This window comes from Bidens hawaiensis, unplaced genomic scaffold (genome assembly GCF_021521415.1).
Source record: "Bidens hawaiensis isolate Kalapana, Puna unplaced genomic scaffold, B.hawaiensis_p1.1 tig00018514_1, whole genome shotgun sequence".
In the NCBI taxonomy this organism is placed as follows: Eukaryota; Viridiplantae; Streptophyta; class Magnoliopsida; order Asterales; family Asteraceae; genus Bidens; species Bidens hawaiensis.
Window position 1 is genome coordinate 286,019 of NW_027492803.1, and position 72,089 is coordinate 358,107.

Genomic DNA, 72,089 nt, shown 5'->3' on the forward strand with positions numbered 1-72,089 from the left:
CATGACCACCAGCGTCATTACCCTTTTGAAGGCACAGAAGTATCTACGAAAGGGTCATCCGGCAATTTTGGCGCAGATTGTTGAGAAACCCGCGGAGGAGAAACGAATTGAAGACATACCGGTTGTGCGAGACTTTCCGGAAGTTTTCCCAGAGGATTTGCCCGGACTCCCTCCTATTCGTCAAGTCGAATTCCAAATCGAGTTGACACCCGATGCAGCACCCATAGCACGAGCCCCGTATCGGCTCGCACCGGCGGAACTTCAGGAGTTATCCACACAGTTGCAAGATTTGTTGGATAAAGGTTTTATCCGACCTAGCTCATCGCCATGGGGAGCCCCTGTCTTGTTTGTCCGAAAGAAAGACGGGACTTTCCGAATGTGCATCGACTACCGGGAGTTGAACAAGGTGACGGTCAAGAACCGTTATCCTTTACCCCGAATTGATGATTTGTTTGACCAGCTTCAGGGATCGAGTTACTACTCGAAGATCGATCTACGATCCGGTTACCACCAGCTGAGAGTGCGCGAAGAAGATATTTCAAAGACGGCTTTCAGAACACGGTATGGTCACTACGAGTTTTCGGTTATGCCTTTTGGCCTAACCAACGCGCCAGCCGTATTTATGGATCTCATGAATCGAGTATGCAAGGCGTACCTCGACAAGTTTGTGATTGTTTTCATTGATGATATTCTCGTCTACTCCAAGAACGAGACTGACCACGAAGAGCACTTAAGGATAATTCTGGAACTACTGAAGAAGGAACAACTATATGCTAAACTCTCGAAATGTGAATTTTGGCTTCGCGAGGTTCACTTTTTAGGACATGTGATCAACGAGAATGGTATCCATGTCGATCCCGGTAAGGTAGAGGCCATCAAAAACTGGGAAGCACCTAAGACTCCGACTGAGGTGCGACAATTCCTAGGACTGGCCGGCTACTACCGGCGTTTCATCGAGGGGTTTTCAAAAATTGCCCAACCCCTCACCGCTTTGACCCACAAGGGCACTAAGTACAATTGGGGTGACGCGCAAGAATCCGCTTTTCAACTGTTGAAAACCAAGCTTTGTAGCGCCCCTATTTTAGCTCTCCCCGAGGGAACGGAAAATTTTGAGGTACACTGTGACGCATCTATACAAGGTCTCGGTTGTGTGTTGATGCAACTCGAGAAGGTTATAGCCTACGCCTCTCGACAACTACGGGTTCACGAGAAGAACTACACGACCCATGATTTGGAACTCGGAGCTGTGGTGTTTGCTCTTAAGATATGGGGGCATTACTTGTACGGTACCAAGTTTACCATTTACACCGACCACAAGAGTCTCCAACATATCTGCGATCAGAAGGAGCTGAACATGCGACAGCGTCGTTGGGTCGAGCTGCTTAAAGATTATGATTGTGCCATCAAGTACCACCCTGGCAAGGCCAATGTGGTGGCCGACGCCCTCAGCAGAAAAGAAACAGATAAACCCAGACGGGTGAGAGCATTGCAACTCACGATTCATGCCAGCTTACCCGATCAGATTCGCGATGCGCAACTGGAAGCTTTGAAAGGTAATAATTTTCCATCGGAACTCATGCGGGGCATGAGCAAGCAACTTGAAACCAAATCAGACGGGGTCCGATATTTTGAGAACCGGATTTGGGTTCCACGATACGGAGAGTTGAGAACTCTAGTGATGGACGAAGCTCACAAGTCCCGATATTCTATCCACCCTGGCTCAGATAAAATGTATCATGATTTAAAGGCACTTTACTGGTGGCCGAACATGAAAGCCGACATTGCCACCTACGTGAGCAAATGTTTGACTTGTGCCAGAGTCAAGATAGAATACCAGAAATCATCTGGTCTACTGCAACAACTGGAACTCCCAATGTGGAAATGGGAACACATCTCAATGGATTTTATTACGGGTTTGCCTAAGACGCCGACGGGATGCGATACCATCTGGGTGATCGTTGACCGGTTGACTAAATCGGCACACTTCCTAGCGATTAAAGAAACAGACAAAATGGAAAGACTGACTCGAGTATACATGAAAGAAGTGGTGTCTAGACACGGAGTGCCTGTCTCGATCATTTCCGATCGAGATTCTCGTTTCACCTCGCACTTTTGGAAGTCGCTGCAAGGCGCACTGGGCACCCGTCTCGATATGAGTACAGCATACCATCCTCAGACGGATGGGCAAAGTGAACGGACTATTCAGACCCTGGAGGATATGTTGCGTGCATGCGTTTTAGATTTCGGAAAAAGTTGGGAACCCCACTTACCCTTGGTAGAGTTTTCGTATAATAACAGCTACCACGCAAGTATTAAGGCAGCGCCGTTTGAAGCGCTGTACGGACGGAAGTGTCGATCACCACTCTGCTGGGCAGAGGTGGGTGACAGCCAAATCACTGGTCCGGAACTGGTACTCGAAACCTCGGAAAAGATTGTTCAAATCCGAAATCGCATGGCAGCAGCACGAGATCGCCAAAAGAGTTACGCCGACAAGCGCCGAAAACCTCTCGAATTTCAAGTGAACGATCGGGTGTTACTCAAAGTCTCACCTTGGAAAGGTGTGGTTCGCTTTGGTAAGCGAAACAAACTCAACCCACGGTATGTTGGTCCGTACCGGATAACTGAGCGCATTGGTCCGGTGGCGTACCGACTGGACCTACCAACAGAACTCAGTGGCGTACACGATGTATTCCACGTATCAAATTTGAAGAAATGCCTGTCTGATGAAACCCAAGTAGTCCCTTTGGAGAAACTACAAGTTGATGAACAGTTACGGTTCATTGAGGAACCAGTCGAGGTTTTGGATTGGGAAACCAAAACGCTCAAACACAGCAAAATTCCAATCGTTAAGGTTCGTTGGAACTCGAGACGTGGACCGGAGTTCACGTGGGAACGCGAGGATCACATGATGAAAAAGTATCCTCACCTTTTTGAAGGGCTAACCAAACACCGAAAACCGCGAAACCCGGCAAACCGTCAAACATCACCGGAGGTATGAACTAAATTTCGGGACGAAATTTCTTTCTACTAGGGGATGATATGACAAACTGAAAATTTTTTTTCTTACTTTTTCAGACACTCATCACGACTTGACTCAATTTTCGGGACGAAAATTCTTTAACATAGGAATGATGTGACAATCGTCAATTTCAGGTTAACCCCGTTAACTCAACTCCGTCAATTCAAACTTTAAGATCGTTGAATCTATAACGCACACTTCATTACATTTAAACTAGGGTTTAAATGACGCTTAACACTTACTACATGTGTAGTCTTTCGGGATTTGCACCGAAACGCAAACGAGTTGACGCGAACGATTGATAAATAAACGAAAAACGTCAAAACACTAATTATGTGATAATTATGTGTTAGGTATATGTGTGTTACTTGATTGTTATGTGGAATGTTAAACAAGAAACAAGAACCAACTAGTTTAGGCTAGAGATGTAACACTTGAAAGATTAGGGACTAGAGTGTAACTTGTATTATTATAAATATAACCTTAACACTAAACCCTAAATTATTTTCTAAACACAAGACCCGATCGGCCTCCCTCCTTGCTCCCTCACGGCTGCCGTCCACAACACTCTCACATATACACCTCAAATCAATTGATTAATCCAAGAACTAGGTGCTAGGAAGGTATACTTGATCATCCCTTACCTCCTTGTTGTTTAATTTTGATGTTTAATGGGTTAAGTATAAACCCTAGGCAGCCGATTGTGTCCATGTATATGGCTAATATGATTGTTGTTATTTGGATAATGAATTGATAACTAGATTGATGTTGTTGCATGATTCATTGTTGTCTTTGATTTGAGTTAAAACACAAACCCTAATCTTGTATGTATGGTGTAATGGAGATGCATGGATAGTAGTATTAGTGTCTAGCATGTTATATGATTTATTTGTGATCCATGGCTAGTGAAATTGTTAAGTTTTGATGTGAACAGAATCTGGACAGAATGTGTATACGATGTTCAAGTGACTGTAACGAAGTGTAAACGTGAAAATTGGTTGAGATTGTGGGTACTGCAGTAAACTAGGTTGAGTCTAGTTTCCATGAAGTATAAGTTTGTAATTTTTTGACAAGTATAAGTGTGCTTTTATGATTTTACAAAAACGTGGTGCAAAGCTGAGCTGTTAGACCTGCTGTTAGGTTATGTTGTAAATGTTATATCTCATGAACTACGAGACCAATTGGGTTGGTTCCACTTCTGGAAGTTTACTCATTGAGTTAGGAACCAAACCCAAGTGGTCTTGCATTTATTGAATTTTTCGTTTAACGGGAATTGCAAATAACATTCTGTTGCGCATGAATCTGACTGATATGAGTTTGCTGTAATGTTTTGGTCATAATAAGAAAAATATGTGGAATAAAAATAAGATAAAATATGTTCTGGAAACCTAAGATATGTATGCTTCTGTGGTGATTTTTGGTGAATTAATTGAGACGTTATGATCGGTGAAATAGTACAATCTTTCAAGTAAAAATTCTGTCATAATGAAACTAGCTGCTGAGTTGTGTAAAAATGCATGAAATATGATAGTTTTTATATAATTGTTGTGTTTTGACCAAAATACCCTTGCGGGGAATAGTTGTTAATTGATTGCCATGAATTGACCAAATTGCCCTTATGGGGAATAATGGTTAGTTAATTTTGTTTGTTGACCAAAATGCCCTTACGGGGATAATTGCTAGTAAAGTATGTTATTAGTACGTGACACGAAAGTAATTGCTCACTCATGTATCGTATCACAATTGTACTTGTTTAAGTCACACACAATTCACAAACGAAACACGAAATCTGTTACGTGCATAGGTATTATGTGCCGAGTCTAGAGACTCGTTAAACGTACCGATACTTAGAAAATCTCTTTGTTATTTAGAACGCTAGAGAGTTTCTACGACGCGCATCACTTGGTGATCTATATCGGGATATTCTTCGCAAACAGTGAGTTTCACTTACCCCGCTCTTTGAACTGTTTTCAAACGTTTTTCACTTGGGGGAGATAACATACTCCGATAAACGTATTTTTCTGAGATAAACGCATATTTAAGATTTTGTTATAAATTATATATCACTTGTAAAGGCTAAGCGGCAAACGTAACATTTGAAGTCCCACACATCGGACCGGTTAATATTTGGAATAGCGAGTCACTGTTGAGTAGTACTACTGGGTTTGACAAACCCCACCCGACGCTAAGCTCAACTGGAGGTTGAGTGGGTGTAATTTTGGCTAACACTTACCATGGTCTGGATTGACCTGGTGACGGGCACTTGATAAACAGTCAGCTTCGGTCGCGAACCACTTAGCGATACTTGTTGTATAGATTAGCTACCTATCGATATATAATTTGACATAACACTATCTGGTAATGCAAAACACTGAAACGCCGTAACGTGGTTACGCAACACTGAAACGCCGTAACGTGGTTACGCAACACTGAAACGCCGTAACGTGGTTACGCAACACTTAAACGCCGTAACGAGGTTACGCAAAACGCTAAACGATTTATCTTATTTAACTTGTGAACTCACCAACCTTGTGTTGACACTTTTAGTATGTTATTCTCAGGTAGCCGAGGCGGGCGCGCGGTTTAGGAGCATGCATTAATTGAAAACATCTTTATTCTGCAAACTTAATTTTAACAGTTACATTTGGTTTTAAGTCGTCCTGCGTGACGCAACTTTTGAATTAAGGTTTTACGCTTCCGCACTTATTTACATTTAAACGTTTTTCTTTGGTTTGATTATAATTAATGATTCCGATCCTGCCAGTTCACACCCTCTGACGGTAAAACTCCGTTAGTGGATTTTGAGGGTGTGACACCCGACCCCTATACCCCGGGTGGGAAGCCGCGAACATCGAGTGGTATCGATGTTTATTAAAATAAATTGCAGCGGAATATTTCATCAGGACCATAGTTAGGAAAAATGATCAGAGTTAACAAAAACACCTTGATTCTTATTTCATTAACTAGGAATAAAACCCATTTTTATACAAACATAAGTTTTATAGGGGCAAACCCTAATTTACAAAACACATTTCTTTTATTCTGGTGACAAGCCACTTATTTAAGCTGGAAGCCCACGTACATCATTCCTTTGTCTCTAACAAGTCACCTGAAACATGTTTAAAAATATTTGATCAACAGGAAATACTGGTGAGTAAATTCATTTATAAATGACGCATTTTACAGTTACAACATTAAGTGGTGTTTACATCTGTCTGCTTACAAATTACCGAAAGGTACTTGTCACTCGACCGTATCTGTGACTGTGGTCATATTACTTATTGGCTAACACTTGTCCAATAAGTAGCGTGTAATAGCCCAGTAGGCAAGCCTTGTATACAAAACCCCACAATACCATCCCGTAAGTCTACGGAGACTTAATCACTGTAATGTGATTAAAATCCTTCGAAAATGTATTTGAAAATATTTGGACTATCTATCGTGAGTTTTATAAGTTTAAAATTATCATGACGGTATTGGAAAACCTGTCTTCTCACGCAAATGTAAATTGTACAACAATTCGAATGTCTCACCTTGCAAGTTTATAATTAAAGAGCCTCCTGATATTAAACACATAGGTTAAGCACAATGTAGTATATCTAAGTTAGTATAAACCCCATAACCATAGCGATAATCACAAGATTAGAAACTTTACACGATAGCACAATGTCTTACCTTGTTCAGGCAGAGCCTTTGGATTCGCATATAAAAGTTTCTTTCGATCGGAGAGGGTATCGTTAAGACCACTCAGGTATTATACTAATACTCCTATATAAGAGAAAACATGAGAGAATCGTGTGAATGAATGAAGAATTAAGTCTGGATTTCAACCCTATTTATAGTTGAAACTGGGTTAGTACGCGTAGCGCGAAGGAAACATAAACAAGTGGTTCGTCTAGGGCAAAGTGATCAAAGGGTTTTCGAGTCAGCCCTAGCTATGCCACGTGGCGTGCCAAGTGGCAGGAAACGTGTCAATTTTGCGTGGCTATTACGTCGCGTAAAGCGAAGGGTTCTTCGCATATCGCAAAGGACAAAAGATTTTCCGTATAACTCATAATGTTTCGCGTAGCGCGAAGAAACATGACTTCACTCCTTCGTGTAGCGCGATGGAACTAGTTTTCAAAAACACTAAGGCGGCTATCAAGCATGCGAAGTGCAAAGTGCGCCATCAAAGTGCCACATTGCGCCAATCGCACGTCCCTCGAGCCCATGCCCGTGCGCGTCGGGTGCTTCGCACCCTCCGCTAGGACCACTGGGTGTGATTTGTCATATAAGAATATTAACATATGAGCTCTCTTTCTTTTAAAGAGCTTACAAGTTTTATAATTTAGCGATGTGGGACAAGAAATCACTTTCTTACTTATACCAAGGTGGAAGCATTCCATTTTCTTTCCTCCACCAATGGGGGATGGAATTTACTTATTTTATTTTCTCCATTCTTCCTTTTTACTTATATTATGGTTTGTTATAGCACTTCACGGCTGCGGTTAAAGTTTTGTGTTCTTCGGGTGTTACTCCTCTTGGTGATGCTACAATGAAAGCATTGCTGGATAAGCATCCCATCTTACCCCTTTCTGCCTTGCCTCGGGCTTTACTCTCGGATCCCCCTTTGGTTGTAGACGTCGAAAGTGATCTTGGATTTATTAAATCTTTCCTAAAAGGGACTTTTTGTGGGAGAGATGGGTTGAGGGCCCAACATATCATGGATGCCCTTTGTGGGGTAGCATCATTGATTGTTGTGGGGTTGATTAAGGCTAATATGGATGTGGTTAATTTGCGGTTGGGGAGAGATGCCCTAGTGCTTCGGGAGAGTTTGTGGCTTCTGCCCCTTTAACCCCGCTGCTTAAGCCCGATAATGGGGTTAGGCCTATTGTTGTAGGCACGATTTGGAGAAGGCTTATATCTAAGATGGCTATGAGGATTGTTGGGAAAGAAATGGCAAAATACCTTGGTGGTTTTCAATTAGGGGTGGGGATCCCGAGTGGGGTGGAGGTGGTGCTTCATAGTGCAAATAGGTTTCTTAACAGGTTCCATTCTGATGGGTTGTTGGCCTTGCTTACAGTTGATTTTTCTAATATCTTCAATCTGGTGGATATGACAACACTCCTGAAGGAGGTTCATGCCAAATGCCCATATATTTCCTTATGGGTTAATTTTCTATACGGGCAACAAGCAAGGTTATATGTAGGGAACGATTATATTTCAACTACTAGGGTTTAACAAGGTGATACTTTGGGACCCCTCCTATTTCCGTCAGCTTTACACCCTCTCATTCATCGGGTACGTGATTGTTGCAAGCTATTTTTTCATGCATGGTACTTAGATGATGGCACGATTATAAGAAATGCCATTGAAGTGGCTAAAGCCTTAGATATTATTAAGTCTGAGGGGACATGTTTGGGGCTTGAGCTTAATACAAAAAAAACTGAAGTCTTTTGGCGGTCTTGTAATGGGGTAAAGACAAAAGTAGGTTTGTTTCCTAACGGGACTGGGAGGCCGAAGTTGGGTGTGAAACTCTTTGGGGGTGCAGTTAGTTGGGACACCTGTTTCATCAGTAGTTTGGCCATTAACAGAGCTTCAAACGCAGTGAACCTAATGAGATGTGTTACTCGCCTGCATGACCCTCAATGTGAACTCCTCTTGCTCCGCTCCTGTGTGCGGGTTGCTAAATTGTTATTCGGTTTCCGAACATACCAGTCTATGTTTGTTAAGGATGTCGTCTCTGTTTTTGACAACGGGCTCCGAGGGGCGATCGAGGATATTGTGGTATGTGGGGGTTCATTTTTTGCGGATTTTCAATGGAGACTAGCCTCTCTCCCAATCCGTTTTGGGGACCTAGGTTTATATTCAGCTGGGGATGTTTCCACCTATGCTTTCGTAGCATTGAGGGCACAATCTTGGAAGTTACAGGACCACATTTTGTGGGATTTGTGGTGTTGATGGGTTGGATTGTTTGCATGCATAGTTCTCTTCCCGATCTTGACCATAGCGGGTTCGCTAATATGGACACCCCCCCCCAAAGCCCAACATGCTTTGGTGAGTGTCTTTTATAGTAAAATCGTCCAATGTTTAGAGAGAAGTTTAGCTTATCCACTTACCAGAGAGCGGTGTTAGAATGTCTTCACGCTCCCCATGCTTATGATTTCTTTACCGTCATCCTCATCGAAGGGTTAGGGCAGCACATATCAGCAGTGGAGTACCGGGCCATTCTTGAATATCGTTTAATGATCCAACTGTTCCAAGTTGATGAGCCATGCTCGGTTTGCCGTAAAGTTTATTTGGATAATTTTGGTGAACATGTCGTTCATTGCAAGGATCTTCCGGGGTTTAAATATAGGCATGATTTGGTCAGAGATGTCCTTTGTGATGTGTTAAACGAGCGGGGATCTCGCCAAAAAAGAGAAGCTCCTGTGAATTTCTTGTGCGATCCACTTGAAGAGATGTCAACTTTCCAGCCAACAGACGGTCTTGTGTTTGGATGGGCAGGGGGAAGCACGCTTGTATAGGACCTTACTAGAGTGCCCCCCCTCCATCTGGCTTAGGGATATCGGGTTTGTCGTTAGGCAGGCCGTGTTGAAGGCGGAATCAGGAAAAATTGATATACATGAGAAAGGATGTGCTGAGAATTAGCACTTGTTCATTCCTTTTACTTTTGACACATTTGGGTCTCTTGCCCCGAAGCTATTACATTTCTGAAAAGAGTTCGCGATGCTAAAAAACTGTAACTTTGTTTTCAATAGGGATGGGTTTGCAATTCAAAAGGGGGTGGCGGTGCAACTTGTTGCCCGCTTACCCACCTCTCTATTGTAATTATATCATTTTATACAGTATATGATGAAACATTTAGGCTTTGAAAAAAAAATTCACCATTCCCGGTATACACACATTATTTCTTTTCGAGCTCTTGAATTCCTTTGGAGTTTAATACACAGTATTCTCGTCTCAATTGAGTGTGTTTTTGGGCCCGAACCAACATAACAACTAGTTTAGACGCGCCAGCAAATTTAGCGACGCATTAACATTTAAAAATAAAATAAAAATAAAAATTCGTCGTCATTCTTCATTCTTAATTTCTTATTTTTATAATCTTGCAATGACCCCACTCTTGTCTTAAAATATTAAAAATTATGTTAAGATAACTTATATATACACTTATTGCATAAAAATAATAACTTTTGTACTTGATCATGTCATGATTGTCTATTTGTGTCTGTACATAAAATCACCACATGGACAGCTATCTACGTTACATACTATATATATCAAATTGATTAATTCCCATCCGACGTTACATACTATATATTATCTACGTTACTAACTCCATCTTTCAGAAACATGGGTGGTGGAGAAAGGAAGGTGGTTTGTGTTACCGGAGCTTCAGGGTACATAGCTTCATGGCTCGTTAAGCTCTTGCTCGATCGTGGCTACACCGTTCATGCTACTGTCCGCTCCCTCGGTTCGTCCCTTAATTCAACTTTTGAGTTTCCTTTTAAAACATACTAAATCTATTAAAATACGTTGCAGATGATCCAAAAAAGACAGAACATCTACTTGCTTTTGACGGAGCTAAGGAGAGACTATTATTATTTGAAGCTAACTTGAGTGTAGAAGGATCTTTTGATTCTGCAGTTAGTGGTTGTGTTTGTGTCTTTCACACAGCATCTCCTGTGATTCTAACTTCAGTTGATGAGCCAAAGGTCACTGACCCACAGGTCACTTTTCATCCTTTTGCTCTCTATGTGTCAAAGTTGCTGTAAGGTCAAAAACATGTTGGTGCATTCAAGATTTTTATTTTTATTTGGATCAGCTGGAATTGCTAGATCCTGCAGTGAAGGGGACACTGAATGTTCTTAAATCATCTGTGAAAGTTAAATCAGTGAAGAGAGTAATCTTGACTTCTTCAATGGCTGCAGTTATGTTTACTGACAGGCTTGCAGAGTCTGCTGGTGGTGTAGTGGATGAAACATGGTTTTCAGATACAGACTTTTGTGGGCGGACAAAGGTATACATTACTAGATAATACTTGGTAGCATGATAATGATCTATGTGAGCAATTTTCCATTCTCTCATTGATTCTAATGAAGATAGGAAACTTGTTTCTTATCTGATACTGGTATCCTTACACTAATACTGGTTGGAAGTCAAGCGCCGCCGACTAAATGCCAAACGAAAATAGATGGTCATACGTTGGTGACAGCCGGTGAAGTTGGCGTTACTAGTCCATTAATGATACGTTAGCTGGTGATGAATCTGTCAATGTTCTTTGTTGGTGATTTTAATGTCATCAAGTCATTTGGGTAATTGTGATTTAGTTAAAAATCGAATTACAAATTAAATTTTTAAATATTTTAATCTTTCTTAGGAGTTATGTTTTAAATTATTAGTCGGTAATAAAGTATTCAGATTACTTCAAAACAGAAGGTAAGCTGACAACAAGCTGCGCCGCTACCCCTTTTTAAATATCTTAGAAATTAAGTGTTACATTCTTTATAACGGCTCCTAATCTACTACTCGTATTAATCATGTTCAAGTCCCGGATCGATAATCAAACACGAATAAACGACTAACTCTCGTTTATATTAATAAGAAAATCTAACTTAAAAAAACTGATTACAGCTCTCAAATCCTAACTCGGTTTGCTTGATGAACCATAACTTGGTTGCATCAACTTCATATATTCTAATGTTTAACCATAACTCGGTTTATATAGACTAATCTAACTTGCTAGCCAAGACTTTACCAAATATAATAAAACCCTTTTAATTCTTGGGCTGGGCCTTACACTTGGACCAAACAACAATTGAGCCAACACATGTTATATATCCATCGACCTCTTATATAGAGGAGAGACACATGCAATCATTTTAGTTGGAAGAACTTGTAATAACATTAAAAGTCAACGACCATTTTAATAAGATGTCTTGATCAAACAGATTTGATGGTTTTTTCGATCTAACTAATGAAGGATTGTGTATTCTTTTTAGATGTATTATCACCTTGCAAAGACCTTGGCTGAGGATGCTGCTGTGAAATTTTCAAAAGAGAATGGTTTGGATTTGGTGGTCATAAATCCTGGCTATGTGATTGGTCCTCTCTTACAACCTACTCTCAACTTTACTTCTCAAGGTTTTATGAACTTTACAGAAAATGGTAATTATAATATAATATAAGATAAATATTGAGTGTCGGTGTCAAATGGTTTTAGCTCTGACTTCTTAATATTTAAAATGCAAGTTTCATACGAATACAGATGTTTCAATATTGGTGTGCTGGCTCATGCTGCTTTTTTTTAAAAACTTTTAGTGGGATATCATGCCAGTTCGAATTCCCGTTGCAACATTGTCAGCTTTTTTTTGTTGTTATTTATTATTATTACTTTTCTTTTGTTTTGTTTTTTGTTCTTAAATATGATAATCTTAGGAACCGATTTTTTTAGGTTTAGCTCTCGTACCTGTAAAGAATCAAATTGATACCAAGCGAATTCATGTCGAGTTGCCATTGTAACGTCTATGTTTTTGTTTTAAAGATGCTAACTTAACAAAACTATTTTTGGGGTTTAGTTCTGAATCGTAACAAACGTAGCCGGTACTGACCAAATTCACGTCGAATCGCCACTGCAACGACCATGTTATACCGACCGAATATACGTTGCTTTAAATATGTTAATTTTTTTATATCATATGCTATAGGAATATCACTACTATTCTGGGTGTTTTACTAATTTGTGTTTTCGGTTTAATGTTTGTATCGGGACAAACCTAACCAATACCAACTGAATTCGTGCCCACTGCCGCAACGCGGCGGGTTTACCTAGTTAATTGTATTAGTTAAAATTCATTTCATAAAACAGGATTCTTCATTGAAGTTGTTGAATTTATATATATAGGAAAGGAAGTATTTCCGGATGGAATCTACATTCTTGTTGATGTGAGAGATACTGTTGTCGCGCATATATTAGCACTTGAGAAACCAGAAGCTAATGGTAGATATTGCATGGTCGGGTATTTGATTCGAGCACAGGAGATCATGAAGATCTTAGACAAACTCTACCCTGATCGTGGCTATTCTCTAAGGTAATTACTAATTAGTATCATTGGCCTATCTAAAAGGAAGATGGGATTACTTGTTTTTGTTAAATTTGGATAGGTATGAAGACAATTGTGTTGAGGCGATACCATATAGCATATCGAAGGCAAAGGCAGAAAGTCTGGGTGTTGAGTTTACTCCGTTTGAATTAAGCCTCAAGGACACTATTGAAAGCTTGAAAGAGAAGAAATTTATGAGCATATAAGTTCTTTAAATGCTTGTTTAAGAACAGCCAGAGAAAGGAAACTTGAATGTTGAATCGTGTGTTGATCAATAAGCAATCATATATGCATAATGGAATGTTAAATAAAAATTTAATGGATCTGGCTTGGTCTCTTAACGAGTGAACTATTTAAAAATTCACATGTTTATTACAAAAATAATAGGTTTAGTAACATAAAAATGCCTCATGTAACCAAAAGAAAATTGGTAGCATGTCCAAAAGATGTAGTCATATAAGCACCCGGTTTTATGGACTGGATGCCGAATTTTTCATTCTATTGACCCATAAATAAATAGTGGGGCTTTTATTAAAGAAATAATAATAATAATAATAATAATAATAATAAAAGATGTAGGGGAAAGTTAACGTACAAATGAAATTAGCGTGCTAATTGTGAAAATCGAGTAGAGTAATTATATATATAAGTAGAGTAATTACTCTTGATTCTCACAATTAGCATGTTATTACATAATTACTCTACTTGTATATATAATTATTCTACTTGATTCTCACAATTAGTACGTTTATTTCATTTGCATTTGATCCAAACCCTAAAAGGAATATCCTAGAATAGTAGCCAAGTTTTAAAAGTGTTCCAATTAGGTCACTCATGCAATTTTTTCCTAAATCGGGTCACTAAATCTTCAAATCGAGTCACACCAATTTTTTTGTACGTCAAAAAAGAAATGAAGGATAAGATGTGGGGGTCGGAATTTGCAATATATGCATTTAAATTTAAAATATTAAAAAAACGTTAATGATATTAAAATTTAAAAATAAAAAATAAAGTTCACGTCACCACTCAACGTTAACATCGAAAAAAATATAAAAAGATTTCCTATATGAAAAGAAAAAAAAAGGTTAAAAAGCATGTTTAAATCTTTAATTTAATAAAATATGAAAGTTAAATGATTTAATTGGAACACTTTTTAAAATTGGATGATCTGATTGAAAAAACTTTTGAAACTTAATTAATGTTCAATTAAATTGCCCCAACCCTATATATATAATAATAGAACATTATTTGTTCTAATTTAGTTGAATTCGTCCATCATCTTCGTGGATTATTTGGAGAATGAAGGTTTTGAGATTGTTTTACTAACAGTAGGTGGCGTGGTTGAGGTTACTTTTGACTTTTTAGATCACAAAGAGAACACGTAGAAAAAAAAACATGTATAGTGACAAGTGACATCATGTTTATCCAAATACAAACGATACATCATACATCAATGATTGCATGTCAACAGTAAGACCCACCATGTTGCGAGGCTTTAAAAAGAGTGGCAAAATGATGTAACTGGGCTTTAAATCTCCTAACACCACAGCATGCTGGTAACATAGGGGTTTCAAAGGAGGGGGCTTCAATGCGTTAAAGCCCGACAAAGGAAATATGAAATCTAAAAGGGTGAACCATAATGGGTTTTTAAAGATAAAACACCACTGTCTACTGTGACGGGTTACTTTAAATGGGTTTTGAAGCCCCTCCACAGCTAGCAGTAGAGGTGCATAAATCGGAGTTTTCAAATACCTAGTTCTAGGTATGGAACCGGGTTCGGGTTTGGTAACATTCGTTTTTTTGGAAATAATAAATAAAGGAAGTTTAATATTTTAATGGGTGTCACTATTTAAATAATGTTAAGTAAAAAAAAGGATTGAGTGGTAGGCTTAGGATTTATGTATGGACATGAGAATGGTCACGAGCCTAAGATACATGGGTTTGGAGTATTTAAACTCTTAAACCTCCCTAAAACCTAAACATTCTCATTTTTCCATCTCCTACCTCCAGACACACTCTGTACACACACAAATCCTCTTATTTCCTTATTCATCCAAGAATCAAGAGGAACAAAGAGATTCTTGTTCAAGTAACATCAAGCAACAAAACCACGTCTAGATTCACGTGAGGTTCAAGATTCAAACCTAACCAAGTTCTAGAAAGGTATGTTTTAGATTAAAGATTAGGTTTTTTATGTCGGTTTGTGTTAAGATTCGATGACAAAGGCAAACCAGGCCTTGTGAAGCAAGAAAAATGTAACTTTTGTAGTAAACAAGTTACTTGGTTGAGGCAATACGAACACGTGATGTTCGGGCCGGGTTAAGCAAGGAAATGGAGATGCTACGATCCAGAACTTGATATAACAAAAAAACGGGCATAGCAGGACGTGAGAAAGTGGCTGAAATGGAAAAAGGGCTCGAAAAAAAATGGGGTCGAGTCGAGTCATTCGACTCGACTGGAAAGGGGTTGTGTGGAGCCGTTCAACTCAAATGGAATTGATTTGAGTCTAGTCATTCAACTCAAATAGAATTGATTTGAGTCGGGCATAACTAAGTAATTATTACAACTGCCCCCGGGCCCCGTTCGTTGAGGGATTCAATAACCTAGAAGTGAGTGATAATTAGAATTAGATAATTAATACATGTAACTTGTTTAACAGTCAGTCGTGCCCAATTGAAGCGAGGTATCACCGTTAACTCTGAGAGGAGCCGGCTTCAGGTGAGTAATAGCTCCCTTGATACCTTTAAAAACATTTTGGAGCTGTATGTATACTCAATAAAGAAAATAACAGATGAATGTGATATGTTTTGAAAGAGAAAGTAAATGTATAAACTAGTAATAAATTTACTTAACTACTTTATGTTAAGAATGTATGAAGAATATGAGTAAGCCATGATGTGGGCATCAGGGGGGGTCATAGCACCTTATACCTGTCCACATTATGAATACTCGTGAGTAGTATACGAGTGCTTATACAATCGACAGGAGTTTCATTTATGGAAATGATGCGTGCTACCGGAAGGAAATCACAGGCATGGACACAATAAAGACTGAAAGCCTATACTGTGTTCAGGGCATGTATTGTGACAGTAATATGGTATAATTATAGATACAATGTATTGACTGATAGAATGATATATGCAAGATGGCCCAGTTAGGGATACAAAGGATAATGTGGTCTATTTATGGATACTATGGTAAGATGGTCCAGTTATGGATACAAGGATAATATGGTCCAGTTATGGATACTATGGTAAGATAGTCCAGTTATGGATGCAAAGGATAATGTGGTACGTTCAGTTATGGATACCATGGTAAGATGGTCCAGTTATGGATATAAAGAATAGGTGGTCCCATTAGGGATACTAAGTATAGTAGCTATTAAATACATGCTTATATGTAGTATGATTGCATGACATGATAGTTACTGAATGTATAGATACACGTTGTGTGAAGTAGGGCCCAGTTATGGATACTAGTATGATTTCATGGCACGATAGTTAACGAATGTATAGATACTCATTGTGTGAATGTATGGTCCAGCTACGGATACTAGTAGAATGGATAACTCTTAAATTATATATACCAAAATGTTAATCGATAGAATAGAAAGAAGATAAGGAGCAAGCACTACCAATACTTGTGTAGAATAATAATATGAATGTAGATGCGAACGAATGTTATACAAAGAAAAATGTGTACATGTTCATGTGTAGAGCGTTCGAGTCTCATGCGTGCGTAAAAAGTTAGGATGGAAAATCCCTCGAACTTGGTATGGCTCAGTTATACGCAAGAATAGGAGGTTCGGTTATGAGCAAATGTGTATGAGAATAGTTATGGATGGGTTGATAGACAAGCAGAGAAACCAGTAAATAATGAATGTCAAGTGTTTTGCTATGTATGAATGTTTGAACGATACGACTTATTTATAAACCATATTTTATGAAAAGAAATAAACGTTAGAACTCACTAGCGTGTAGCTGACTTTTAGTATGCATGCATGTATTGTTGATGACGTGGCAAGCTTGAGGTGCGTGCGAGGCTTTCCATATTGAAAATCTAACTAGAGATAGAAGTTATTATGTAAAAGTTTTAATTTTCGCTACAAATTGTTTATGCTTCTGCCGTAACAAACCGAGTTTACGAGTAAATTCAACACCAAAGTAGGGCACCCGGGGTTCGGGGCCTTACAGTTATGCCCGAGTATTGCAAAATTGGTTATTGGCAATACCCAGGTCGGGTTCGGGTCCGTGTATTATTTATAAAAACCATACCCTATGCATCGGGTTCAGGTCCGTGTCTTATTTCTAAAAATCATACCCTATGCATCGGGTTCGGGTCGGGTATAGAACCGGGTATTCTGAATCCAGGTATTGAATACCCTATTTTCGAGTATCAGGCTTTTTTCAGATGTTTTCGAGTATAGATTGGATTCTTTAAGGTGTTCACTTTTTAGGGGTATTTTCGGGTATTTGAAAAACCCGGTTTCAGGTATTGAAAAAATCCGGTTCCAAGTATAGAACCGGTTCCGGTTTTCGGGTATTACCGGGTATAAATCGAATCCAGGTACATGTTTTGGTACTGAAATGCATACCATATCCCTTACGGGCAGGGTCGGACACGGGTTCAGGTATTAAAAAAGTTGGTTTCGGGTATTTTTTCGGGTTTGGTTTGATGCTCGATTTTGTTTTTAGTAAAATACCAAAATGCCGTTTTTGGATATTTTGTAATTATTTTGGAATTTGGAGTAAAGTACTAAAATGTGACTTTACTTTTTTATCCACGAACTCCCATTCGAGACTGAGTGATGGGCGGAGAAGGAAAGGTGGTTTGCGTTACAGGGGCTTCTGGGTTCATAGCTTCATGGCTCGTTAAGCTCTTGCTTGATCGTGGCTACACTGTTAATGCCACCGTCCGATCGCTAGGTAACTCTTACCTCATATCCAAATTATTTCCAAATCAATCAAAATTGTTCATCTTTATGGGTATGGGTATTCAGTTATTCACTGTTCAGTTTGTTTTTAGTCTGAAACTGAAATAGGGTGTAGTTTGACTTTTAGGTCAAATCGATTGATTCTCTACTTAGGAAACTTGGAATTGATATTAGTTATATAGCAGTGTACATTGTTTAGAAAATCGGCCTAGACGGACCCCAGCTGCCTCGATTTTCGATAAACGAAGACTCTAGGTGCTAGTTGGTCAAATTCGGTCCTAGTCAGTCAAAATGGGTCCTAGTCGGATAAAATCGGTCCAAATCCCCAACTTGGCGTCGATAAAAATGGGTCCTAGTCAGTCCTAGGGGGAGAAAACCGTTCTGAATCGCCCAACTCGGCCAACATGTCAAGAAGCTTTTTAGTGAAATCTTTAACTTGAGACTCCACAAACCTGTGCATATGAAGCTCCCGTCTCAAGAGGATCCACCGAAAACACACCCGAAGCTTCTTTTGGCATCCACCCGTCCTCCTCCCCTTCAGCATAATTGAAGCTTTTGACCAAGCATTCGAGATCTGTCGGGTCCGACTAAAAGTATCCGACCATTGTTTTCACCATCCCTGTTGTGTCTTTTTCCACCCTATCTGAAACTAAACTAGACTTAACGGCTTCCCTTTTGTACAGCTCCAGAAACATCTAAGGAAGATTTCCGACCCACTGATATCTCCAAATTTGAGGTTTATTATTAAACTGTCATAAATACTCCCATCGTCAATGTATGCTGATTGTTCTTTTCCCACTGCTTTATGAATCATTTTTTTCTTTGTGTTTAATCTCTGAGATCTGCATTTCCTTCTTTTTTTTGTTTAATTTCTTTTAAAATACGTTGCAGATGATCCAAACAAGACACAACATCTATTTGCTCTCGAAGGAGCTAAGGAAAGACTATCTTTGTTTGAAGCTAACTTAACTGAAGATGGATCTTTTGATTCTGCACTTAATGGCTGCGTTTGTCTCTCTTTCACACAGCGTCCCCTGTCCTACTTTCAGTTGATGACCCACAGGTCAATTATTTTTTGTTTTCTCTTAATTCTACAAAAGTTTGAATAAAATTTTGAATTACTTGCAGAAAGCTAAGTTTTTTGATTATTTTTTTCTCAGGCACAATTTATAGATCCTGCAGTGAAGGGGACACTTAATGCTCTTTAATCAGCTGCAAAAGTTCAATCTCTCAAGAGAGTGGTTTTGACATCTTCAATGGCTGCAGTAACATTTGGCCCGAGACTCCCGGAATCTGGAGTTGTGGTGGATGAAACCTGGTTTTCAGATCCTTTATTTTGTGAGCAAAAGAAGGTATACTATAAATCCATGATCCAGCACAAGTCAGCTACAAAATGTTGTGATTAATCGAACATTTTGTGTTTTTTTTAGTTGTGGTATCAGCTTTCAAAGACCTTGGCTGAGGATGCTGCGGTTAAGTTTGCAATAGAGAACAGTTTGGAGTTGGTGGCTATAAATCCCGGATATGTGATCGGTCCTGTCTTACAGCCGACTCTCAACCTTACTTCCGAGGGCATTATGGGGTTGATAAAAACCGGTAATAAATGATTACAGCTAATGCTCATATTGATATGCTTGATTGAAGAATCGAGGTTTATGTTGTGTGTAAAATGTTAATTTTGTATATCCAGGAAAAGAAGTAATTTCGGGTGGAATTTACAGACTCGTTGATGTGAGAGATGTTGCTGCTGCACATATTTTAGCTTTTGAGAATCCGGAAGCTAATGGTAGATACTGCATGGTTGGCAAAGTGGTTCGGCATTTGGAGGTCATAAAGATTGTAAATAAGCTCTACCCGAGTCTTGACCATTTTGAAAGGTAACGCAGAGATAATAGGATCATAAAAATATTAATATTAGTCAAATCCATGCAATATGCAACTCAAAATCCGGTTACTTAAATGTTGATAGGTATAAAGATGGTGAGGGTGTTGAGCCTCTGCCTTACAGTGTATCAAGGGCAAAAGCGGAAAGTCTAGGCGTTGAGTTTACTCCGTTGGAGGTAAGCATCAAGGATACTGTTGAAAGCCTCAAGGAGAAGAAGTTATTAAGCTTCTAGAACACCAGATGATGTGCATGTATGGACTTGTTTCAAGAAAAAAAAGTGCTTTCTTGGTTCTTTTAAAAATTTGAATCTGTTTCTTGTTTTTGGTGGGAATGTCATTGTGGGCCAGGATAGATACCGTGTTGAAAAGTAGCAGGAGTTCAAATCCTGTGGTGGACAAAAGGCGTAGATTTTGGAGTAAGACTATAGTCATAGTGTATGTGAGTTGGCCATAAAAAAAAACATGCTTGTGATCCCTTCTTTATTTTCGTTAGATATGCTATTTTCGCTAAATTTGGATTTTTTAACCCATTTATATATCAATTGGTTTATCTTGAAAAATCCCTTTTAATTTGGCTAGAGATGCTGTTTGTGCTAAATTTGGCAATCTCAATTCATTTAAATTTATCAATTGATGCTGTATTTATATCCTTTTAAGGTGTAATTGTTCTTAGACATATTGTAACTAATTTACAGCTTAATTTTGGATTAAAAATTTAGGATTATCTTCGGTATTAGCTTGATTCTCCGCTAGTAACCCGATTCAGTAAGTTGCATTGCAGTGATAGCTGCAACTTAGTTATTTGTACATGGTTACATTAATGTTTCTATGAATGTTATCACACTTTTTCATCTAATAAGTCTATACATTTTTAGACCCAAACATATCTATAATAAATCAATAATGGAAAGACAAAAAGAAAAGCATAAAGTGAGACAAATAGTTAAATAAACTACTCTTTTAACAATTTTACCATAACCGTTTTTGAAAACGAATTTTGCAGTTTTCAACCTAAAACTGGTTCGAAATGAACACAAAATATACTTTCTTTTAAACGACGATTTTTCATAAAAACTGAAAGCAACCTCTAGCAAGAAGCTTAGAAACAAACAATAAAACAAAAGGATTAAAAGGGATCTCTACACATGTGCACAACTACATTGCTACATACTTTTTTGTGGTATATAACTCATACTTTTATTAGAAAAGACATAAAATATGCTAAAAGTCAAGATAACATAACATTATAATGTACTTTTCTGGTATGCTTTCAATCAAATGCTGCAGACCACCAACTTATCCATCAACTCCCAACTGTTTCAGAAAAGATGAGTGGAGAAGGGAAGGTGGTTTGTGTTACAGGGGCTTCAGGTTACATAGCTTCATGGCTCGTTAAGCTCTTGCTTGATCGTGGCTACACCGTTCATGCTACTGTCCGGTCACTCGGTCAGTCTCTCCCTCTTTCTAATTATTCTCATATCACTAGTTTATTATCTCAACTCATTTGTTATTTATTATTTTTTTTTGTAAGCTATTAATTATTTTTAAGTATTTTGAGAAAGACGGCTCGAGCTCATGTAGTACCTTAAACGAACCACTCTTCAGCTTGAGCTCGGGTGTACAGTGTGGTATTAGTACATAAGGCTCGACAAACCTAAACGAGCTTCACATACAAACAGTGCTGCAAAAGTCCCAACTAGGGGAATGATTAATCGCTAGTTTACACTTCACTGATTAATTTTGGGTAATGGGCCAATGCTCAAATCCGGCCAAAATCAAGATTAATTGGACTTATCGGTTTTTTCAGATGAGGTTCTGGCCAAAATTGGCTATTTCTGGTGGGATTCTGGCCAAAATCAGCGGTTTCCAGCGAGATTACAGCCAATTTACAGCCAGAATATGTTTGTTTATGTATAAAACAGAAAATTACACATAAAAATGTGTGCGTGCATATATAAAACAGAAAATTGCACGTTAAAGTCCGATCCGACTAATCCCGATTAATATCGATTAATCCCGATTAATCGCTAGTCCCCACCCCACTGTCCGGCTAGCACTAGCGATTTTTACAACACTCCATACAAGACTCAAGCTTGGGCTTGAGACCTAAACAAGCTTATTTGAGTGCTCGGCTTGGATCGTTACGAGCTTTTTAACGATCCAATCTCGAGCGGCTCGGCTCGGCTCGTTTATGATTCAAGCTGTATGATCAATCTAACTTTTGCTTGTCCTATTTTGTTTTGTTTACTTTCTTTTAAATATGTTGCAGATGATCCAAAAAAGACAGAGCATTTGCTTGCTCTCGATGGAGCTAAGGAAAGACTATCATTGTTTGAAGCTAACTTAACTGTAGATGGATCTTTTAATTCTGCAGTTAGTGGTTGTGTTTGTGTCTTTCACACCGCATCTCCTGTCATGTTTTCAGTAGATGACCCAAAGGCGCAACTGATCGATCCTGCAGTTAAAGGGACACTTAATGTTCTTAAATCAGCTGCAAAAGTCCAATCCCTCAAGAAAGTGGTGTTGACTTCTTCAATGGCTGCAGTTATGTTTGGTGTCAAAATTCTTGATGGTAGTGTAGTGGATGAAACCTGGTTTTCAGATCCGGTCGTTTGTGAACAGACAAAGGTACAGTTTCATTTCAAATCAGCTACAAAATGCGTAGTTAATCGAACATTTTGTGTTTTTTACAGTTGTGGTATCAACTTTTGAAGACCCTGGCTGAGGATGCTGCTGTTAAGTTTGCAAAAGACAATGGTTTGGAGTTGGTGGCTATAAATCCTGGATTTGTGATCGGTCCCATTTTACAGCCAACTCTCAACCTTACTTCTGAGGGCATTATGGGATTGATTAATGATGGTAATTTGTTAATGACAGCTAATGTTTGTATGCATGAATTGAGGTTTATGTTGTGTGTCAGATGTTATTTTTTTTTACTTCAGGAAATGAAGTGTTTCCGGACGGAGTTTATAGACTTGTTGATGTGAGAGATGTTGCTGCTGCACATATTTTAGCTTTTGAGAACCCGGAAGCTAATGGTAGATACTGCATGGTTGGTAAAGTGGTTCGGTCTTTAGAGATCATGAAGATTGTAGATAAATTGTACCCGAGTCTCGGCCATTCTGAAAGGTAACACATGAACAACATATTGACTGTTTGAGTCCAGTTTGACCATTTTGATTTCCATGTAAACTAGATTTTCTTGTCCCAGTATGCAACGCAAAATCTGAACTAAATTGTTTTTTTTCCCTAATGTTGATAGGTATAAAAATGGGGAGTCTATTCAACCTGTACCTTACAATGTATCAAGGGCAAAGGCCGAAAGTCTAGGCGTTAAGTTTACTCCGTTGGAGGTAAGCATCAAGGATACGATTGAAAGCCTTAAGGGGAAGAATTTACTAAGCTTCTAAAACACTAAATGATGTTCATGAGTTTGTATCAAAACTATGATTTGGATTCATTGTTTATGTTTAATAATGGCGAGAATGTAAACATGCAATTTAAATTGCATAGTGTATGTCGCATATATCATAATGGAGACCAACCTGGACAGTTTATGAGTTTATGTACGCCTTTATAAATACCAAGCTTTCTTCACTTTATGACCGCCGAATACATGGAAGTAACGAACGATAAACTAATTAAAGATTTGAATGACGTGCACCCTGTATATATAAATCCATCTCCAACGAACTCAAAAACCAAAAACTTTTTTTCGGCCCAAAATTTCAAGCTCGATTGGCAAAACCAAAACAATACCGAACCCAAACAAAAAACAGAAAAACCGTAGTTTCGGTTATAACCCAAACCGAACAGAATCTTCTTGCTAGTCCTTTTTATTATGTTTTTTTTTTCCAAGAATGAATGTATTAAGTATGTATTCTTGTCGCTTTCATAAAAATAGAATAAAAGATATATATGGGAGGCTTAGTATAATAAAACAAAACTTAGCAGCCATGTCTTTTAAAACCATTATTATATTTTAATGGACTAGAAAAATCAAATTTATTTTAAAAACTTAAAGTGATAACAATCCAACCACCAGAAACAAGACATGTGTGCCATAATAAAATCAGTAAAATGAAGGTATGACAAAACAGATTACTACTCAAAATCAGAACAGAACAATCAATAATGAGTGCTTGCATGCATTCTAGCCAAAATCTTAACAGAAAGAATTTCATTCGATTTTTTTTTTTTTGCATATCACTAGACAAATTATCAAAGATGAGTGGACAAAGAAAGGTGGTTTGTGTTACAGGGGCTTCGGGGTACATAGCTTCATGGCTCGTTAAGCTCTTGCTTGACCGTGGTTACACTGTTCATGCTACTGTCCGCTCACTTGGTCAGTATAATTTTGGCTTTCAATCTGCTCTCTAATCTAAATGGCATATTGGATTTTAATAATCTTAATTTAATGTTATTGACCGATAATAATCTCAACTGTGAATATTCCCGTTGGTGCTCCGAACTTTTAAAAAATTTACACTCATTGGACCTCCATTAAAAAATCTTAACGACATTAAGTTTATCCAAATTTCAAACTGATGTTTTAGGGCTTTTGATTAGAAAAAGAATACGAGTCAATTGATATAAAACTTACATTGAAACAATGCTCCAAACAACGAAACAATGCTTCAATTTGGATGTTTGGACTTCTAGATACAAAAATTAAGCCATTTGGAGCATCGTTTCGAGATAAGTTTTGCATCAATCGACTCGCATCCTCCTTACGATCAAAAGTCCTGAAACTGTTAGCCTATAATTTGGTTAATCCATGTGTGTCAAGGTTTAGGGGTCGTATTGTAATTAGTCAAAGTATGTTTCTGTCGTATTTAGAATGTCTATGTAAGTATAGGGTATAGAAGTGCCAATATGGAAATTTTATAACTTCCATGTACACATGTCAGATTACGGTTAGATTTGAAGGGATGCGGTTTTAACGTACACACCTTTTTGTTGTGTATAAATAGGGTCGATGGACAAAGTAAAAAACATTCAGATTTGTTGTAAAGATTGTCTCATTAGATTGTTAATAAAGTTCTTGTTGATTTCAATTCTGTTTCATTTTTTTCTTATTCGATCAATTGCTAAAGATCATATCTGGGCAACAAAAACATCAGTTTGAAATTAGAATAAACTTAACGCCGTTTATTTTTTTTAATGGAGGTCTAGTGATAGTATTTTTTTTGTTCGGACCACCGACGGGAATATTCTTAATTGGGGTTATAATCAGCCAATGTCAATAAGTTGGGAGTATTAAAATCCAATTGCCTACCTAAATTATTCTCAACTATGTTTTGCTGATTCCCAAGTTGGAATTGATATGAGTTGTTTGACTTGGTTGTACAATCTATGATAACAGCAGTGAACATTGTTTGAAAAAAGATTGCTAAACATGAAGGATTATGGTGTTAAATTTTCTAACATATACAACATTGCTGAGTTGAATAACTTTGACCTCAAAAGTCAATTTTATCTTCTTCCGTTTTCTAGTGTGTTAGAATTAAGTCATGCAAAACAGGTTGGAGAACGTGTCAAAACGGATCCGGTTAAATTAAGTTCCAGTTAAAAAAAGTTAAAACAGGTTCAAAAAGTCATGCATAGCAATTTATCGGCTCATAAGAATCAAAAGTTTGTTTTTAGTAGGATTGGGTTTGCTATCCAAAAGGGGGTTGCGGCGCAGCTTGTTGCCCACTTACCTGCCACTTCATTGTAAATCGTTTGATGTGTAATGAAACTAATTAAACAGGTTCTAAATAAAACGAAGTGTTAAGCATTTATTTACTAGATTAATTCATTTCCTAATAAACTATTGGTCTAATGGTGTGATTTTCCAAACTTGAAGACAAAATCAATGCATGCCATAGGAACTATTTGTCTAAGTTTTATTTCGTATTTCTTTTTGTTTAGTTTTTTTTTTTTTTAAATATGTTGCAGATGATCCAAACAAGATACAACACTTACTTGCTCTTGATGGAGCTAAGGAAAGACTGCGTTTGTTTGAAGCTAACTTAAGTGTAGAAGGATCCTTCGATTCTGCAGTCAATGGCTGCGTTTGTCTCTTTCACACAGCGTCTCCTGTTCTATTTTCAGTTAATGACCCACAGGCGCAATTGATGGATCCTGCAGTTAAGGGGACACTTAATGTTCTTAAATCAGCTGCAAAAGTTCATGATCTCAAGAGAGTGGTCTTGACTTCTTCACTGTCTACAGTTATGTTTGGGTCAACACTTCCAGAACATGGTGGTGTGATGGATGAAACCTGGTTTTCAGATCCGGTTATTTGTGAGCAAAGAAAGGTATGGTTTCAAGGATTGTATCGATATCAAGAACACGAACAAAATAACGAACACACAATATAAAGTAAAACTCGCTTTTATTATACTAGAGAAATACAACTCAAAAACCCTAATACAATAACTCCCATAGATTAAACCCCACTTGATTATAATCTATATATAGAGAAACCCCAACTTGGCAAGCACGAACACTAATTAACCATAATGATCTTATAACGGGTCTCCACCCCTTCTTAGATAATCAGGCTGCCCCTCACCGGGCTCACTCAGGAATTACTTCGGGCCTTCATGCACCCCCTATTTTCTGAGTCATGATTAGAAAGGTCTTTAACTCCAAGCAGTTCGTGCATCCCTTTGAACTTGATTCGGGCGAGTGCTTTTGTGAGTATGACGGCGTTTTGAATTTTACCATTAGCGTCTTCAACTTCGATCTCGTCATCTTCAACACAATCCCGAATAAAATGAAACCGGGTTTAATTTGTTTCGTTCGACCATGAAAAACGGGATTCTTCACGAGCGCTATAGCAAATGTGTTATCAATTTTCAACACAATCTTCAGAAACGGCTCTCCGGTAATCTCTCCCAATAATTCTCGAAGCCATACGGCTTGACCTGCCGTTGCGGAGGCCGCCATGTACTCAGCCTCTGATGAAGATAAGACAGTTGTGGGCTGTTTTTGCATACACCATGCAACAGGTGAAGACCCGTAATAGAAAACATGACCCGTGGTGCTCCGCCCATCATCTCCGTCCACGTTGTGACTACTATCAGAAAAACCAACCAACTTTCTCGTCACATTACGTCCGTATCTTAACCCATAATTCGCGGTTCCTTGAACATACCTCAGTATGTGTTTAATTGCTAACCCATGCGGTTTTCTTGAACTTTGCATGTACTGATGACTCACAATTCCGACCGAATACGACAAATCAAGCCATGTGTGAAGTAAATACCACAAACTTCCCACAATCTTGCGATAAGCCATGGCATCAATATCTTCTTCATTCTCAGCTTTGCAAAACTCCAAACCAAACTCCATTGGTACTTGAGTCGGGTTAATAATGGTAAAACCGGTCACCGATAAAATATTCCAAGCATATCCTTCTTGAGTAATGCTATCCCTGAATCACTTTGAGTAACTTCGATTCCAAGATAGTATGTTAACTTTCCAAGATCGGACATTTCGAACTTAGCCGACATGCCTCGGTTAAACTCGTATATAATACTCGTGCTCGTTCCGGTCACGAACAAATCATCAACATACACTGCAACAAGGAGAAGGTTTTTACCTCCCGTCTTTCGATATACGGATTGTTCCTTCTTACACTTTACGAACTTCATCTCTTTGAAGATCTGATCGAGTTTCGTGTTCCATGCTCTCGGTGCTTGTCTTAACCTGTATAAGGCCTTTGAAAGTCGGTAGACCTTATGCTCTTCTCCTTTTCTTTCAAAACCCTCCGGCTGAGTTACGTGAACAACTTCCTTTAAATCACCATTTAGGAACGCAGTTTTGACATCAAAATGATGAATTTACCAACCATATGAAGCTGCTAATGCCATCAACAATCGAATGGTCTTGATTCTAGCCACGGGAGCGAATACTTCCTTGAAATCGACTCTGGGTTGTTGCACGTAACCCTTTGCGACTAAACGAGCTTTGTATTTGGTAATCGTTCCATCCACATTCTTGTTGACTTTGAAGACCCGCTTCAAACCTATGGGTTTTACCCCATTCGGTTTATCAATCAAAGTCCATGTTTCATTTTTGTTGATGGATTCAATTTTTGCCCTCATTGTTTTCATCCATTCCTTCTATTCTTTTTCTTCGAGATAACTCCTCGGCTCATCATTGATTACTAGCAAAACCTGTTCACAATCATCATACTAAAGCAAAACATAATCGTTAAGGTGCCTTGGTGGTACCGATACATGATTCGATCTCCTCAAAATCAGCTGGGCTACCGATTCGTTGCTGGTTTGTGGAGATTGGGCTGAGACTGGCCTTCCCGGGCCACTATTAGAGCTTGCTTCTAGGTTGGTCTCGGTCATCGAGTGAGGCCCATCATCGGGTGGATCAGGCTCGGTTGGGTTAATCTGACCCGTTCCAATATCAATAAAGTTTCCCCAAACCATTTTGAACATCCTCGGTTCCCCTTCTTCAATCTCATTTGACTTCTCCTAATTCCATACAACACACTAAAAAAAAACGACATCCCGACGCACAGCAATCTTACGGGTTGTCGGGCCACATAATTGATAGGCCTTATAACCCGGCTCGGTTCCAAGATGAACAAGTTGTCTCGAACGATCATCCAACTTCTTCATGTTTACCCCTTCGACCCTTGTGTATGCTTTACATCTAAACACCCGAATATGCTCAAGACTCGGTTTCTTTTTCTTAAACTTCTCGTACAGTGTTTGCTTCTTTAAAGCCATCGTTGGTAACCGGTTAATAATATACGTTGAATTACGTACCACTTCACCCCACATGTAATTCGGTACACCTATCGCTTTGAGTATGCTTCTCCTAATCTCCATTAGGATTCGATTTCGGCGTTCAACAACACCGTTTTTGTTTAGGCGAATAGGGAGGGGAGCTGCCAACTGTCGAGCAATCTCGTAAGATCCCCAAAAATCCCATATTAATTTTGGGCTAAAACTGTCAACTTTGAAAGATGAGGGATCAAAAATATTCTCAAGACAGGTAATAGGAAGAAACGAGATAAGAAAAAAATAAGACATCTCATCTTAAAGAAATGAAAAAATTCCATCCCACATGGAAATATGGAAGAAAATGGAAGCATTCCACATGGGTATAAATGGGAAAGAGAACTTTCATCCCACATTGGAAAATTATAAAACTTGGAAGCTCCTTATAAGGAAGAGAGTTCCCATAATAATATTCTTATGTGGCTTAACACTCTCAGCAGTTCTAGCGAAGGGTGCGAAGCACCCGACACGCACGTGCTAGGGCGCGGGCGATGGGCGCTTTAATGGCGCACTTTGCACTTCACAATCCGCTTGAGAGCCGTCTTAGTATTTTTGAACGATGGAAGTTAGATCGAGATGTGATGAGCTATCAAAGTACAAGGGCTGAAAGTGAACATCTGAATTTTGATCCTTCGCACTACGTAAACGGATCAGGTTTCAAATCTTCGCGCTACGCGAAAGACAAAATACATAAACCAGAAATTTGACGACTTCGTGCTACGCGAAGAACTTATCCACTTTTACTTCCCGCTGCGCGAAGTAGCAATCTTGCATGAATGACACGTGTAGACATGTGGCAACACGTGTCAAGTCACATGATGAGTCAGCAAATAATAAGGCGGTTCGCGCTGCACGAACTGCTATAGTGTTTGTCCTTCGCGCTACGCGAAGGAACATAAAATCGGTTATAAATAGGAAGGTCCGTGGCACTTTCCATCTCACACCAAACATAGTTTACACACACACACGTTTACATCGGGAAGCGTGCCGAGCATCGTAATCGTTCCAAACTCCGAAGATCCGACGATTTAAGCTCTAATACGTGATAGAGAGTAGAAGTGTTTCTCGAACATTTGTTGGCATTTAACTCCAAGTACCCGTGTGAGGTAGGAGTTCCGATTAAGTTATAATTTTATTATTATTATGGCTTAGACCATAATCGGGGGTATAGCCCAAACCTTGATCATAGTTAAGCATAATATAACTTTTTATAAGCAAAGATTAAAATCAAAATATTGTTTTCTTTATGATTAAGAAACATAAGTTTTTGCGTACAACAGATACAGTCAAAATAATATTTCTTTATGATTAAGAAAAATATAATATTCACATACTAAGGTCATAGCTGAAATATTGTTTCTTCAACATTAAGAAACACCGAATCTTAAATACATGAGGATATATATAGTCAAAATATAGTTTCTTCACAATTTAAAACCATTAGATTTTAACAAACTAAGATTATAGTCAAATTAACATTTCTTCATGAAGAAGAAACCTGTTACAAATGTTTCTTCATGAAGAAGAAACTCAGCACATGATTGACAAATAAACAGAAAGACTACAGATCTAAATATTTCATTCAAACAAATAATTAGTCATGGTTTAAAGTTATCAAAACCAAACTACAGGTCTGCAGCCGGATCAATAAACAATCCTGATATGTATGCAAACCTATTTCAAATATAGGTTAACAGCATACAGATAGGAAAGGTTTTCAAACATCACTGCACTGACAATCACAGGTGAATACGTTAAACCTTTACAAAGCAATCAAAACAGATTTATACTATATAAAATAAATGGGTTGTTTATCTTAAAGAGTCAGTCAAGTGTTTACGTTATGTTAAACCTTTTATAGACAGTTTTTACTCTTGTAATGAACATGTTGTTTATTGCAAAGAGTCTGATAAATATTTGCATGAGATTATAAATCTCTAAAATCGTTATAATACAAAATAGAAAATAAAAAACAACTCAGACCGATTACACATGTATCTGGATCCAATCATAACTGACTAAACATGCACACAAAACCTAAGTCATTCATAACCGATTCTCCAACCGAGTTACATAGCTCGGGGAATGTTTTCTCCAAACAGGGGCTATGTGACTCGGAGAACTCTTGAATTGTGTGTGTAGGGCACTGGTACAAATCCCTGGAATGACCCACATTCCTGCTGAGATTGTGAAACAGAAAACTATATTTGTATTTAACGACTGTTATAAAAATTTTCAATAGTGAGTCAACATTTCACCAGATCATCGATGACGTATATTCCCCACATCTCAGGGAAACAGATTTAGCACATGTAACAAGAAAATAGAGTCACTCATGAAGATATATACTCGCAATATGGAGATGTCTCAGATTTTAATATCGTAAACAGGTTAAACAAAAATTTTCAAAGCAAACAGTCGGGTATTTAATGATCCGAGAAGTTTTCAAGTAAATAAATATTTTATTATAAATAAAGTCTTTAACTAAATAGCCCGCAACTCTGATATATTTACAAAGCAGATGCCAACTGGTGTCACAATCCTAGGCCCTAAGTCGGGGTGTGACAAATCCCGCTTTCTTCACAAAAACGGTTGAATACTAGTGAAGTGAACTCTCCTCCCCTATCTGTTTGAAGATTTGTGATAATCAATCCGGTTTCATTCTCGACTAACACCTTTAATTGTTTAAATCTTTCAAACGCTTCACTTTTCTCTTTCAACAGTAAGGACCACATGTACCTAGAAAAATCATTGATTAGTACAAATATATACCGATGACCTCCAATTGTAGATGGTGTGATCGGCCCACATAAGTCTCCATGAATTAATTCCAAAACTCCTGAGGCTCAATAAGATGCACCTAGATGGAAACGAGTTTCGGGTTTTCTTCCCAACCAAACACGATTCACTTAACTCGTTCTCGTGTATGATATCTGGTAACCTATTTGCCATTTGCTTCTTGTTCATCATCTTCATCGACTCGAAGTTGATGTGCCCTAACTGGGCGTGTCAACGCCATGCATCATCACCCAATTTGGCTTGATGACAAGTCGGTTGCCCGAATTTCAATCGGATCTTATAAAGTCGGTTGGATGATCGAATAACCCGTATCAATAAATCCCCGCTACTATCGAACATAGTCAAATACTCTCTCTTCATCCTAACATCACACCTGGCTGCGGTTTCTTGTCCAAGGCTAATGATGTTACTCTTGAGCTCGGGTATATAATAAACTTTGGTCAACAACCTATGACCACCCTTCTTTCCTTGAAATAAAATAGATCCCTTGCAATCTAAACACATGACCCGTCACCAAATCTGACTTTCCCAGTAATCCGCTCATTTAATTCTGTAAAAAAACAACTTACTACCCGTCATGTGATTACTAGCACTGTTATTTAAGTACCACATGTCGGTCTCCACCGCTTAGTGACGTAGGTTGTCGCGGTCTACTCAAAAACAATTAATTAAAGACTTAAATACCTATAACTAGTACGGGTAAGTAAGGTCGTCTCTTCAGGGACTCAAGGAAAGTGCTAATTTTAATACTACTAATTTAATTAATTAACTAAGGCGGACAGATGATGTCAAGCAGTTTTTAGAAAAGATTTAATTAAAACTTAATTATTACTTAAAAACCTTGCAAACAATATTAATAAAACGTTCATTCTAGGTTCAGGTAATGTGTTAATCAACTTAATCCCAGATTCACTTATCTTGATTGCGCAGTAATTACTAGACCTAGTAGTTTGATTGTGATGACAAACAATACCCTAACCGAATTGTTGACACAATTGAACTCGATCTACACAATTATCAATTTATGTTTTATGACAACTAATTAAGTAACATGAACCGATGATTATAAGTTCAATGACACAAGAGCCTAACCCTAAGTGTTGATGAACAAAACCAAACAAGTGATGCACTAATCAATAATCGCAAATATAAATTGTTTAAACAATCAAGCAATCAATTAAACAAGATAAAAGCAACAACTCAAATCAAGTTCATAACTTTAAGCATAGCAAATCTGGTCTTAAGAAGAATTACACAAAACCCTAGCCTAGAATGAACAAAGAACTTAGCCGAACATGATCATAACGTCAATACACTTATCTTGGATGAACATGCAAACCCGACACGAACCGGAAGCCTTGGAATGATGGAAGATCGTCCTAAGCAGCCTCTTTTGCCTCTGGAAGTCGATCCTAACCGAATGGGGAGGTTAAGGGGTTTATATAGGGAAAAACTAAATTTTTGGCCGACATAAGCATCTTCGCGTATCGCGAAGATGTCCAGTGATGCTTCTTCGCGTATCACGAAGGACAAAATAGTCGCAGCCGCCATTATGCAACTTTGCGTATCGCGAAGTTGCCCTTCATTGCATCTTCGCGTACGCGAATATGTAAAATTTCATATTTTTATTTTTCTTTTCTTGAATGCCTCGTGATACGTGCACTTCCAATCTTTCACTTATTGATCTTCGTTCCAAGCCCGTAAATATCCTTGTTAAGCTCCATAGCCTCCAATGTCCTGAAACACATAAACAACGCTTGAAGTACCAATGTTCATTCGTTTATTAACCTAAATATAACTAATTAATATATAAAACTAACTAACTTTTACCCAACCATCAGTTAGGTTTCGAACCTCTTATGTATTAGACTGTCTTCGTTTAAAAAGACTACCTCATGCATATAAAAAACCTTATTGGCTACTTCGGTTTTGGCTATGTAGGCTTCATGTGTCTTACCACGTCTACCGGGACACGCCGATGCAAAGTGACCCAACTGGTCACATTGGTAGCAAACAACTTTGGATCGATCCTTCTTGACATTCTCCTAACCTTTAGTTTGTTTTGATTGCTCACCAGTCAATTTCGTTCGATCTTGGCCATTAACTCGGATTCAACCACGCCCTCGGTTCCCACGACCTCGGGACCAACTTCCTTCGCTTCCCTTATGATTATTAGATTCAAGACTGTAATATAATAATTTAGTTTGATTACCCGAACCTAAACGGAGTTGCTCATCATCGATTCTCTCCTCATAAGATTTTAACCAGCCAACGATGTTGTCATACGCTGCGGTTTTGAGATCCAAAATCTGCTTGTTGGATGCTACCATTAGAATATACTTCGCCCTTGAACACTATTGAGAAGTTTCTTTACTAAATTTGGCTCCTCGATAATCCAACCCAAAGCCGTGGATTTTGAAGCTAACCCGAATAACTTACTAGAATATTCATCGATCGATTCATTGTCTTTCATCGATATAACCGATCAAACTCTGACTCCAACGTTCGCAATCTTGCATCTCTAACCCTTTCAGCTCCGACATGGCGAGTCTTTATGGTATCCCACATCTTCTTGGCGGTTCCTTGATTACAAACTTGCATGATCAACGACCCGGGCACCGATTGATACAACAACCCCACCGTGAGATCATTCATCTCTAAATCGGTCAACCCCAGATCTATGACATCCCATACATTGTGAATATGAATACAAGTCTTCATATGTAGAGACCAAACACTATAGTTTGTGGGTGAAAGCATCGGACATTGAACGGATGACGACCTGGATTCTTTACCCTTTAGTGGCGGAACGTTATCTCCCATTGATTTCTATTTCATGAGTACTTTAACAGTGTGTTCTGATGTGTTGTAAAACCCAGCTTCAATCAAACCTACTGTTTGAATGATTTCTTGGTTAAAAAACTTGACGACGGCTCAAACCTTAGCGGCCAAGTTACCTTCGATCGACCCTAATCGATCGGATCGATGGTGGTGGCAGCGGCTCCTTGTTTGGCGACGGTAAACTAATCACGGCGGCGGCTCCAACTCATTAGGCGGCGGTGGTGATCAGATCTGGTTATTTGTTCAGTTCTTTAACGAGGCTCTTATACAATTCAAGGATAGAATCGATATCAAGAACACGAAAATAACGAACACACAATATAAAGTAAAACTCTCTTTTATTACAATAGGGAAGTATAACTCAAAAACCCAAATACAATACATAGATTAAACCCTAGTTGTTTATAATCTATATATATAGAGAAACCCCAACCTGGCAAGCAAGAAAACTAATTAATCCTAATTATCAAATAATGGGACTCCATCGCTTCTTAGATTCTCGGGCCGCCCCTCACTGGGCTCACTCAAGAATTACTTCTGGCCTTCATGATTCATTTCAATCATCTACAAATTGTTGTCACTAATCAAAGATTGTATCTTTTCCAGTTATGGTATTGTCTTTCAAAGACTCTGGCGGAGGATGTTGCTGTTAAGTTTGCGAAAGATAATGGTTTGGATTTGGTTGTTATAAATCCTGGATACGTAGTCGGTCCCGTCCTACAACCAACTCTCAACCTTACTTCTGAGGGGATTTTGAGCTTGCTAAAGGACGGTAATTGTTGATTAGAATTAATTAATGTTCATATGCATGAATCAAGTTTATGTTGTTTATGATGCTATTTTTTACACATCCAGGAAACTAATTGTTTCCGGATGGAATGTATATACTTGTTGATGTGAGAGATGTTGCTGCTGCACATATTTTAGCTTTTGAAAACCCGGAAGCTAATGGTAGATATTGCATTGAAGAAACACTAATCAGCCCCGGGCAGATTACGGATAATCTGGGGGTTAAATGGATGTTTCCCACGAGGGGTTAGATCCGGCAAATATGGTTCTTCTGATAACCTGCAAAACAGACACCGTGAGCTCGTCACTGAGAAGGGGGGGGTTCCTCCTTGTGACCACCCTCCGGCGTGAGAATCAGACTAGATTGCTCTTGAATATAAGTATATATTAAGAGATTGCTAGAGCAGATATCAGGTATAAGATGTAAGATACAAGATTGGATTAGATGATCATACCATTTGGGGTATTTATAGCCGAAGGTGGGTTTCCAAGAAGGTATAGCTGGCTGAATAGTATTCCTGTTCTACCAACTGTGGCCTACGCACGTGCCATGCTGGTAGTTGGTGGGTAGGCAGCGGCTGACAGTGACCAGGCCTGCTGTGTACTATTCCTTTTCCACCAACTGCCGGCTATGCACGTGGTATGACAGGAGTTGGTGAGTAGGCAGCGGCTAATAGTGACATACAGTACAAGAGCATGCTGCTCGCCATACTGTTGTCAATGAGCTGTCGTATCTCTGGTCAGATCTTTTGCCCATACCTCGTCAGGTACAGTACAAAAGATCCTCCAGTATCGTACGGACTGGCTTATTTGGGCGGGAGTATTCCCCCTCCCGCCTTTGTGCGGGATTGTTCCCGGCTTTGCTCATTCCTTCAGGTGACTACTGAATTATTGAGAGCTAAGTGCCTTGTGCGTGTAGCCTTGTTGCGCGGGTGGCCTTCCCTGATGGCTTGTATCCGCAGCTGCGGGAACAGGCGGAGTACTTCACCATTGGGAGGCATTTCCTGCGGGAACAGCTTGCGTACTGCGCGTAAGGACGTCACGTCTCTGAGCATGGTGGGTCCTGCGGATCCAGTTGGTTTCTGCGCAGACGTCTCTCTTCAAGGTGAGTCCTGCGGGTCCAACTGGGCTCTGCTGGGACCTACCTCTTCAAGTCCCCCCAGTCCAATGTTCTTCTCATGAATGTTTAATAAAGTGAGGTGAACTTTTGGACTTAAGCAAAGGGTTTTGAAAAGGGTTTAGTTTTCAGGTTTTCCATGGGGATTCTTCCCGCGGAAGTCCTAATGTCACTTGCAGAAATTCCCGACTTTCCTGCTTGATCTTTGGGTATGATGCGGGTAGGTCTGTAACCTCCTCGCAAGTCAGGAGCGTTGAGTCCCACTTGTGTGGATTCTCCATGAGGTTTTGGTAGTTTTGAACATAGTGATCAATTATGTTAAAACCACCAATTCCATCTTGGAGCTTCAAACAATGTAGTTCTCGACGTTCCCGCTATGCGGGGATGTTATTCCCGTTTCCGCAAGCATTGCCCAGAAGATCCTTCTTGGTTTCAATTCCCTGCGGAGCGCTAGGTATGTGAAGGGTTTTGCCTTGACACTATACCCGCACTCGTCTTACGGTTACTTTACTTCCAAGGTATTCCTGGCGTCAATTCCCTGCGGGTGCTAAGTATGTGAAGGGTTTTGCCTTGACACTGTACCCGCACCCGTCTTATAGTTACTTGGTCTCCGAGGTATTCCTGGCGTCAATTCCCTGCGGGTGCTAAGTATGTGAAGGGTTTTGCCTTGACACTGTACCCGCACCCGTCTTATAGTTACTTGGTCGCCGAGGTATTCTTGGCTTCAATTCCCTGCAGGTGCTAAGTATGTGAAGGGTTTTGCCTTGACACTGTACTCGCACCTGTCTTACAGTTACTTGGTTGCCAAGGTAAGGGGTATTTTCCCGCTTACTTTTGAATCTTTTTGAATTTTTGAAATTCGAAGAGTTGGTGAAAGGATAAGAACAGTCCAAACTGTTGAAACGTCGTCCGACGGTTTCTTCTGACTGTGTCAGGACGTGCAGGAAGTTATGGTGACGTGACAGTACATGGTCATTCCAGACGCTTTTTCAGGCGCGTGGGCGCGATTTTTCGGGCGCGTGGCCGCGAAATTAATGGCACGCGTCCTTTCAACAGCTGTTGCCAGCTTGCTTTTTGCCACGTGTCATAGTTTCATTGCACCTGCGATTTCTCTCTCTTGCGCATTAAATTCATCGCATTGATTGCGATTAGTATATAAAGGGGGAGAGGGTCCTTTGTAATCCACACTTTCACTTTTCATCTTCAAAACGATTTCCGGCGAATACTCACCTTTTCAGTCGAGCATTCTCTTGAAATCGTTCTCTTCTTTCATACCTGCAAGATGTCTTCTGCTCACGATCTTGAGGCTACAGCCCAGGAGGCTGGGGTGTACGTCGAGAACCCGTCATCCACGTCCAACAAGGATGACAAGAGTACTGCTGGCGAGTGCCAGTGTGCTCTGCCTGTCGATCTATATCAGTACATCGTCAGGAAGTTCATGCTCGAGTCTTTCGAGCCTGAGTTTCCTGAACCTCATCAGACGGTGTATGATGCCCCCAGAGGCAAGATCGGGGTATATGCAGCATTCTTTGTCTATGGGAATCATAGGTTCCCCTTGACGAAGTTTGTGTACCGTGTTCTGGAGAGGCAGGGTGTACACCTGAGCGAGGTACACCCGATGGCGATCGCAAAGATTCGCCACTTCGAGTGGGTGTGCCGGATTCTGGGCGTTGAGCCCTTCGTCGACCGCCTGATGACCTTCTACTCTTGGAGGTGCATCCAGGGGTGGTATACTCTGATAACCCGGATCAAGGGTTTGAAGATTTGCGCAACCGAGCGCAGTCTTCGTTCATGGAAGCGGGAGTTCTTTTATATCTCCGCTCGCGCCATCCCCCTTGCCATGAAGTTTAAGAATGGGCAAGCACTCCCCAGCCTTCACGCCTCCAACTACCAGGAGGCGGAATGGTTCTCAAAGATTTCCCGAGTCCAATCTCCGGTTTACCGCTTTGCGGAGTCCGGGATGGTGATGCTCGGGATGAGCCGGGTGTGGAAGGATGCGGAGGCGCAAAAGATCCCGATCGTCCTTGAATACGGTTTGAACTCTGTTCCTTACGGTATGCTTTGTCTTCTTTGTTTATATAGTTTTGTCTTCTAACTGTTTTTCTTTTATTTCAGAGGGGAACGACTTGCAGTCGCTCCTGCATCCGCGGGATGCTGATAGTCCCGCTCGGATGGGTACTCGTGCTCTAGATGAGAACGAGTTGCCCATCCTTGAACAGACGGCGGATCGGTTCGTGGAGGTCTACCCGCCAGGCCACGAGATCCTGAGCGCCAGGCGGCCAGGTAAGGCGTTATTCAACCCTCGACCCCTCAATGCTGAAACCTCTGCTGGAATTCCTCTAATCTTGTGTTCTGATGAGGAATCCGCAGATGGTCCTCCGTTGGTGCGGAAAAAGAAGGCTGCCGGTGGGAAGGGGAAGGCGAAGGTGGCCTCCACTGCCGATCCGGTGCCTCGGTCTGATTCAGAGACTGAGAGCGAGGAGGTGGCGAAGAACCCTGGTGGTGATAAGACCACTGCTCCGGAGGCTGCGACGACTGTCACCTCCGGAGAGCCCAGGATGACGACGGTGAGCGGCGTAAAGAGGCCGGCTCCATCGGGTTCGTCCCCGCCTGTCCGTACTTTTAGGCTCAAGAAAACCCGTAAGTACAAACTTCCTTTATTTGACTTCATAGCTTTCCATCATTAATACTTATCTTCCTTGTGCAGGCGTGGATGCTACCGCATTCCAGGGTGAAGCGGGGAGGAGCACCTCCGGACCCATGACGGTAGGCTTGGTCAGCCTACCTGAGGCGACGACCCAGGCGGCTGCGCCTGCTTCAGTTGGTTCAGTTGCTCAGCCAGTTGAGCCAACTGTTCCAACTGTGATGACATCACCGCCGGCTGTCAGTGCCATATTTACTGAATCTTTCACTGAGCAGGCGGTTACTTTTTCTGCGGACTCCGCAGCGGCGACCACGGTTGTGAGTTCACCTACGGTGAGTTCACCTCCGTTGGTTTCTACTACCGCGGCGGCCTTCACCATGCCTCCTCCGACGTCGGCAGCTACGGCCGACCCTTCAGGTATGCTTGGGGCTCCTCGCCAACCTCTGCCTCCTTCCCATCTGCCTGACCTCTTGGATGGATTTCCCTTGGGTTCAGGTGATGGGTTTGGCGGCTATCGGCCTGTTGTCGACCCTACAGGCGCGTAGGGTTCTTTTGGCCTCCTTTTTTTTTTTTTTTATATATCATCTTTTCCTAACTGCTTTTTGTTTCTTGCAGTGTCGGATTCCAATGAAGTGTATGTTCCACGCTGGAACATCCGCCGAGGAACAACCCTTCGCAAGCCTGTGGAGTGCGTGGAGTGGGCTCGTCACGCAGCTCCCAGTGGTGCGTTGGGGGAAGCAATGGCTAGCTACCAGGAGGGTAGGCTAACCAATGAGCTGCGGATTCTCCTGGCCCGGATGCAGCCGCGCGTCGAGCTGCTTTGTCGTGAAAACGACAAGTTAAAAGCAGCTCGCATCCAAGAAGTAGCTCAGGCGCGGGCTGTCCGGGAGGAGAACAAGAGGCTTACCGCAGTGGCTGCGGAAAGGGAGAAGGCCTTCAAGGCCCTCGAGGTTGAAGTTCAGGCCCGTCTCGAGGCCCGTTCCAAGGCTGCCCAAGCTGTTAACGAACAGCTTCGGCTTGCTAAGGAAACTGCACGGAACGCAACTGAGAGGGCCACCAAGGCTGAAGCTGTTGCTGAGCCTCTACGCCTCGAGAATGAGGAACTTAAAGCCAAACTAGAGGCGCTCCAACAGGCTCATGATGCCTTGGCGATGGAAGACGCCAAGAAGCTCCAAGAGATCTTGGACCAGAGGGGGGTGCTTGACCATACTGAGCGGAAGCTAAAGGGCGTTGAAGAGGCTGCGGCTAAAGAAGTGTTGCTTGCCAACCTCAACAAAAGTGAAGCCGAAAGCGCCCGTAACCAAGCTCAAGCTGCCCTCCAGGAGGCTCTGGTTGCCAAGGAATGGCTTTTCGAGAAGCGTTGTCTCAGGTAAGCTTAGCTTCATAATGTCTTCACGCTTTTCTTTGTAAATAGAAAAGGTTTTGATACTTGTATATTTTTTTTGTAGGTTGTGCATCGAGTCTTCACGGACACATCATACGACGATGCCATGAGCGCAGCCCTCAACGCTTCTCATGAGGATGGGGAAAAGGCCGGCTTCCTGCTTGGTCTAGGGTTCGTTGAGAAAGGCATCCCGCCTTCCAACTTCCCTTTGTATGATGTGGATACTGAAGCTGTTTATGACCAAGCAGTGAATCAGTATGCCGCCTTCCCGCATCCGGTGGTGGAGAAGGTGAACGAAGTTGCTGCTGCTGATGATGGGCTAGCTATCCTTAAAGCTTTCCTTGAACCGCCACGCTCTACTGACGGTGCTGGTCCAAGTGGAAGTGGTCCTGAAGCTTGATCCTGAAGATCCCTTCCCACTGTTAGGATAGGTTTAGCTTGTATAGATTTATATTCTTGTAGGCGGGTAGTTACCCGGCCATTCTTGTAATGAATATTATGAAATATAAATCTTTGTGCGGGTAAGACCGCTACTTTCACTGGATGACTTGCTTTATAAACGTTATATGACTTGCTCATGCATACTTTAGTTTAAATTAGCAATTTTCCAAGTGTTTAGAATAAGTTAACCTTTGAACGTGGTAGATAATAGGTTGAAGTTTTGCTTCCTCCTTCGTGATTGTGCGGGTAGGACCGTCACTTGCACTTAGTAGGATGGCTAAACTTTACCTATATCTGACCTGCGTGGAGGTTTTCCTCATCTTTTTAGAAATTTTCTAAGTGTTTAGAATAAGTTAACCTTTGAACGTGGTAGATAATAGGTTGAAGTTTTGCTTCCTCTTTCGTGATTGTGCGGGTAGGACCGTCACTTGCACTTAGTAGGATGGCTAAACTTTACCTATATCTGACCTGCGTGGAGGTTTTCCTCATCCTTCTGTTAGAAATTTTCTAAAGTATTTTGAATAAGTTAACCGTTCGACGTGCGGTTGTCAATAGGTTCGGTTTCCTCTCATGATTTGTGCGGTTAGGACCGGCACTTTCATTTAGTTGGATGACCAAAGTTTACCTATGACTGACCTGCGTGAAGGTTTGCCGTTTTTTGGGTTTATGCGGGTTTTGCCGCCTTCCCCACGCAACGACTTTCCACGTAATTATGCGGTGAAAACCGGCATCAGTGTTGAGTAAATTAACCGTTCGACGCGCGGTTGTTAATAGGTTAGTGTTCAGTTTCCTCTATCATGATTCGTGCGGTTAGGACCGGCACTTTCATTTAGTGGGATGACTGAACTTTACCTTCAACTGACCTGCGTGAAGGTTTGCCGTTTTTTGGGTTTATGCGGGTTTTGCCGCCTTCCCCACGCAACGACTTTCCACTTAATTATGCGGTGAAAACCGGCATCAGTGTTGAATAAATTAACCGTTCGACGCGCGGTTGTTAATAGGTTATTGTTCAGTTTCATGATTCGTGCGGATAGACCGGCACTTTCATTTAGTGGGATGACTGAACTTTACCTTTAACTGACCTGCGTGAAGGTTTGCCGTTTTTTGGGTTTATGCGGGTTTTGCCGCCTTCCCCACGCAACGACTTTCACACTTATGTATACGGTGAAGACCGGCATATCCGTGTGGAAAGTTCATAAGTATAAATGTAAAATCATCAGCGTCGATGTTCTAAGGAGAATCATTTCCATTAGAAGTGGCTCTGAGCCTTTTCTTTACAAATTTGGAATTGATCTACATGCAAACTGTGTAATTGAGCTCCCTTCCATGTTGTTGGGATGGGAGTGCCATCGAGCCGATATGCACCTGGTTCGGGATCTCGTTGTTTACGCAGTATGTAGTCTCCAACATTGAAGCTGCAATTTTATTCGTGTTTTCCCCAACTGGGGTTCTACACGCATCAGCCTGCTCAGCGTTCATTGCGCCACGAGGTGCGCGAGCGTCCCATCTCTGACAAATGCTTCGACCATGTCCTTTACGTCTGTGCATTCTTCAGTGTTGTGGCCTTTTGTCCTATGAAAGTCACAGTATTTGCTCCGATCAGCATTGTGACGATGTCGGATTATTGGAGCCTTTGGCCATGGGAGCTCCTCAGTGGCGAATATCTCGGTGACGCTTTTGGTGAGTGGCGTCCATCTGGAGTTCTGGTTCGACTGTACGTTATCCCTTCCGCCTAACCGATGTTGCAAGCCAGATGAGGTGTCAAAGTTTACCCTTGACTGCCAAATGCCTAGCTTCCGCTTTTTGTTTAGTCGGGCGGTAAGGACGTTGTCTTCTCTTGTTTTCTGGGTGTAGAGGTTTGTGCTCTGGGGGAGATCTTTACCCAGTTGCTTCTCCGTTTCCGCAAAGCGTTTTGCTGCTGTCATGATGGCATCCCATGTGGATGGCATGCCATCTTTACCCGTTAAGGTGCGGATGAGCTCTAGGTCGTTCGCGCCCTGGATGAAAGCAGCGCGAACAAGATCTTCGCTGATATTACCCAGACTTAGCTTCTTTGAGTTGAAGCGAGTGATGAAGTCTGGCAAAGATTCATCTTTTTCTCGAATGCAATTGAGGATTGTCCATTGCTCATCGGTATACTTTCTTTGTTGGCTGAAGTGTTGGCTAAACTTCTGCTGGAAGTCTTCCCAATCGTAGATGTGGTTGACCGGTAGACGATCGAACCACGCTCTAGCTGGTCCAACAAGCGTCATTTGGAACATGTAACACCACGTAGGTTCCGTCCAACTACTGACGGTTGCCCCCGCTATGAACCTGTTCAAATGATCGTCTGGATCAGATATACCATCGTAAGTGCCGATGTTGGACATCTGTTTGGCACTTTTCGGGACGATTGCTTCCGCAATGTCCCTTGCAAATTTGGACGTTCCCGCCTTTGCAGCAGTTGGTGTAAATGTTTTGGAGAAGTCACGTGGGTTTCCACCTACGTTTTTTGGTTTGAAGGTTTCTCCAAAATGCCTTCTCGGTTGGGAGTCCGTTTCCTTACGCTTCCCTTTCGCCCTATGACGAGGGTTTGCGTCACTATCGGATTCCTCCGAATCATTGTCCCAGTACTCTCCGAATTCCTCAGGCTGTTGGAGTGAACGTAAGCGTTCATCCAACTCAGCTTGGAATTCTTTTTGACGTGCTTCCGCCCACGCTTTAACTTCATCGAGTGTTTGGCGGGGGAGTCTCGTTCGTTGTCTCTCTAACTGGGTATCGGTGAATCCCAGTGAGCGATTGTTTACTGCACTTGCCCCAGCTTGGGTAACTGGGGTAGTGTTCGTAAAATTTACTGCACTTGCCCCGGCTTGGGTAACCGGGGTAGTGTTCGTAAAAACTGTGTAGCCGCCGGTATCCCCCCCAGTAGCTGGGGTTGTGGTTACCGGAGTTTCTTTAACCATCTTTCCAGAAGTTTGAAAAAACTGAAAAGAAATGAAGTTCTAGCTTTTATGCACGGATGGCGCCAATGAAGAAACACTAATCAGCCCCGGGCAGATTATGGATAATCTGGGGGTTAAATAGATGTTTCCCACGAGGGGTTAGATCCGGCAAAGATGGTTCTTCTGATAACCTGCAAAACAGACACCGTGAGCTCGTCACTGAGAAGGGGGGGGGGTTCCTCCTTGTGACCACCCTCCGGCGTGAGAATCAGACTAGATTGCTTTTGAATATAAGTATATATTAAGAGATTGCTAGAGCAGATATCAGGTATAAGATGTAAGATACAAGATTGGATTAGATGATCATACCATTTGGGGTATTTATAGCCGAAGGTAGGTTTCCAAGAAGGTATAGCTGGCTGAATAGTATTCCTGTTCTACCAACTGTGGCCTACGCACGTGCCATGCTGGTAGTTGGTGGGTAGGCAGCGGCTGACAGTGACCAGGCCTGCTGTGTACTATTCCTTTTCCACCAACTGCCGGCTATGCACGTGGTATGACAGGAGTTGGTGAGTAGGCAGCGGCTAATAGTGACATACAGTACAAGAGCATGCTGCTCGCCATACTGTTGTCAATGAGCTGTCGTATCTCTGGTCAGATCTTTTGCCCATACCTCGTCAGGTACAGTACAAAAGATCCTCCAGTATCGTACGGACTGGCTTATTTGGGCAGGAGTATTCCCCCTCCCGCCTTTGTGCGGGATTGTTCCCGGCTTTGCTCATTCCTTCAGGTGACTACTGAATTATTGAGAGCTAAGTGCCTTGTGCGTGTAGCCTTGCTGTGCGGGTGGCCTTCCCTGATGGCTTGTATCCGCAGCTGTGGGAACAGGCGGAGTACTTCACCATTGGGAGGCATTTCCTGCGGGAACAGCTTGCGTACTGCGCGTAAGGACGTCACGTCTCTGAGCATGGTGGGTCCTGCGGATCCAGTTGGTTTCTGCGCAGACGTCTCTCTTCAAGGTGAGTCCTGCGGGTCCAACTGGGCTCTGCTGGGACCTACCTCTTCATGCATGGTTGGCAAAGTGGCTCGATATTTGGAGATAATGAAGATTGTGGATAAACTATACCCAAGTCTAGGTCATTCTGAAAGGTAACACAGGCAACATTTGATTATCTATGTGACATACAACTCAAAATCCAGACTAATTATTTGTTAATTAATAGGTGTCAAGATGGCGAGTGTGTTGAACTACCTTACGATGTATCAAGGGCAAAAGCGGAAAGTCTAGGCGTTAAGTTCACTCCGTTGGAAGTAAGCATCAAGGATACTGTTGAAAACCTCAAGGAGAAGAACTTACTAAGCTTCTAGAACACCTGATGAAAGGCATGCATAGGTTTTTTTAGACAATAATGGGTTCGATTAGATTATGGTCAAATGAGTAAAGTTTGTTGTACTATTCGTATAAAATACCAAGTTCTTTGTCAGCTTCAAGAACTTAATGAGTTTCTAAATGATGTTCATGAGTGTATTTCAAAACGTTGTTTAATCTCTAAATGTTGTACTATTCGTATAAAATACGAAGTTCTTTGTACCCGCCGCGATGCGACGGTACATTAACGTGCATTCGATTCGTAGAAGTTCGCTATAATACTGACACTAGGTTGAAAACATTAATATGTCAACGTAGAAAGAAGACAGTAGTGTCAATGATATAACTTATAATATAAAAAATTAACATATTAAAAAAACAAATACAATTTATGATCAATGCAACACCAATTTGGTTGCTATCGGTAAACTTCGTTATTAAATTGACACTAAACCTACAGATTAAATTAACAAGTGTCTAGAATACTCGTATAACTTATTATACCAAAAAATAACTCATTTAAAATGATGTTTATTGGGTCGTTAAAACTCGGGCATTACACCGACAAGTAGACGCAAATTGGGTCGATGCCGGTTACATTCGTTACGGCACGAGAAACTAAAATCAAAACAAAGCATTAGTCGGTACTAGGGCGTTATGATGGTGAGTAGACGCGAATTGGATCAGTTTCGGTTACGTTCGTTACAATACGAAACTGATGCCGCCACGTGAACCAATGATGTTTGTTAAGGTTGTAGAACAAAAATAAACAACAGTGAGTACAACCCGGCCATTATGGCAGAGAGTCGATCTGAATTGGGTAGTGTCGACTATGTTTGTTACGATATCTGAACTGAAATAACGAAAAAATAAATAAAATTGAATGATGTATTAGAAGCTGGTGCCGTCATGTGAACCATTTACGGTCTTGTGGCACTAAGCTTCTCAAATGTTACATATAATAATATTATGACAGTGGAAATATGCAATATTGAGAGGGTTTGATACATAATATCGAAAACAAATGATTCATGCACACCTTCATACATATACATAAATACATACACAAAGCTTAATTTCATCATTCTATCACCACCTTTCCCATCCATAGCTTTAGAACTCTATCTCGACCACCCGATGCAACTTTCGCCATCTGGACATTCCAAGCAAAAGCCTTAACAAATTGGAGAAAAAATCGTTACTAATTGAATCAAGATAGATGAAATTATGAACAAGATGAAAAAGAAATCAATCTGTATTGATGAATGATTTACAAAAAGAAAGTAAATTAGATGAAATGATCACTAACTAATTATTTACACATCCAGTCTCTGACTTATCGATTAATTTACACAAAGTACACCAGCTAACAAGCAACTAGTAAAGTTACATATTCAAACCTTATAGAATGACCTGGCTAACATACTCCAACCCTTATTTAACAATATCCACCTTTGGATTTGTTAGCCCATGTTTAGAAGATCTAAACAGTATTGAAACTTGGAACCAGGAAGAACCTTTGTGTTGTCTGCGGTATCCACACTTTCAATTTCTTACAACTTTGACTTTACCACATCTCTTATAAAATGAAAGTCCACATTAATATGCTTTGTTCTTTCATGATGTGTTGGATTTTTAGTCAAAAACACAAGTCCCTGATTGTTAGAAGACACCACAGTTTGGACCATTTTACCCCTCGGTTCAGAAATAAACTCCTTGAGCCATAAGGCCTCTTTTATAGCTTCAGTTAAGGCTGCGTACTCACCTTCTGTTGTAGATAATGTTACAATATTCTGCAAAGAAGCTTTCCAACTTACTAATGACACCCAAACATTAGAACTATACCTTGTCATTGACTTACCATTATCCAAATCTTTTGCAAAATCTAAGTCTTCAAAACCAATAATATCTCTATCAAATTCACCTTTCCTAAACACCTACCCAACCTCTATTGTATCGTTCAAATGTTCTTGACGCTAGATCAACCTATATATACATTACGAATTATTATGATATGTTTGCAATGGTTTTTACCAATAGATTAGCACGTAACTTTGGAAGTTAAAAATTATATATTAAATAAATTATTAGAAAGGAAAATAAGTTTCTTGAATTTGCTACTTCCACAAGCGAACTCAAATTTTGCTTCTCTAACAAGCGAGCATCTAAAAATTTATGCATAATAACAACCCCCCCCCCCCTCCGTAAAATTAATAATAATAATAATAACAACAACAACAACAACAACGCTAAATATATAAATTCCTAAACCACCAAAAAATAATAGTAAATTGGAAATAAATAATCTCACATTTTGTGTATTGGTCAATAGTAATCCAACCTTTAAAAGTCCCTGCCAACGGTCCAACCTTTCGGCTATTTTTCTCACAATGGACCTCCATTAAAAAAATACTTAACGTCGTTAAGTTTTTTTCCAAATTTTTAACCGATGTTTTATGGCTTTTGATCGGAAGAATGATACGAGTTGACCGATATAAAACTTATCTCGAAACGGTGATCCAAATGACGTAACAGTGTTTCCATTTGGGTGTTTGAATTTCCAATTAATTAACAAAAATCAAGTCATTTGAATCACCGTTTCGAGATAACTTTTACATAAGTCGACTCGTATCTTTCTTCCGATCAAAAGCCCTAAAACATCGGTTTGAAATTCGGAAAAACACTTAACGACTTTTTTAACGGATGTCTATTGAGAGAAAAATAGTCAAAAGGTTGGATCGTTGGCAAGGATTTTTAAAGGTGGAATTATTATCGGCTAATACGCAAAATGTGAGATTATTTATTTTTAATTTAACAAAAATTATTAAACGTCTAGAAATAAGGATATGAGATCTCATTTTTAGTCCCTCTTATTCTGGTTTTTTCAAGCATGAATGTATAAGTATGTATTGTTGTCACTTTCATTAGAAAAAAACAACATATTTATGGGTGGTTAGTATAATAAAACAAATCTAAAAGATGGCCTAACATGTTATTAATAAGAACAATAAAATTTATTTTAAAAACTCCTAGCCTATCCAGACACCAAAAAGAAGACATATATGCCATAATAAAATGAACATGTGGAAGCAGTAAAATGAAGGTATGGCAGACATGCACCACCCAAAATCAGAACAGAACAATCAAAGTCACGAGTGTTTGCATGCATTCTAGTCAAACTTAGAACAGAAAATATATCATTCAATTGTTATTGCATATGATATCACCAAAACAACTTAATTATCTAGCAACTCTTAATTGTTTGAGACAGATGAGTGGAGAAGGGAAGGTGGTTTGCGTTACCGGAGCTTCTGGGTTCATAGCTTCGTGACTCGTTAAGCTCTTGCTCGATCGAGGCTACACTGTTCATGCTACCGTTCGGTCACCCGGTTAGTCTATACCTCTTTTATTTGTTGTGCAATTTATGATCGCAGCAGTGAACATTGTTTAAAAGTTGTTAAAGATGAAGGATATGTTGCTAAATTTTCAGACATATTCAATAACGTTGTTGACTTAAAAAGTAACGACTTAATGACTTTGACTTCTTAGTCAAGTTTTATTTTCTTCCATTTTCTAATGTCCTTGAATAAACTCATGCATGCAAAGCAGGTCAGGTAACGTGTCAAAACGGATTCTGATTAAAACGAGCTCATTAAAAAAGTATCAACTCATTTCTTGATAAAAATGGCTCATTTCTTGATAAATGAGTCTAGGTGCTGTTTGTTTTTTAAGACAAAAACTGTCTGCAATTTGATTTCATCTGATTTTATGTCTGCAAGTGAAGATGTGGTCTGAAGGTCTGCAATCTGAAAATATAATTCTATTTGTGTTATAAACTGGATATCGTCTGCATAAGCTGAAAATTAGTTGCCTATCATACATATCACAGTAGATAGAATTTACTTAACATCTGTAGACTCCTAAAATAATTGGTGGTGGTGTACAAACTGTGGAAGTGGGTGGTGGTGGACGATTGGTGGCAGAGGATTGTGGTAGGCGGTAAACGTTGGTGGTGGACGATGGGTGGTGGTGATGGACAGTTGTGGTGGGTGGTGGACGGTGGTGGTGGTGGATAGTGATGGTGGTCGAGAGTGGGTGGTGGTGATGGTGATGGAAAGTTGTGGTGGGTGGTGGTGGTAGTGGACAATGGTGGTGGCCAACGTTGGGTGGTGGTGGTGATGGACGATGGTGGTGGGTGGTGGACGGTGGTGGTAGCGGACGGTGGGTGGTGGTAGTGGACGTTGGTTGTGGCCGACGATGGGTGGTGGTGGTGATGGAGGTGGTGGTGGTGGGTGGTAGACGGTGTTGGTGGTGGTGGTGGTTGGTGACGGCGGGTGGTGGTTGGTGGTGGACAGTGTTGGTGACGGATGATGGGTGGTGGTGTTAAACGGTGGGTGGTGGTGGTGGTGACGGACGGTGGGTGGTGGTGGTGGACGGTGATAGTGGTGGCGCACGTGGGTGGTGGTGGTGTTGGACATTGGGTATTGATAGGATGTGAAGAAGTGTGAAGAAGTTAAACAATAGCTTATTTTTAAAACCATAAAAGCATTTTTCAGATCTTTTTCTTCTAAATAAACAAACAGTCTTCAAAAGCTTATCTCTGTGTGCCCGCAGACGCAAGCCCCCTGCAGACCTTTTAAGCAAAAATAAATAGAACGTTAGTTGATATGTGTAGTTAATTGCTACCTTGTAAGTTCTAGAGTTAATTACATGGATGGTCCGGTGATGGTGGTGACTAGTGCTAATTTTTTATATTATAACAACCAAAGTTATCGTCCGTCCAATTTAGGAACTAGTGGTGTTACGTTTATTCATACTCTCCATCTGAGTTTAATGATCAGCCTAACTTCTGATTTCCCATTTCTTTTTGTTTTTCGTTTGAAATATATTGCAGATGATCCAAACAAGACAGAACATCTACTTGCTCTTTTTTCAGTTGTGGTATCATCTTTCAAAGATCCTGGCTGAGGACGCTGCTGTTAACTTTGCAAAAGAGAACGGTTTGGAGTTGGCGGTTATAAATCCTGGATATGTGATCGGTCCCATCTTACAACCAACTCTCAACCTTACTTCTGAGGGCATGCTGAGCTTGTTAAAAGACGGTAATTGTTGAAATTTTTTTTTCAAAATAGGATATTTTTGAAGGTTGAAATGGTTTCTAGGAAAGAGAAAGAGTGGTAATGGTTTCTAGAAGATTCGTCGTTTGAAATGACGGATCTCTAATTATATATCAGGGCCTATTAGTTTCTGTCAGGTGAGTTGGACAACTAGCTGGTGTTCCGCCATTTGAAATGACAGATGTGGTACATTTTTGGTGTGATTCGCCATTTGAAATGGCGGATGTCACTTCTCGAGTTCTCCTAATCCGCCACTTTGACTGGCGGTTCGCATTACCCAAAGTAGTCTACCCCTATAAGTCAAAATGTCTTTTGGACATACATCTGTCATTTCAAATGTCAAGTGTCGTCTGGACATCCGTCATTTCAAATGGCAAGTGTGAACGGTATCTAGCAGATTTGACCTTTGATTTAGCAACTCTTAATTTTTCATTTTTCTTTTTATAGTACTTCTATTTTTTAAAAAGAATTATAATTAATTATTAAAAAATAATTTGTATTATTAAAAAGACTAATTTATTTTTACTTTTATTTATTAATTATAAATAATTAATTGGTATTATTAAAAAGACTAATAATTAGTATTATTAATTTATTAATTAGTACATATATAACTGATATTAATTATATATTACTTTCATTAATAAATATAAAAATTTAGTTCAGCCATAGTTTTCGGTAATTTTTTTTTTTATAAAATTGAGTTCTACCATTTAAAATGGCAAGTGTCGAATGTCGGCAAGTGTCGTCTGATCAACGATACTTGTCATATCTAATGACAGAATTCAATTTTATCAAGAAAAAACCAAACTTAAAAAACTATGATTGAACTAAATTTTTATATTTATTAGTTAAAGTAATATATAATTAATATTAATTATATATGTATTAATTAATATTAATTAATAATAATTATTATTATTCTTTCTAATAATACTGATTAATTATTATTATTATTAATTAATAAATAAAAGTAACTAGTAAACTAGCCCGCGCTTTGCGGCGGGTTATATGTTTGCAGCGATTTGCTAAAAGAAGCAAACCCACTAAGTAACTATTGGGCTTGCAAAACTACCTTTTCTTCCAGGTCTTAGAAGTTGTTTGCAGAACTACACAAGGGGTTAAGTATAAAATGATTTTGACTCGGATTCATCCATTAAGTGTGTTTTAGATAGCTTTTACCCGTATAAGTCGTCTTTTTTTTTACCAGTTAGTTGACCGACCCTTTTGGCTCATATTCATCCATTAGACTACCAACAGAATTACCATCCTCTTTAGAAAGTTTGGTCAAGAAGTTAAATCCATTTTTTGATTACTTGAAAGTCAAATTGCGATTTTGAAAGTACTTTACTGCAGTATTTTTGTTATTTAATTGTGTTCGGATCCGTTACTGCATTCTCGGTTTGATCAATTTTGTGTTACGGGTTAATACAATTTAATTATTTTTGATTGTTTGACTGTATAAAGTCAAACTGCAATTTTGGGTTATTAAGTTGACCTTTTTTTACCACATATGGTTCAATGTAAAAAGTCAAATATAGTACTATTCATTGTGCAACAATCTGCTATAAGAGAATGGTTATTCTTGTTCATTTCAATATATTAATAGTATAAGTAGTTGATATTGCACTCATTACAACATTTGAGGTATAATAAATAATAGTAAGTTCAATAGCAGTTGTTGTTAATATAAGGTCCTAAGACATAAAGATGGTAAAAAAAGGAGCATATATATTAGATGGACTTGCTGCTGCTGATTAGCCGATGGCTAGTTGCTAGTACTCAATTACTTGCGGTCATGATTTGAAACATACAATCAAATTGTTAGACCAAACGGGTTAAAAAGAATAATTAGTGGACTTACAACTATTTTAAAAATTGCAAGCACATATCTTTCATAACACCAAAGCAAGATGGCAAATAATTTAAGCTTAAGTATTGGGATTAATGTTGTAAATATAGGTTTCCAAGGCCGAGTACTTTTCTGAATACTCGCTACAAGGTATGGTGCCAGAAGAGTTTCTCCAACTCCACCTAGTTACTAAGAATTGATTAAATGTGGTCAACCTCAGCCAAAATCGCATATAGTCGGTCAACTTGGGCTGATTTTGACTTTAAGAATAAAAATAATTCATAATTCTATAATATTAAAAAATAAAAAAAAGCATATCACTTTTTTTAGTTGATGATTAGCAAATTTTAGAATAATTTAGTATTTAAAAATGTGTTTCTTTTATTTATATTGATATTCACTTATTTTGTTATAAATATTAGTATACTTATGATATTTGACATTTATATAATACTCAAAAATTAATTCTCTTTATATTTACTAATCCCGAGTACTCCGAGTACACCCAACTTCCTAGTTGACCGCATAGAGTTCTTCTAGCGACTTTTGCAACCATGATTGGGATGTTACAAATTCGAATTACATTTAAAATAGACAGAATTACAAATTTTGTCCTTTAAAATAAGACGAATTACGGTTCGTGTCTTTTTCTAAGTTTCCTTGCAGGCGGTGTACTTTAAACTTTTTTTTCCTACAAGTTTTGTCCTTTACGCTAACTGGGTTAGAAAAAGTCAGTTAAATCCCCTCACGTGAGGCGCATGTGAGGGCATTTTGGTCTTTTTGCCTACCCTGCAACAACTTCTTCTTCTTCATTTACTAGTCAATCAATACAATAGATCTAGCTTTCTACCGGGTTTCCTAGAAACACAGCACGCATGCCCGACCCGGGTTTTCGTTGCTGAGCTTGCTGAGGTGTAGGCCAAGCCAACGACGGCGGAGCTACCGACCGGACATTCCCGCCGTCATGTCGGGCTTTCAGTAACATCATTTGCAAATACTGCTGTTTCACAATTTGTTGTCGTCTTAACTTCTGAAACTGATAAAATTAAACAGTTAATAATAATAATACTAATTATTATTATTTAAAAACAAAACTCACTTGGGCAACTTGAAGCTGTTGATAATGGTGGTTAGCGTTGACTGCTTTATGTTGCTTTTGAGCTAAAGGGTTCTTGTTAAGGTTGTAGTAACGTGAAGCAGCTTCTTCGATCAACCTCATCCGATCAACTTCTCCGGCAGCAGCGTAAAGAACATCCAACGACGGTTGGTTTAGCTTAGCTCCGGCCGCCGGAGACGGCGGCGACACACAATTAGGGCTTCCTCTGCTTGAACCGTTTTTACACCCACATAACGTCGACTGAGGCGAACCAGCCATAACCCTGGTCGCCTGTAAACAAAACATAAAACTTAAATTAGTAAAAAATTATAAAAATTAAGAACAATATATTTACAAAACATGAAACCCAGAAAACTGTACCTTAGAGTGAGTGTTTTCGAACTTCAAATTATTAGCAAATTTCTGAGTGAACCCGTTAAGGTAATCTTCTTCGTCACTCTCTGACTCCACCGGAGAGTTCAGATCGGAGTTTGGGTAAAACCCGGACCCGTAAAAACCAGAACAACCCTTGTTGAAACCGACAGCGGGAACTTCGGGTTTGGGTTTTTGGGTGAAACCCATGAGGATATCTTCGTCGTTAAGGAACTCCGGCGGCAGCCAAAACTCTCCGTCAGCTAGCTCTTGCGCCATTGAAGTAATTCTATTGTATTGATTGACTAGTAAACGAAGAAGAAGAAGAAGTTGTTGCAGATCTATTGTATTGATTGACTAGTAAATGAAGAAGAAGAAGTTGTTGCAGGGTAGGCAAAAAGACCAAAATGCCCTCACATGCGCCTCACGTGAGGGGATTTAACTGACTTTTTCTAACCCAGTTAGCGTAAAGGACAAAACTTGTAGGAAAAAAAAGTTTAAAGTACACCGCCTGCAAGGAAACTTAGAAAAGGTCACAAACCGTAATTCGTCTTATTTTAAATGACAAAATTTGTAATTATGTCTTTAAAATAACATATAATAATCAAAGATAAACAGGTACATGCAGCTGCTTTGTTATTTGTGGAGAGACGGTAAGGAAATTTGCAATCGTCCATCGGATGCAAATGTATATCATTAACCCTAGTTTTTAGTTAGGGGTGAAATTAAAGGTGGAAGATGTAATATATCAAAGGACCTAATTAAAGGTGAAACTTGCAATCACCCCGTCCAAACACCATGGCAATCGACAGAAGTACCATCGGAACCAAACCAAGTCGTCAGAACTGCCATCATGGTGTTGTTACTATCAAGGGCCTCTGCTTAGAATCGAAGGTGAGGCCGAGATGGGAGGAAGAAGCGAAGGGTTGTGAGTTATGCGGGGTGAAGGAGTGGAGGTTTCCGGCAAAGCCGATGGCCGGAGTTTTACCTAGAAAACACTTTCGTAACTATCAACTTTGAAGTTCGTGCCAAATTAAGTGGCCCTTGCAATGAACAATAATTTTAGTGAGATAACCTGCAAGATGCTTTTTAATATATATATATATATATATATATATATCCTCTCTATATAATAAAACAATGGATTTTCTTAAAATTTCTCTTTTTAAATTTAACCAAATATCTTCAAAATGCCATATAGCATTATCTATTTTTTTTTAATTATTTTAATTCCAATCTAAAATCAGTATCGGGCTACCATGTTCATATTACATTTTTATCAGCATCCAATTGACAAGTTCAAACCCTAGCAATCTCCATCTGTCTATTGCCTTTAAATCCATCAAAATTCTAGGTAACTATCAAACCTTTGTAATTCGATTCACATATTCAATCGTCTCACCTGAACAAATTCAACACATGTTCAATCGGATTCACAGCTTCAATCGATTGTTCAATCGATCAATCTTCGTAATACGATTCATGTAATTCGAATTATGTAATCTGCTTCATGTATTTGATTTATATGTAAACTTTGGTCTTTCAATCGAAACCCTAATTCTATGATCATTATATGTAAATCTGTGGTCTTTCTATTCAGTGCTTCATATGCTTTTTGGACCTTACATTGATTCTCAATTAGTGTTACTTTATTTATATTTGTGTATTTTGCTTTTTATGATGATCATATCTTCAATGAAATTCAATTAGCTTAACTTTTACTCTATTCGAATATTGTTTAATACCTCACAATTTGTTTTATCATCTTTTGACCTTTCTTTTATTGCTTTTAAGTATTCGGTTACTTTAATTGAGTTTTTAATATTGTTGATTGTGTTGTAGATACACCTTTTAGATTGTTCTACAGTGTACAGACGAGAGAAATATTAATGGCATTTCCGTCTATGGTTGTCATGAACCTCCAGATGGAAATCTCTTCACCATTTGTGGTGATGTGCAATCAGGTAATTCAAAGCATAATTATTTTGTTATTAATCCATCTTTGTGTGGATGCAGTATTTGGTCTTTTAGTTATCTTTGAGCCCAACGGTCTCCTCTCTTAATAAATTCGTATATATTTAATGGGGACTTTGTTGGCCGAGGATCATTTTTGGTAGATGCTATTCTCACGCTGTTGGTTAGTGAAATGGGTCTAAACATCTCATTTTTGTGGGATGGGGTGAGTTGGGGTGGCTTGCAAATATTTATCATCCATTTTTATTATCTATATATTTAGTGAGAAATTTTTTAATCAAAAAAGTTTGATGTGAATTGAACATTATTAGGAGTCTGTTTATGGCACTTGTGAAGGTTTTTTGCTGTGAACTTGAGAATTAGTATATGATCCATTTCTAAAATTCAAATGCATCTACTTTCTTTTTACTATGAATTATGAATTTCTTTTGTTCATGTATTTGTTTATCATATAAATGCACACCTTTTCAAGTGCAATGGTATGAAAAAGGGCCGAGTGTTTTCAGATTCAATGAGGCTTATTTGATGGAAGCCCTAATACTTAAATTTATGGAAGATAAACCATCCTTTGATCTATGGAATCCCTAATTCTTGAATGCTTGAGGAAAGGTAATCAACCATGTGACACGGTTTGTTATGTAGAGAAGAAAAAATTATTATTTATAGATGCACCACAAGATAGCAGGACTCTACGAGACATTCATCTTGAATTATAAGATGTAATTAGGTTTGATTACGAGACATTCATCTTGGATTAGGTACTCAATAGCATAATTGTAAACCCTTTTTCATATCTCCATTAAAACTTTTATCATGATTGTGATTCTTTTTGGTAACTAGCTTCGATCAGCATATATTTGGTTCACATGGTGAGGCTTGATCAGTATCCATCTACCGATGAAGCTTATAAATATGGAACCAAATAGTTGAAAGAGTTAAGTGTATAAGCTACATCATGTTGATCCGTAAGTGAGTTATTTTATTTATATGTCTTTCTTTTCACATTAACTATCCTTCATTTGTTTTTACTCGTTAACTCAAAGTTACTTTTGGGCTCTATGCAACTAAGCACCCAACTATCTTGGAATCTTTTGGCCTGGTCAAACATGACTAGAGAAAAATACAAGGCATCAGTATTGAAAGGTGGCACTACTTAATCGGAAGGTGGCACTACTCGAGGTAACCAATGAAACCTTAAGGTTGTTTTTCCACATGAACTTATTTCTAATATGTTTATCAAATCCAAACATCATATATGAATTAGGTGTATACAGGTCGAGTTGGATTATGTTTTGCCTCAAACAGGTCAATAAAAGATCATAAAAAAGGGAACAAGCTAAACGGCTAGAATATTGTAAGTATAAAGAATGAAATGAACAATAGGCATAAAATTTGAAATTTGTTCATTTATCTTTGTCATTGGCAACTTAGGCAGTTGTATTGCTCCCTTCTTTACTATATCTCTATTGACCCTTATTTTCTAATATATTTATAAATATTTGTTAAAATGTGACTAAAATTTACAAAACTATGTTACAACAATAAGGTGGTATTTAGGAAAAAAGAGATTTATGAGGTTGAATAATAGTGTAATGTGGTTTTGAAATTTGGTGTAGATACCGTTAAGTTACATAGGAAAGGAGTTTTTAAGCTCTTTTGGCTGAGAGTACAATACAAATATGATTCTACTTTTTTTACTCTAGATTTGTTGTATCAATAGTTATATGTAATTCTATGGTATGAATCGAGAATGTTTTAATTATTTATATTATATTATTACTATTAACAATTTGTTTTCAATCAAGATATGGGGGAGATTCATTTGACTTGAACCTAGCCATGTAAATGCTTCTATTTTCAAGTAGGTGTAAAAACAAAACAAAACTCACCATGTGACTTCTGTGTCATGTAATTTATAGTAGATTCTAAAAGTTGAGCAAAATAATACATAATAAACCCATTTTGGATTGAAAAAGGCATATTATGTTAACTTTTCAATCTTAAAACTTGACTTTTTAGAAGTCAAAAGTTGACCTTTTTTTTAAGATTGTAATTTGTGTCATGTAATTTACACTACATTTTTCAATCTCACAAAGATGGGTATTAGAGACAATGACGGAAGTTTTATTAGTTTCAATTTGCATATCATGGCAATTATGGCGAGAAACTTTTTTTTTACCCCAAACAACTTTTAAATTTCTTTCTCTTTCTTTCAAATGACAAATTTAGTGTTTTACCCAATTCTTAAATCTAAACAAAGTTATTGACTAGCTTTTCAGTGAGCTCAATTGGTATATATGATCTCAGCTTTAACCTGCTTGCTGTTTCTTCAGTTCGGGGACAACACCATCGGGCTCTGTACTATCCCAAAGTGGTATGCATTTTCATTCTTTTGTTTTGTCGTTTTCGTATTGTTGTTACCCCTAATGTTATAAATAATAAATTTTCTTTGTTATTGGTTCAGTAGAGCTTGCATCAAACGATTTAGTATTTAACATGAACAAGGAGAATTTGAATATGTACTTGAATGATAATGTTTCTAAATTCATAATGTTATATGTTTTTTTCCCATTTATTATATGTATTTCTTAATTTGTCTATGAATCGAAAATGTTTGTAATTATATATAAATTTTGTGAATTAATATGTTTGCTTTATTCTTTATTTATCAACCCATGTATCACACGGGTTCTAACCTAGTGTGTGTGTATATATATATGTGTATATATATATATGGGAGGGATTTTTTGAGAACCATGTTGAGTTGTAAGAACTTAAAAACTCCAGGCCACACATTTAATTAAATGGATTCGAATATGTGGTTGAGATTAAATCTGGCAAAAAAGTCAACGTAGGAGAGAGAATAAAGATGTACATAAGTGGTTACACTAACTTTTACGTCCGTTACACATGTGTAAAAAGTCGACCGGGTGCGTAAAAAATTATATAATTTTTTTACGTGTATGTAAACTACATATATTACGTATGTGTAAAAAACTTTGACAAAAAAAATTGTTACACTGAGTTCTTTCGAGTTTTTAAAACTCAAAAGGGTTCTCATTTGAAATCTCCCCTATATATATATATATAAAGACATATTAGTCATTTTAATAATATATATTATTTTTTACTAATTATTATATTATTTTACAAAAAAATACTAATTATTATTCTTTTCAAAAAATAAAATAAAAGTATTATTAAAAGAAAGATGAAATTTTAGAAGTTGTCAAATCTAACAGAACTATTCACACTTGCCATTTAAAATGACGTATGTCCAGACAACACTTGTCATTTCAAATGGCAGATGTATGTTAAAAAGACAGTTTGAATTATAGGGTAGGCTACTTTGGTATTGTGAACCGCCAGTCAAAGTGACAGATTAGGAAAAGTATGTTAAAAAGACAATTTGAATTATAGGGTAGACTACTTTGGTATTGTGAACCGCCAGTCAAAGTGACAGATTAGGAGAAGTGACATCCGTCATTTCAAATGACGGATAACACCAAAAATATATCAAATCCGTTATTTCAAATGGCAGAACACCAGCTAGTTGTCCAACTCACCGACAGAAACTGGCAGACCCTATATATAATTAGAGATCCGCCACTTGGCGGATCTCCCAGTAGCCATTACCACTCCTCTCTTCTAGAAATCATTTCAACCTTCAAAAATATCCTATTTTGAAAAAAAATCTAACTGTTGATTACGACTAATGTTCATATGCATGAATCGAGTAATGTTGTATAAGATTTTTACGTTTATATATCTAGGAAAAGACTTGTTTCCGGATAGGATGTATATACTTGTTAATGTGAGAGATATTGCTGCTGCACATATATTAGCTTTCGAGAATCCGGAAGCTAATGATAGACACTGCATGGTTGGCGAAGTGGCTCCGCACTTTGAGATCATGAGGATTGTAGATAAACTGTACCCTAGCCTTGGTCATTCTAAAAGGTAACACAAACAGCATGATTACTTGATCATAAGATTTTATTATTCCACGTGGCAATATGGAAATCAAATTTTGTGAAAATTTATTTCTTTGAATGTTGATAGATATAAAGATGGGGAGTGCATTGAACTTACTTACAATGTATCGAGGACAAAAGTGGAAAGTCTAGGTGTGAAGTTTACCCCATTAGAGGTAAGCATCAAGGATGCTGTTGAAAAGAACTAATTACTAAGTTGCTAGAGTGGGTTTGGTTCATTTACAGTGAAATGTTTAAAGTTGTTTACGTGTGTTGAACTTTTTGTTTAATATTCCAAGTTGTTTCCACGCTAGCTTGATGTTTATCAGTTTCCTTTGAAAACAAGGGTTTTACATACATATAATATTAAAATGACAATTCCTTGAATTAAATATGAATCATTACAACTAGCATAGCAATAATAATCAAAGTAGTCTTTTCACCCGAATCACATGGATAACGAGTTACTCTGATGGTGTATAATCATACTAATGAGGATTAGATCCCAACAGCCATAACTCAAAATAAACACATAATTACATTTGCAAGTATCAACTAATTGAATAATTGCACATTAACGCATATAGTGGAATTGTATAATTAAAATGAGATTAAAGACTTGTGAACGCATAATGCCCCCAAAATATAAAAACAGTAAAAAGAAGGATGTGAATTACTTACATTATCGAATGGATTAACGAAGATGAAACAGTGATAAAGAGTTAATATAGACTTTGTCACGCTCCTCGGGATACATCAACAAAAGGTCCTATTTATTAACGATAGTATTAATAAACGAAGAATATTAACAAGACATAAAACGTATTTGAGATTTGATGACGTTTAAGCAAAATTTACATTAACGTGTTACTAGTTTTATTGTTAAGGTTACTAGTCGGTTTGAATAGTTTGGAGTCTTTTAGAGTTTAAATTATCAATTATTTATTATTTATTATTATTATTATTAGGGTTATTATTATCATTAATATGTATTTATCTATATTCATATTTATAAGCAAAAGAATATTAATAATAAATAACCAATATTAATCATAAAAATTACATGTAATATCTAACCATATATAAGTTTGATGAAACATCAAATGTTAATTATTTATAAAAAGTTATACATATGTATATATATTACGGGAAAATTATTCGAACCTTTAAGCTAGTTTGTTTTATTAAACTTGTGAAAATAAGCATCACACTCATTATATATATACACACATACACACACACACACACACACACACACACACACACACTTATATAAAAAAAATAAGCTATGAAACTAGGGTCAAAATGAGGGAAAATAATAATTCTGGGGTTCGGTTTCGTTAAAATCATGTTTATTTTGCCTTATATTATGATTAAAATGATTAAAAACTAAAGAATTAAAAAAATGAAGCAAAACCGGGCCTGGGGGTTCGAACCCGCGCCCCCAGGCCGGTTCGCGTTTTAACAACCATGCGTTGGCCATCAGGCCAATGCTTAAACTTGTTTAATAGATGAATTTGATAATTAAATACACTTAATCCAGTTCTTGTTCTTCCCAAATCAACCCTAGAATTCGATTTGGTTTAATTTATCAATATTGGTTAGAATTGATTTGGGGGTTTCGTTAATTGGTTACAAACGAGCTGTATGCATATAGTAATCACCTGAAACATTGATGAATTATGGGTGAATGGTGAGTTAGGGTTCCGGCTAAGGCTTGATATCAAACTTGGTCTTAACGGCTTTAAATACTGCAATTAAGTTAGGGTTTATGGTCAAGGGATTAAGATGAATGTGTGTGCGAGTTTAATTGTATTTTGGTGATGTGTTTATAGTGGTTTGAGGTCCAATTAGCCGCGGTTTATTCATTAATGAAATAGCTGTGAATAGTTAATATTTTCTATAATTAAAACGTCGGTGTGATGCGTTTTTTGGTAACTAAATGATTTTATGTGATCAATTTCGTTTAATATGACCGAGAGTTGAGGAACAAGCAAGAAAAATGAGGGTTTGTGTGTGTGTGTGTGTGTGTGTGTGTGTCGGCCGATGGTGAGAAGGAAGAGAATGGAAAATATTTTGGGTAATTTTGTAATTTGGTCCCTGGTCTTTAGTTGAGAGTGAAAAAGTGGTTTTTGTATATAATCCAAAGTTATTATTAATTAAATAAACAAAGCAAATAATTATAAAATTTCATTGATTAATTTTTTTAATACAAACCCGGGTAGGGTAAAGGTTACAAAAACAAGAAAATGAAAATCAGAAATGTTACGACATTCCCTACTTTTGGAAATTTCGTCCCAAAGTTAGAGATTAAGCCGTAACGAAAAGATGCGGGTACTTGGCCTCCATTTGGTCTTCTCACTCCCAAGTGAACTCGGGATCACGCTTAGATTCCTAACAAACTTTGACAAGTGAAATACGGCTACGCTTGGTTTCTTTTTCCATACGATCCATGATTTCAACGGGTTTCTCGATGCTACACATAGATTCATCCACTTGTACTTCGTCGAGGGGTTTGAGAAGATTCCCCTCGGCTAAGCACTTCTTGAGATTGTTAACGTGGAAGGTCGAATGAACATTGGATAGTTCCTCGGGGAGATCGAGACGATAAGTAACTCGACCAACCAACGATCTCAAACAGGCTAACGAAACGAGGAGATAGATTACTCCTTTTACCAAAACGAACTACTCTCTTCCAAAGAGATACTTTAAGGAGGACTCGATCACCAACATTGAACTCGAGGGGCTTACGGAACTTATCGCGTAGCTCTTTTGACGGCTACGAGCGACAAAAAGGTTTTGACGAATAAGAGAAATCCGATCGGAAGTTTCTTGAACAAGCTCGGGACCGGTGATTTGCGATTCACCAATCTCGTTCCAACAAATCGGGGAATGGCATTTTCAACCATAGAGAGCTTCAAAGGGTGCCATGCCAATGCTAGTGTGGAAACTATTGTTGTAGGAAAACTCTACAAGTTGTAAGTGAGTATCCCAATTTCCACCAAAATCTAGCACACAAGAGCGGAGCTTATCTTCGAGCGTTTGAATCGTTCGCTCGAATTAACCATCAGTTTGCGGGTGATAAGCGGTGCGTAGATCAATACGACTAACCAAGGCGATTTGCAACGAATTCCAAAATTGAGAGGTAAACCGACCATCATGATCGGAGATAATGGTCAAAGGTGTTCTATGGCGACAAATGATGTTCTTGACATAGAGTTGAGCTAGTTGACTTATGGAGAACTTTTCTCGAATTGGTATGAAGTGAGCCGACTTGGTCAACCGATCAATAATCACCCAAATGCTATCATTGCGGCTTTGAGTAGTGGGAAGTTTGGTAATGAAATCTATGGCTATGTCTTCCCATTTCCAAACGGGGATAAGAGGTTTCTCAAGCAAGACAAATGGCTTTTGATGCTCAACTTTAACCTTAGAAAAAGTGAGGCATTTAGATACATATATTGCGATGTCCTTCTTCATTCCCGGCCACGAAAACATTGGACGAAGATCGGCATACATCTTATCTGCACCAGGATGAATATATTATCGTGACTTATGAGCTTCATCGAGGATGAACATGCGAAAACCGTCACGATCGGGAACCCATAAACGGTTCAAATAGTAAAGTAAACCGTTGTGTTTGGTTTCAATTTGGAATTCGACGCTATATGACATCTCTTCATATTGGTTACCTTTGGTGACGGAGATGTGTCTTGCGTCGAAGATGTGGTATTGAAGGTCATATTGAATGGTGACACAATTGAGCAAGACGGATTTAATATGTTGTATGTGTTACCATTCATTTTTCTTCTTTGTCTTCGTTATTTCAATTTTCATTTATGAAAATGAGTCATTTTTTCGATTTGTTTTGGCTTGGTTCAAAATGGTCATTTTAAAAGGGCATCAATTTAGTTCTGGCAATGAGTCAATATAACAATGTATTGATTTCGTCCGGGTTTCAACGAGTCTTTTTAAAATCGTATCGGTTTTGTTTGGGTCATAGCGGGTCAATTTTAGAAGATATCGAGTTGGTTTGGGTTAAAATGGGTCATTCTCAAAACATAACGATTTGATTTGGTCAAAACATGTCATTTTAAAAAGATTTTGATTTGGTTATGTTCTTAAATGTGTTTTGGACGTGCTTCGGTTTATTGGGAGGCAATACTTTTCATATGAAATGTAAAAACAATTTTCATAGTCAGTTAGTCACTATGTTTGTTAGATTGGTGTATGAATATTTATATCATCAACTGTGTTCCCAGTCTAGAAAGAAAACAGCCTGAATCATTCTTGGATGTATATCGGGAATCTTTCCTGGATGCTTATTTTCTGATTTGCTAGCTTTCTAGATTAGTTGTGAAGTTTATTTTTTTCTGTTAATATTATTTTTTAAAGTTTTAAATTTTCTTTGTAAACATTCTACTATGTAAAGTTATTCTTTGTAAGTTTATGTATTTCAATATATACTGTGTTTGCGTATGAATAGGGCTGTCACTTTTACCCAAAACTTGAAAGCCAACCCGAAAAAACTCGTACCTAAACCCGAACTAACCCGAACCCAAGAAAAGACTAACCCGAACCCGAACCGAAATAATTCGGTTTTGATTTATAAGTTTCGGGTCAACCCGAATAAACTTTTAGTTTTGAAATTAAATATAATTTTAGGTATAATAGGTTTAGTCTTAGTCACTAAAGTTATCAGAATCTGAGCCTAATCGACTGTTGTTATTCCAACTATTAAGGATCGATTGTTTATTGTTAATTTATGTTTTCTGTTTATTACTAATAGCAATCGAAATCGAAGAACCAAATCACGTTTGATTGAAGAAGATTATGGTTCGAGTTAGTTACTTAGTTTTACTCTTCTTTTGAATTTTTTCCGACTTTGTCAAGTTATGCTGGTTTATTATTTGATTATTGCGTTACGAGCAAAGAAGAATATGTTGTTTTAACTTTAGCATTGAAGTTTTTTAAATGTTTTTGTTTTTTGTTTCATTTTCTAGGATACTCGAAACCTGATTAACCCAATCCGAAAAAACCCAAACCCGAAAAACCCGTGAGAGATTTGGGTTGGGTTTCGAATTTAAGATTTAAAACATTGAAGCCCGAAGAACCAGACCCGAAAAACAAACCCGAAGAACACCCCTACGTATGAATATGAATTGCAATTAGAAATCATGTTTTTGTCTTAAAAAATATATTAAAAAATAACTTGACGTTTGAAATTATATATGTGTTTAGTTGACGATTTCTATATTTCCGTCCGTGTCGTGCACGGATCAATAACCTAGTAATAAATAAACTAAGCTAGCTTTAGTTTGAAAAACTATTAATAAGTAGAGCTTGAGCTTAAGAAATAAAATTCTAAAATTAAGTGCCAAGTGCCAACTATAATAAATTAAAGATCCTCAATATAAAAAATAATAATTTGTGTTCTCGATCGGACAAGCCCGAATATAACAACCTATTCGGCCATACCAGACCACAACCTATTCGGCCATACCAGACCGTTTTCGGTTTCATTTTTGTTTTCATAGCATCATACAGGGCTGAGCACAGTTCGGTTCGGTTATTAGGTGAAACCGAAACCGAAAAGTCAGTTTTTCAAATACACAAACCGTTGGGTTTTCAGTTTCTCGGTTTTTTCAAGTTTCGGTTCGGTTATAATCGGTTTTTTTGGTGTGTGTAGGCATTGCAAAAAAATTTCAAAAAATGAAAATGCATATTATATTCCAAAAACAAAAATAGGCATTTGTTATATGGAACCAAACAACCAAACGAATACAAAATTGCAAGAGGACTAGAGCTTAAAATTCAACAAAGTTTTTAATCAAAAAACACTAAGAGTTTAGTTCCAATCTTCATTCTTCATCATATTTATCTTCAAAGTTTACTCCTAATCTTCATCATCTTCATAATCTTCATCACCATCAACAGTAGATCGTTTTGATGTTTTGTTTCCGGTTGTAACATCTAAAATAACATATATAATTGTATTAATATTTAAGTGAAAACACATATCAGTTTTTTTTCGGTTTTTTAAAAATGAAAAACCCAACCGAACGAAAATCCGGTTTTTCAAAAAAACAAAAAATTAATCGTCGGTTAATGCTTCGGTTCGGTTTTTTCGGTTCGTTTTATTCGCTTTCGGTTCAATTAATTCGGTTTCCTGCTCACCCCGCCATCATATAGCGACCACCAATTCATATAAATCAATCATTAATCATTAAATTATATATAGAATAACTTTAAAATAAAATTGAGTGAAAAGGCATAACTAGTAGTCTAGTACAATCTAGTAAAGTTAATCATATGTGTATAGATAGCGACTGATGTTTAATCATCCCCCAATCATTTGTTCCTTTCATCATCTTATCCCACAACTTTATTTTTCCGAATCACGTATTCACAACCACCAGAGATTCTAAAACATGAAAAATTAACATGATCACTGACTCAGCCGCCGCCGCCGCGAGAATTATATCCACCTTCAACCGTCACGGCTTCACCAAGCCGACGGCTTACTTCATTCTCATCCCCATATCATATTACCTAGGCTATTTATCCGCTCAATCAAAGAACCCATCATATGATCCACCCCACCCCCCACCTCAAACCGCGGACACCGACCACTACAAGTTCCAAACTCCACTGTGCTAACCCGGTTCATCCCGAACTCATTCGCCAAATAATAATAAACCGGGTCTTCAACGGGTCATCCCCGTATCAAGATTTCCCACACGCCCATATTAAACCACTCTTACGCCACACACGAATAAAAGGCTGGGGCTCAACCGGCCCCGTGTTCAAGAACCTAATCCATAAAACCCGACCCAAAATCATAATCGAAATCGGCACCTTCTTTGGCGCCTCGGCTATCCACATGGCCGAGTTTACTAGGCAACTCGGCCTCCAAACTCAAATACTATGCATAGACGATTTCCGAGGGTGGCCTGGCTTGGTCGACCGGTTTAAAGATATTAAAATGATAAATGGTGACACAATGTTGTTGTACAAATTTATTCAAAATGTGGTTGCTATGAATGCAACGGAAACGGTTATGTTTTTACCGTTCTCGACTGGGTCGACGCTTGAGAAGTTGTGCGAATGGGGCGTGTTTGGGGACCTGATCGAAGTTGATGCGGGCCATGATTTTCACTCAGCTTGGTCCGATATTAATCGGGCTTATAAGTTACTTAGGCCCGGTGGGATTCTTATTGGGCATGACTATTTTACGGTTGTGGATAATAGAGGTGTTAGACGAGCAGTAAATATGTTTGCCCGGGTTAATGGGTTTCGGGTTAAGGCGGATGGTCAACACTGGGTACTTGACCCGATTTAACATGTATCGCTTCATAATTCATATGTATAATAATATACGTGTAATGTAAATGTACTAAAGAGTTAGGGTAATTTTTTTTATTATTATTATTTTATTTTATTTTTTTGCATAAGGTTACTCATGTTTGTAGTCAAAAAACTCTTTTTCCTTGAAAGTCAAAGTCAGATGTTTTTTTTTCTTCTTATGTAACCTTTTGAGGACTAGTGCAGTCTTTTCAATAAAAATGGGAAAGTAAGAATATGGAAAAGGAAGCATAAAATAACATACTTCGATCTTTGTATTATGGATCAATAAAGACGTTTATCGAGTGGGTTTTCTAGTCAGGTAGTCTTTTGTCTACTCATAGATTCAGTAGCAGTTTGTAAAATTAACCTCTTCGAGATCTTGAAAGGGATATATTCATATATCTCTAAAATAATTCATTATTTAAAATTTAAACTTTTTAAAACTTAGCTTTAGCTAGACAACTGAAAACTAGAATTATGCTCAAATTCAATTTGATTTTAATAAACCAAATCATGCAAAAATAAATAAATAAATAAGTAAAGTAAATAAAATAAATTATATGTGTATGTATAGTAAACAAAAAGTAACTTACATAAACCATAAAATTTGTGTATGTAATTCAAATTTGAATATTCTCGTTGAGTTGATTAGAAAATTACAAATTTGATTCGGAAACTAATCACGTTGTATTTATTTGGGAACTTGTACATTACATGTGAAGATGGTACAATTAAGTTGTTTTGAAACATACATGTTCTCATTATATAAATTGTTGCAACTTTTATCCAAACATGTGAAATAGAATATCTAATTTTAGCATGAGATTTTAAATGAAAAGATGACACTCACTCATTCCTCAAATAATATGCAAAACCGCTATCAATCTCCATCATCTCTTTCGAAGTTTCGATCCACCCACTTATTGCTCTTTCATATGTAATTACATGTTTTTATGAAAGTGATCATGATTTTTATGTATAGATAACACTAAAGAAGATTTTAATGGAGGGCAGCAGCCTCCCAATCTTTGTATGTGGGTGTGCACCGATGCCAACTTGTAATTTATGTAATCTCATCTAAAAGTGAAAGATCAAATAACAACTTTTATGATTTGTCAAGCAGATATTATGTGGTTAGGGTGTTTCACTTTCATGTGTTCACCAATAAATCAATAATGGTTTATGGCAGGTTTATTGATGGTTTTGATTTTGGGTTCAGTTTAAGGAATTAAGGTGGTGGCGAAGAAGATGGCGTTAAAGGTTGGGGTTGGTGGTGTGAGGTAGTTTAATCGGTGATTATTGATTAGACTAATAGACTATATCATCAAAGGGGTTCACAACTCAAAAGGATGTGAGCAGCGGCCTAAGGTTTTCGAAGGCCTCAAGCTAACTATCAAGTTGGGGGCTTTCGAAAAAAGTCCATATAAACCCTACTTCTTTACCCGTGCTAGGGACCGACGTTGATGAAGTTAAAAAATTTTGTTCGAAGCTATATATCTTGTGTTTATAAAAAAAAACATGTTTTACTTTCTAGCTTTATTGATTCTAACAGATTCTATATTAGGCCAAAATAAGGCAAAGTTTGTAAGATAAAAATTGGTAGATTACATATTATAAAGTAATAAACTAATAAGTAATTACTAAGTTCAAATCCAATGATATCTGAATTGGACAAATCTAAATCGAAGTGCAAATCCAAAATTCAAGAGAACACCTGCAGACCTCGGTCACTCGGTGACCGATATAAAGTATAAACACTTTACAACCGGCAAACTGAAATAAAAAAAAATGCAAAACTCCAAATCAATCGAAATTGGCAATTTCAAAAGGACCAAAGTACGTTACATAATATAGTTCGCTAATTACAAGAGCAAGTGACATACTGAAGTTAATTAACCATGTATATATTAGTTTTTTCTGAAAATATTGGGGCCTTAATAATTTTGTGGCCTCAAGCCCTTGCTTAAGTTAACAAAGCAGTAGGGCCGGCAGTGGATGTGAGATGGTGCTCAGAGTGTGGTTGTCGTGGAACCGGGATGAAAATAGTAAGACCTAATTCGTTGTATACTTGTATTAGGTATTTAATAGCTACTAGGACTCAACATGTGTGTTGCCACATGAATGTAATGTTAATTTAGTTGATATTGATGCACTCATTGTAACAACCGAAAGATAAAAAAAAAGTAAATTTCTAATATGTTAAATGGGTATTAACATATGTTCAATTCGTTGTTTTTTTATTATTTAGTTCATTCTAATGATTTTTCCTTTACCCTCTCTACTTAAAAAATACACAACAAAGAAAATTCAATACAGCATCACCTAACATATCACATGGCGTATTGGTTTTCATCTTTTTTTTATTTATATTTCTTAGGTCAACTTTGGGTACCAGTAAATACAAGACAACTTATATTTATAAAATTACTTTACGTGATCTCAAAATCATCAATTTATATTCAGTTAATCACCGGTTGATCCAAACAAACATATTTGAATTGTCAATCGATCAGTTTTTGACTTGTTCCTAACGAAATACCTTTTTAGCATAATTATGGTTTTTGAGCGTAGTTATGAAAAACATATATGGATTTGAGTGTAATTAGGTTTTAATCTTGAGCGTAATTTGTATTTACCCCGAGCGTCATTAGCGTACCTAATATATGATAAACGATTATTGTACGATAATCTTCCCCATATTTCTTATAACGTATATGTAAAAAGATATAATCTTTTGTTTTAAAATATATTCACCATTTCAAAAAAACTAGCAATCTGGTTAGAAAAATCTCGAAGTTGCATTTTTTTTACTATTCAAATAAATAGTAACTAAAAGATTAAAAGAAGTAGAACTCATCGAAAAAATTAGGATATACTCAGTTGTTGCAGAAGTTATTAGACGCTAGTCGGGTGCTCGGGTACCGTGTAGGATTAATCGGAAATAATTGGAATTAATGGAATTAGAATTTTTATATGTAAATGGCTATGTGCACATCAACATGAATATAATACTTGAAAATAGTTTAGTATTCAAACAACATTTAACCTTTAACATAGCAAATCAAGTACTTAAAAACTTATGGTCTAGTCATTTATGTTAGAAAGTGTACTTGGGCTGATTTTGTTGGACCGGAGTTCACTAGAAAGCTTATAGATATATTGGCCCGAGTTTATTAGACTAGGACCGATTTTATCCAACTAGAACCGATTTTGACCAACCCTAAGCTGGGAGATTTGGAATGATTTTATTAGACTATGACCAATTTTGGTCGACTATCGCCTAGAGCCTCCCAATAGTGGATCTAGGAATTTTTTCAGTAGGTTCATTGCTTTTAAATGCTCCAATATCATAAGACCGGACATAAAATTTTTTGGGTCAGATTGACTATTCGGGTTATGTGAGGTTCATCACAAAATAAAAATACAGTACAATAATTTAAAAAAAAAAATCAGCATTGGAACTTAAAAAAAACATGTATACGGTGATCTATACTAGTTAAAAAATAAGGCGAGTAACGTTCATAATACCTAAAAAATCAAATTCAAGTTTCAACAAGTTAACATCACTAATTCAAGTTTCTAACAAGTTAAGATTACTAATTCAACAATTCAAATGTCAGCAAATCAGCATCATTAAAGCTATTCTCTAATTCAAACATGAATCAAAAGTAATTAATTTTTTAACGTATAACATTTTTGGAGAAATTAATAGAATGGGTAAACATTCACAGCTTTCCTTTCTGGCTGTACTCATTTTGGTTACTTAATGAAGGAGGGTATATTTGATTATTAATTTATTTCTATCAAATGTAACCCAGATGCAACATTATGGAAAGCTTTGCATTAAAAAAAAGTTTCAAAAGCTTTTGACAAGAAACAGCCTTGAACCCGGCCGTAACCTGTACTATGAAACCAAATCTCCTAAGCATTACTATTTTTGTATTTGGGTATGGGTTCACTACAAATTATACCATTGGGTTGAGGGTACACTTTTAATTTTATATATAGCCGTTCTTATAATTTTCCAAAATTCAGTGAGTTCCTGTAAATCCGGACCTATGCCCCTAGAGCCTCCTTCGATTAGCTAAAACCAAGTTCATCGGCGCCTAAGCCGATTTTCACACCACTGGATATATAAATGTAAAAAAAAATAAAATTGAAAGGACCTTTATAGTAAATTAAAAGTTATATTGAGGATATTAGGTGTCACAATTACTGGCAAATAAAATCTTTATTATTAGTTTCCATAAAGGCCTGATTTCATTATTTATTCCAATAATCACTCCTACATTAATTTCATATTGTCAAATTTGCTTTGATTTCTCAATATGCCGAACACCAAAAAGACGGTTACGTATATTGATAATGATTTATCAATTAACATTCATTTATATCTCAAAATATTCGTTGAAAATACAAAAACACTTCTATATATATTCCCATAAACCTTCCAGTTTCATAGTTGTATAGGCCACAATGAAGAACACAACTATTTGTGGTCTTGTGATATCTCTCCTTTTCTTTTCAACCTTTTTATGCCAAATTAGCCATGCTCACAACAAACAAATACAAGCTCTTGACAATCTTTATTGGGCAAAACGGTCGGGTGATTCCACCATTGACACTAGCCTTTTCAAGGCACCTCTAGATGTGAAGACAGGTTTTGCTGTACCTCAAGAAGGTCTCAAAGAGAAGGATAAAATTTCCAGCATGCCCGGTCAACCGCGTGTGAAGTTTGATCAGTACGGCGGGTATGTTACAGTGAGCGAATCCGGTGGCCGGGCTTTCTATTATTACTTTGTTGAAGCTGAGAAATCGAAAGAGTCTTTGCCTCTCCTTCTTTGGCTTAATGGAGGTAACATAACCCTAATACCTATAATTATTAATATATTATTATTAAACCATTGGAACTTTGTTTTAACTTAATTGCATGTTTGACTAGAATTCTTTGTATATAGACCAAGTGCGGATCCAATTACCCTTTAAGACGAGGATGGCCTAAGCCTGTAAAATTAACTCTTTTTTATCCAATCTATATGATTTGACGTATTAGCCTTCAAAGTTCAAATGGCTATTTGAAAGTAGGGACCTTGTTTGACATATTATCCTTTGAATGAGCCGTTTGAGGATGACGTGTGTATAACATGCAATGCATCATTATTTACGTTTATATTGTACTTGTTTTTTGTTTTACTAAATCTAATCATCTACCCTAAGTTATAAATGTGTGTGTTTGTGTATGTGGCATGATATATTACAAAGGACGTTTAATGTCCAAAACTTATGAAGTTCTAAACATTGGTTGTGAGATTATTTATTTGGTGGGTAATTATTTTACA

General features: G+C 38.2%; 3 protein-coding genes and 5 pseudogenes across 6 annotated transcripts in view; 7 read left to right on the forward strand and 1 right to left on the reverse strand.

Moving 5' to 3' along the window:
• Positions 1-10,354: 10,354 nt before the first annotated feature.
• Positions 10,355-13,357, forward strand: LOC143556329 (phenylacetaldehyde reductase-like; annotated as a pseudogene). The gene is made up of 5 exons (XR_013139366.1): positions 10,355-10,475; positions 10,544-10,731; positions 10,827-11,021; positions 12,004-12,169; positions 12,906-13,357. The product of XR_013139366.1 is annotated as a phenylacetaldehyde reductase-like (transcript).
• A 4,554-nt stretch (positions 13,358-17,911) lies between these two features.
• LOC143556314 (phenylacetaldehyde reductase-like) lies at positions 17,912-20,168 on the forward strand (annotated as a pseudogene). The gene is made up of 6 exons (XR_013139361.1): positions 17,912-18,029; positions 18,929-19,100; positions 19,198-19,389; positions 19,468-19,633; positions 19,728-19,914; positions 20,007-20,168. The product of XR_013139361.1 is annotated as a phenylacetaldehyde reductase-like (transcript).
• Positions 20,169-21,195: 1,027 nt separating this feature from the next.
• LOC143556315 (phenylacetaldehyde reductase-like) lies at positions 21,196-23,523 on the forward strand. Its single transcript, XM_077045666.1, has 5 exons — positions 21,196-21,367; positions 22,191-22,549; positions 22,615-22,780; positions 22,864-23,050; positions 23,184-23,523. Exons 1-5 carry the CDS (start codon positions 21,250-21,252, stop codon positions 23,329-23,331), a joined length of 978 nt encoding a protein of 325 aa, XP_076901781.1. The 5' UTR covers positions 21,196-21,249; the 3' UTR covers positions 23,332-23,523.
• A 625-nt stretch (positions 23,524-24,148) lies between these two features.
• Positions 24,149-45,017, forward strand: LOC143556317 (phenylacetaldehyde reductase-like; annotated as a pseudogene). The gene is made up of 6 exons (XR_013139362.1): positions 24,149-24,266; positions 25,862-26,223; positions 34,960-35,125; positions 35,209-35,324; positions 44,728-44,798; positions 44,873-45,017. The product of XR_013139362.1 is annotated as a phenylacetaldehyde reductase-like (transcript).
• A 4,895-nt stretch (positions 45,018-49,912) lies between these two features.
• LOC143556330 (cinnamoyl-CoA reductase CAD2 pseudogene) lies at positions 49,913-59,612 on the forward strand (annotated as a pseudogene).
• LOC143556311 (uncharacterized) lies at positions 53,133-53,738 on the reverse strand. The gene is made up of 3 exons (XM_077045663.1): positions 53,465-53,738; positions 53,202-53,374; positions 53,133-53,148 (listed from the first exon to the last, which is right to left on the reverse strand). The coding sequence occupies exons 1-3, from the start codon at positions 53,732-53,734 to the stop codon at positions 53,133-53,135; spliced, it is 459 nt and encodes a 152-aa protein (XP_076901778.1). The 5' UTR covers positions 53,735-53,738.
• Positions 59,613-65,840: 6,228 nt separating the features above from the next.
• On the forward strand, positions 65,841-66,793 carry LOC143556308 (uncharacterized; annotated as a pseudogene).
• A 4,433-nt stretch (positions 66,794-71,226) lies between these two features.
• LOC143556309 (serine carboxypeptidase-like 40) overlaps positions 71,227-72,089 on the forward strand; it is a 4,427-nt gene continuing 3,564 nt past the window's right edge. The window contains exon 1 of the mRNA XM_077045661.1: positions 71,227-71,605. Within this exon, the coding sequence (XP_076901776.1) occupies positions 71,227-71,605 (379 nt within the window). The remainder of the gene's footprint in view (positions 71,606-72,089) is intronic.

What these genes read in the sequence shown, in the direction of transcription:
- LOC143556315 (XM_077045666.1), top strand. Translation starts at nt 21,250, where the DNA reads ATGAGTGGAGAAGGGAAGGTGGTTTGTGTTACAGGGGCTTCAGGTTAC. An exon ending in TGCTACTGTCCGGTCACTCG is followed by an intron (nt 21,368 to 22,190) that starts GTCAGTCTCTCC and finishes AATATGTTGCAG; the next exon opens with ATGATCCAAAAAAGACAGAG. An exon ending in TATGGGATTGATTAATGATG is followed by an intron (nt 22,781 to 22,863) that starts GTAATTTGTTAA and finishes TTTTTACTTCAG; the next exon opens with GAAATGAAGTGTTTCCGGAC.
- LOC143556311 (XM_077045663.1), bottom strand. Translation starts at nt 53,734, where the DNA reads ATGGCGCAAGAGCTAGCTGACGGAGAGTTTTGGCTGCCGCCGGAGTTC. An exon ending in TCGAAAACACTCACTCTAAG is followed by an intron (nt 53,375 to 53,464) that starts GTACAGTTTTCT and finishes TTTTGTTTACAG; the next exon opens with GCGACCAGGGTTATGGCTGG.